The following is a 72,089-nucleotide window of genomic DNA, read 5'->3' on the forward strand; positions in this document are numbered from 1 at the left end:
TGGTATCTTTTACCATTGTATGTTCAGTCGTATGTTTATGAGCCAGTTCAATCATATATTCACATATCATATATACGTGATCATCTTATCAGTGCTTTCAGTCATGCATTCACGTATCATGTCAGACATATAATCTTGCATTAGATATGCATGGATTCAGCTTATCAGATATACATTTTCATTTTAAGAAACTCAGTTCATCAGAGCACATAGTCCTTCATTCATAAACTAGTATAATATGCTCAGTTTTTAGTCATGTCAGTGATGAACTTATGTCTCAGTAGTGAATGTCTTGTACGTACTCCAGTTTATCATTTTTCCCTTCTCATTTAGTCTTATTCAAGGACGAATGTTCCCAAGGGGGAGATATTGTAATACCCCACAAAATTGTGTGTCAAATTCAGCTCGTAAATCTCCATGAAAGATCCCAAGACTTAGAAAAATTTTGCTAAGTGTTCAAGATTCAACACTTAGTCTTATTTTACTTAGTCTTATTTTAGACCTCCAAACTTTGGGGATTTATTTGGCGATCTTCCTGACATCCATTTTTCAATTTTCAAGTTGTGTTACGATAGGGATAGATCATAGTATATCTCGAGTGAGTTTCAAAATTTTTGTAGTAGCGTAAGGGCACATTTGGGTGCCCAAAACAGAAGCCCCGGGCGATTAGCCCACGCCACCTGCTAACTCCAGTGCTTGCCCAGTTTTTTTTAGCATTTCAGGGTCAAATTCAAAGAATCATAACTCCTTGTATATAATTAACTGTGAGAGCTTCAATATACCATATTAAAGCTATGAGAGTATTCTTTCCAATGCAATTGGTTTCATCCAATTTGGGCATCTGAGTAAAAAGTTATGATCAATTTACTTCATCCTGTCAAACAGTCAATAGAGGGACAGCTGCATCTTTTTCTCTTTTATTAAGGGTATTTTGGTCATCTCCACCCCATATATACCCATAAACACGGAATTAACCCCATTTTCATCCAAAATACACTCTTTTCTTCCATTTTCTCTCAAGAACAATAAGATGGTTTTCAATTGGGGATTTAATTTCAAGAATCTTTCCATCAATCTTTTAAGAATCACGAACTAAGGTATGTATGTGTTGATTTACGGATTCCTTTCATCCATAAAGCTCCAAAAAATCATCCTCTAAATTATGTATTATGATATTTATGATGTTGATGGATGATGATCATGTTGTTGAAATTTGATGATGCCCATGATGGGATCTTAGTATGTTTGTATGAAACTATGGTGCTATATGATGTATCAACATGTGAAATTGGTGGTTGAATACTTGTAATCATGATGAATCCACCTATGCTAAAGATTTGCATGTAATGTGTTTGTGAGGATACCTAAGAGACTAGAAATCATGCTTTTATGACATAATATGTCCTAAATGACTAGTCCATGTTCTATGTTTATGTTCAATATGATTTCCATGCAAATTGTTACGCATTGTTGTTGTAATATGTAATGCTCGTGAAATTGAATTTATGCAAGTATTTACATGTTATACGCATTCCTTTTTCATGATCAACAATATGATAGCCATGTGTAGTATGAAATCTCCTACTTATCATATTGTGCACAACTCTATTCTTATGATCAAGTTAGTCATGTGGGTCAGTTTCCTTCCATCGAGTCCTGAGGGTACTTGTACTTAAAAAATATTGCTCTGTACCTAGAGCCATGTCATGTTGTCACGATATCCTCAGTCAAGCCATGCTTAGTAGAATTCAATCAGTCATGTGACTCAGAAAATCTCAGTAATCTTATGAACTCAGTCAGTTACCAAACATCAGTAGTAATTTCGTCAGTCAATGGAAATTCAGTAAACTCAGTACCAGTCTAGTTCTACTCAGTACTCAGTAACTTCAGTTCTCTCAGTCAGTCCTTAGATCTCAGTAGTATTACGTCAGTCAACGAAACTTATTAAATTTAGCTTAGCTCAGCTAAGTAACACTATCAGTCCAGTTAATCAGTTTAGTCAGTCAAGCTCAGTGTCTATTTAGATGGGAGTAGAAGTTAGCACCGAGTGAACCCATGGATGGGAATACACACTGTCAGATGAGGGTGTGATTCTTAGCAGTCATCCTATCATTCCAGAACTATGTAGCCAGCATAGGTTGAGACATCAACACTGCCAGCTTGAGGGTTGATGAGGCGGACATTCGTCATTCTCTTTTGGGGATACTGTTAGATTTCAGGGTCACTCACAGCTTGTCTTTACCCATGGCACGGTATTGACAACCTTCCAATCAGGGCAAGGATTGGACCCCAGTTCAGCTACATTAGCATACATGGGACATGTCAGTTAAACTACTACCTCCCACAGTTTTAGTTATTCAATCTCAGTAAAGGGACTTAGATAGTTCTTTAGAATATCTGGACTGTCAGATACAGTCAACTTAGATATAGTACAGAACTCAGATAGTTCCATTAGATTTAGGGTTGTCAGCTTCAGTCACCCATGTTATTAGTGTCTAGTATCAAGGCTATCAGATATAGTCACTAATATTGTCAGCTATATCAGCTATCAGAAATCATTTGCCAGTCATATTATATTTCAGTAAACTCATGCTATCAGTACTCAATTTTAGGACTGTCATATATAGTCAATTAGACCAGTCCTTCATAATCAGGACTGCCAGAAATAATCATTTCTTTATTACTAATAAAGTATTAGTCTCCTAGTATTCAGTAATACGGTATCATTTTCTCAGAATCGGTAAACTCATATTGTAAGTATTCAGACTCAGTTGTCAGTATCGTCACGATTTCAGTACTAGTTACTTATGTATATATGTGTTCTCACGTTCATATCAGTTATCATTGTTTATACATACAAACCTTTTACATTTAGCCTACCTCACTCGTATACTCAGTACTTTTAATTGTACTGACGCATTTATGTTATGGTGCTTTCTTTTATGTTACACCATAGGTTCAGATACACAATTTCTAGACCAGCAGTAGCAGTAGCATCATAGCTATCAGAGTTCCAATAGTGGGTCCTCGTCTCTCGAGGGCATGATCATTACTTATGTTATGGTTTATTTCAGTTCAGTTTTGCTAGTCGGAGTTAGTTAGGGACATATCCCATCAACTCTCTTTTCATATAGTCATGTTAGAGTCTTTTCAGACTAGTATGTCCTGACTTCAGATAGTATTACAGTTGTTTTGGGTATTCTATACCCCACTCTCATGTTATGATTATTCCATTTTGACCCTTATAGCCTTACAGTATTATGTATTCCGCATTTATGTTCTATATTATGTAGTGTACAGGTACAGATATCAGCCATGGGTTCACTTATGGTCCCTCGGGGTCATGGGCACCGTGTAGCATTCAGGTTTAGCGAATCGGGGAATTACATTATATCTCCATCGTATGTTATGAGATTTATCATTGTACATTATGCTCCCTGCCCTACCTATTGCCACTTGGCTATCACAGTATATACTTACTAGTGCCACTATTTTGGGCCAATAAGGAATATCTTCCAAGAAATTCTGGAGCTATTCTGCTTATTCATCAATTTTATCCAGTGGGATAAATTCAAATTCCATTGTAGAGCGAGCAATATAAGTCTGTTTGGATAATTTCCAAGAGATTGCTCCTCCACCGATATTAAATACATATCCACTTATGGATTTTACTTCATTTAATCTGGTGATCCAATTTGCATCACTATGTCCCTCGAGTACCACGGGATATATCATAATGTAAGGCATAGTCTTGAGTGTATTTAAGATACCCCAAAACTCTTTTCTCTGCCATCCAATGAGTTTTGCTAGGATTACTCGTGTACCGACTTAATTTACTAATAACGCATGCTATGTCTGGTCGTGTACAGTTTATTATATACATTAAATATCCCAATACTCTTGCGTACTCTAATTGTGAGTCATTTTCACCTTCATTCTTTCAAAGTGCAAAGCTTACATCCAATGGAGTCTTGGCAATACCAAATTCCATATACTTGAATTTTTCAAGTTATAATGAGACTGTGACAATGCCAACCCTTGTGGAGTTCTATGATTTCTTATTCCTAAGATCACATCCGCAACTCCAGGGTCATTCATATCCAACTTACTCTCGAGCATTCGTTTTGTTGTATTTATGTTTGAAACATCTCTACTGATGATCAACATACTATCCACATATATACAAATAATGACTTGGTGATTCAGAGTGTCTTTAATATAAACACATTTATAACATTAATTTATCTTGAACCCTTTTTCCAACATAGTTTGGTCAAACTTCGCATTTCATTATTTAGGTGCTTGCTTTAGTCCATACAACGACTTAATAAGTTTACACACCTTATTCTCTTTTCCTGGAACCAAAAAATCTTCAGGTTGTTCCATGTAAATTTCTTCCTCCAATTCCCCATTTAGAAATGCGGTTTTCACATCTATTTGATGGATTTCAAGACCATATACCATTGCCAAAGCAATTAACATTTGAATCGATGTTATCCTTTTTACTGGCGAGTATGTATCAAAGAAATCAAGACCTTATTTTTGTTTGAAGCCTTTTACTACAAGTCTTGCCTTGTATTTGTCAATAGTACCATCCGCTTTTATTTCCCTTTTGAAGATCCATTGAGAACCTAAAGGTTTATTTCCTTGAGGAATATCAACCATTTCCCATGTATGGTTGCTTAAGATTGAATCAATCTCACTATTGACTGCCTCTTTCCAAAATGATGAGTCCAAAGATGCATCGCTTCTTTAAATGTTTGAGGCTCATTTTCTAAGAGAAATGTTACAAAATCCAAACCAAATAAAGTTGAAATTATTTGACGTGTACTACGTCTTAGATTTTCTTCATTTTGTACATTCTCACTTGTTTCATCTCGAGATCATTTAACCCCTCCCCCCACTAGACTGTTCATGTCTATTTTTATACGGATAAATGTTTTCAAAGAATTCAGTATTATCTGATTCAATTATAGTATTTGCATTTATATCCAGATGTTCGGATTTATGAACCAAAAACCAACATGCTTTACTGCTTTTAGCATATCCTATGAACACGCAGTCCACAGTCTTAGGTCCTATCTTAACCCTTTTAGGCATAGGAACTTAGACCTTTGCTAGACACCCCCACACTTTGAAATATTTCAAGTTGGGTTTCCTTCCTTTATATTTTTCATAAGGAATTGATTGTGTCTTACTTTGGGGAACTCTATTGAGTATACGATTAGCTGTACGGATAGCCTTCCCTACAAGTTTTGTGGTAAATCAGAACTTATAAGTAAGGCATTCATTATTTCCTTTAAATTTCAATTTTTTCTTTCCACAATTCCATTAGATTGAGGTGAATTTGGGGCCGTATTTGATGGACAATTCCATTCTCTACACATACTTTGGCGAAAGAAGATTCATATTCTCCGCCCCTGTCACTTCTTATTATTTTAATCTTTTTCTCTAACTGATTTTCTACTTCAGTTTTGTATTACCTAAATGCATCTATTGCTTTATCTTTACTATTTAGCAAGTAGACATAACAATATCTAGTGCAATCATCAATAAAAGTTATGAAATACTTTTCCCACCACGTGATGGTGTTGAATTCGTATCACATATGTCAGTGTGTACTAAGTCTAAAGGATTGAAAATCCTTTCAGCGGACTTATAAGGATGCTTTGCGTAGTTTGATTCCACATATGTTTGACACTTTGATTTATTGCACTCAAAGTTTGGCAAAAACCTCTAAGTTAATCAGTTTGCATAATGTTTTGTAATTAACATGGCCTAAACATTCATGCCACAAATTATAAGACTCAAGCAAGTAAGAAGAATTTGAACTTTTATTGATTTCAACATTCATTACATTCATCTTATAAAGTCCCTCGGTGAGATAGCCTTTTCCTACATATACTTCTCTTTTGCTAATTACAATTTTTTCAGAAACGGTTACACATTTGAATCCGTTCTTGTCTAGAAGTGAAACAAAAATCAAGTTCCTACATAACTCTGTAACGTACAAGACATTGTTAAGTGTCAAGACCTTTCATGAAGTTATTTTCAAGCCCACTTTTCCAGTTCCTTCTACCTTAGCCATAGCGGAGTTAGTCATGTAGATCATTTCTTCTACTTGAGCTAGAGAAAATGACGAAAATAACTCTTTGTTGGCACACACATGGTGGGTGGTACCAGAATCCATCCACCATCTGCGAGGATTCCTCACTAAGTTGCATTCTGAGAACATAGCACACAAATCATCACATTCTTTGTTGAAGTCAAGCATATTAGCTTGGTATTTTTTCTTGCCTTTTTTAGGGGCACAACAATCCGTGAACTTATGGCCAATTTTACAACAATTGAAGCACTTTCCCTTGAATTTTTTTCTTGGGTTGATTGCTTCCTTGTTCAATTTTCTTTCTTTTTTTAGAATTATTTTGGTCATCTTCTACAGCATGTGCTCCAGTAATTATAGAATTCCCTCTTGACCCTCCCTCAGCAGCCTTATTATTCTCTTTAATACGCAGTCGGACAATAAGATCTTTGACTGTCATCTTCTTACGTTTGTGCTTCAACTAGTTTTTGAAGTCTTTCCATAAAGATGGTAGCTTCTTAATGATTGCTGCTACTTGAAATGCATCATTCACAATCAAACCTACAAAACAATTTATGTGAGTACTAAGAACATTTTCAATTTGTTCAACTAAGGTATTTTTTAAAGATATACCTTTTGCTAAGAGATCATGGATGATTACTTGCAATTCCTGAATTTGATAGACAACCGATTTTCTATCTATCATTTTAAAGTCTAGAAACCTTGCAACAAAGAATTTCTTAATTCCCACATCCTCTATCTTATATTTTTGTTCTAGTGCACCCCACAATTTCTTCGATATCTTAGTTCTACGGTAAACATTGTAGAGGTCATCTTGGAGACCACTCAAGATATAATTCCTGCAAAAGAAGTCTGAGTGCTTCCAAGCCTCTACAATCACGAAATACTCTTTATCCGAGGTTCCCTCGGGCACCTCAGGAGCATCCTCACTAGTGAACCTTTGAAGGCATAGAGTGGTGAGGAAAAAGAATATCTTTTCCTGTCATCGCTTAAAGTCAATTCCCATAAATTTTCTAGGCTTCTCCACAGGTGCCATTGGTTACGAAGCCTTTGCTTGACTTGTTGAGGCAATACTATTTTCCCCCACAGTTGTATCCGCATCTTCCATTTAACTTTTGTTAATCATTTATAACACCCCGTATTTTTGAACTAAAGTTTAGACCGTCGTTCCTATGTATATAGACATGAACTGAATTATTCTTGTAATATTTTGGGCTATAATATAGATCATGATTTTGATGCGTTGATAATCCCAAAGCAATAAATCCTATGCCAAGATGGCATGTTAATTATTTGTGTAGTATGTGAATCCATTCAAGCTTGAATTTAGACCATAGAGGTCCTTCAACTTAAGGATGAGTTAAAACTATTTTGATCGATTAAGTTTTAGTGGACATTATAATTTGTGTCAACTTCCATCTGCCATAACTCTCTGTATATGTCGAATTAGAGAGCATACTATATGTAATATGATAGGTTTCCGAGTTATCTTTCCAACGATACCAATTTTGCTAAAATCCAGCACCCGAGCAAGAAGTTATGGCCTTTCAAAGTAATATACGTCGCCTAACCAATCGCACATGGCCACTGGAAAGCATAGGCAATAGCATAGGCAGCGCCTATGTAAACATAGGCGATAGCCTAGGAGGCGCCTATATAAACATAGGCGATACCAAAGGCGGCGCCTATGTAAAGGTTTTAGGTGACTTAAACACTCCATTTTTGGGGCAAAATGGTCCTTTTCCACCCTTACTTAGCCCTAAACACGAAATTCAGTTCCAAAGACCCCAAAATACACCTTCATTCATCAAAACTGCTTAAGGATTCTCCTTAGGGTTTCAAAATAAAACCCAATCAACTCAAGATTCAACTGGGGGTTTTAGAAACTAATTGCATATATGGAATCCCCAGAATGTAGGCTTCAAGAAGCACCTATAATCTTCGCATATAGAGGTACACGGGGTTATCTCAAAAATCTCATGGCCTTTAAAAATTCATGTTTTCAAAATGGGAGTTTTGAAATTATGAATATGATTATGTTTTAAACATTTTATGATATTTAATTGATCTTTAGGCCTAATTCTAATTTGAATTGATACATTATATATGGATATGCATATGTTTCATAATGATGATAAATTGAGAGCATGATTTACATGGAACCCCTCTCTTCATATGATATTATTTTAAGTTTTCACATGATATGAATCGTTTGAAATCATCTTGAAATGCATGTCATGAAATGTCTTAAAAATGTCATGATTTGGATATGGTTTTGGACTTTCAAAGAGAGGGTTGTTTTGTTTATGTTGAAATATATTGCATATGATGATTGAATGAAGAGAATGATATGATACTGATGACTTACAAGTCGGGTATGACGATACCCTATAGTGTATGACATGTGATTGATTTAAACAAAGTTTGAATGCATTGATTTTCATGAGAAAGGTGGATGCCCGAAAAAGGCATTTGAGTGAAAGGACTCATTGCTGGAACTCGTAGTTACCGATGCGGGTCATATAATATTTGTATCCTACATGGGAGGATAATAAAATAATTGGGATATCTCACATGGGGGGATTCCTTGCGGTGTACTCACATGGGGGTATACTGGCTCTATATCCTGGAGGCTTCTTGGATTGAAGGCTTGGATGTCGAGCACCAGAGGCGGATTCCATATAGCTGTGGAATTACAGTTGTAGGATAGTCCACCTAGCTCAATCACATTACATTTGTATTGAAAAACTATTACATTATTCCCATGTGTTTTCAAATAAGTTGATATGAAACTGCTTTATATTGGCTCTCACCTATATTGTGTAAAAATATTATATTTATGTTTTGATTTCTCTGTGTACCAGTACTTTTGTATTGACCTTCTCTCCTTTCAGGTTTGAAGGCACAGTTTAGGGGTCCAAACATCCAGTAGACTCCTTCTGACATATTGTAGAATTAAGTGGTGAGCCTTCTATATTTCGGAAGGCCTAATATCTGCAGTTTCATTTATCATTTATTAGTTTTGGGTCTACTGGGGGCCTTGTCCCAATTTTCAAATAGACATTTATTTTAGTCATGTACTAGAGAATTTGCAGACGTTATAAAGATGTTGTGTTGAGATTGTGGGACATTATTCCCCATTATTGCTTTCATATGATTCCTGACAATGTTTCAGTAATATTGTTTATCTTTCATATTTCTTTTATCATATGAATTGTGTGCATGATTACCAAATAGATAGGGGTGTTTCGGGCCTCATAGTTCGGGATACTAGTTACGGCCAGGGCCTCGGTTCGGGTCATGACAAACTTGGTATCAGAGCATGGTTCATGGTCCCAAGGTGTCTTCGAAATTGCATCGGGTAGAGTCTTGTTTATGGATGTGTTGCACGCCACACTTGTAAGCAGGAGGCTACTAGGCGTTTAGGAATGTCTCTCTTTCTTCATGTTCTAGTTCATGCAATAGAGTCAGAATGTTCCTCTTTCATACTCAAATTCATGCTATGGTGTCGCCCATACAAAAGTAACAATCATCCCTATTCTTTTCTTACTTGGACATTCTCAGACATGTCACATTATTGGGCTAATTCAAGTACAGAAGTTTAGAGTCTAAATGGTATGGGTCGTTCTGATCGAATCATATAAGAATTTTGCAAGGACTTAAGAAGAGTCCGTTAGTGCTTCAGAGTGTGTTGGTTCTAGTGTGAATCTTGATTTTGATGAAATCATACTTTTCAGCCTGTAGTATTAAGTATATTCAGTTCTTTTCTGAACTTATGTTGCCAGTGTCACGCTTCAGAGGTAATAAGGTATAGCAGAATGTTGGAACTGTATTTCCACTCAAATAGTAGTGTGTGTTGAAGTGTTATTGTCATGACCTTTTGGGAATGAAATTATACCAAGAAGATTGGTAATGTGAAGACATAAAGTTAGAAGTCAGAGTGAGGATGATTTACCCCTTTGTAGTGATAAACTAATTTGGTAGCTAGTAGCATGTGTGGACAGTATGTTAGTCCACGAAGGAATTGTGTGACTCCGATTTTAGTTCTATAGAGTAAGATGTGTTTTCTTAATTCATTGAATATTGCGTATTAAATCTCTATCTCATGAAATATTGTCATCAAAGTGTTGTTGAAAAATAAAGTCTAGTGAAGCCGTGTGGGGCTCTTTCGATTCACTAGCATAGTTGACTTGTTATTCATCCCATTTTCTTATTCAAAATACTAAACCAAAGTCTAGTGAAGCCGTGTGAGGCCTGTTTCGATTCACTAGCAACTTGTTGTCCAACTTGTTGTTCTTGTGTTTGTTTAATATATGTATGGCTAAATCTCTTTGCATGAGATTGAGTTGGTAAAGAGGTAATTCGTCCTTGTGAGTTAGTTTAGTATAAGGTAGAGAAGGTGTTTTTAGTCAGGGTGAATTTTTGGTTGCTTGAATATGAAAATGGCTATATTAGCGAGTAAGTTATGATTATAGACTCATGGTTATTTAAGAAATTTAAAGGCAGTCTAAATGTATGATTGAGTGAGTAAGTATGAGGTGAGAAATTCGTATAAGTAGAAAAGATTGTATGGGGTTATAATATAAGATTAAGGTTGATCATGTCTATTATGTGACCTTACCCCTTGACCTTCTTTTGTTGGTATTTGTAAACTCGTACTACTTATGAGAAGGTGTGTAGCAGATTTTAAAGTATTTGGGATAGAATGTTCCAATTTGATGGATTAGTATACTATGTTGCACTCGTCATTGGTGGTAGATGATTGATGCTAGACCATTGGCTTGAATTTAATGTAGGATGTGGATGTAAGAATTGTGGCATGAGATTAATGATGCATGTTTGTGGGAATAAATATTAGTAGGCTTGATGTGTTAAAATAGTACATGCTAATGAGTTATGATAAGGAAGGCCGTAAGGTCAAGGTCGATTATTGTTGTTATGAAGTTCTAGTGTACTAGTGTTTCTTGATGTTTATTTCATGGTATCCAAGTGAAAATTTTGTGTAAGGTTGGGTTGTAAATCATGCATAGCACTAGATATTAAGTTTGAATAGTTGATGTCCATGAAGGTTGATGGAAAGATTTCTTGGTTAATGAATACTAGTTGTATAGAAGTGATCCAATAGGCTTGAATGGTGCATGCAATAGATTAAGTTTATTTGATTCGTAGTGATGTATGATATTGTATAAGTGATGTAGAAGTATGCCTAAGGTGACGTGAGGTTGCGGCATTCTTTCTAAGGCTATTACATATTGCGTGTGGCCAGTAGTACCGTTGAGTTGCTATATGGGAAAAGACTAGTAGATGTTATTTGGGTTCTAAATAGTTAGGTTAAAGAGTTTTAATTGATAGTGTTGAGCCTTTTATATGATCTCGATTCTCATAGTCATGAGGCATAAGTTGGGAGTCGCGATATTAGTACGCTATGTCGAAAGTGGTTTGGTTCATCAAAGTCTTGGTGATATCCATGTTAAGTGTTAGAATCTAAGTTTGAGTTTTGAAGGTTGAACCGATAGAAATAAGTGTGCAAACTAATGTATCCCAGAAGGTAGTCATTCGGGTTAAGTTCTATGATATGCATGCATTGTCATTTTTTTTTAGACCCTAGAGTGCAGTAAGTGTAGTTCAATTAGAATCTGGTAAAGGATCTCTCAAACACTAGATGATGACTTGAAGCTAAGAGGGAGATGATAGAACGAATAACCAAGTCAGGCTCTCAGATTCTAGTAGTGATGTCATGATGACATAGAACATCAGAAAGTGAGAGTGAGACTTAACCCATTCCTATCTCAGTATTTTTCAGTGATCCCAATACATACTCATGCCTTATATGTCAGTTCGATAATCGTAGTTCATGATCACGCTTGTGATAGCAAATCATGTAATCTTCCCGTTCTAAAATGAAGAGTTCCAGTTCATTTAGTAGTTGGAATTACATTCCATATGTTACAAACTCCAAATTGAGGTCATGCAGCTCATGAAATACATGTTTGCGCCCTATAGTATGCTCAATCTCCATAACTCATGTTTTACGCCAAATAATTGGCGAGATTCATCTTGTAGCCATGAATACCCTAAATTCAGAGTGCTTTGATAAATCCCGAAAGTTGATTTTCTATTCTTCATGCCTCAGTTAAGTGTTAAGTTTCATATAATACCCTTCTATGTTTCAAAATCTTATGTTTTAGCATTTTGTGACTCCTTATATGAGGATGGTTGTGAGGAGTACATGTTTTCCTGTTGATAAAAAGCATAGTATGCTTGTTTTAGATAAGGCCTTAAGTGTTAAGTAAGTTTGGGGCTAAATCTTTAATATATGTGATGGTTAGTGAGAATTTGTGTATATGTTCTTGGGGTAGCGCGTGGGAGTTATATTGATAGTGGTTTAGAGAATATGTGAAGTATGTCCTTATGGGTTTTTGCCTTGGAGGTCATATATGGTTATAAAGATAGGCTTGAATGACATATTGGGATTTAAGTAGAGGGACACAATATGCTCTAGTAAATCTATAGTAAGAGTTCAGAGCTGGTCGTTGAAGTGGTAAGGCACGTTGTGCTTAAGGTGTGATCTCTAAAGAGGATACAGAAGACTGAATCATATAGTTTAGACTAGTATCGTGGTGTGGTATGTTGTATTTTGTGATTTAAAATTTGGCTTGATCACCGTGAAAGGATTTAAGCTACTTTAGACACCAGTAGAAAGATTTATAAGGATTATAACTTGAATCAATGAGTATGGTAATTAAGGAGAATAGTAAGTTAAGGGATACTCGAGATATGTGCTAAGCTTGAAAGTAAGAAGTTACATTGACTAAGGCTTGGTAATTCTATCCTAATTTAAGAGTTATATGTCTATATTCCAGACTGCATAGTAGTGTCAATGTTGTGATTTCCTCAGTTGGATGTCTTCTGTAATCCGTACCCAAGATTCATGGCTTCCTATTACCGCTAGAATTTCTTTGGAGAGAGTATTGAAGAGATACTCTAGATTGAGTATAAGTTTCCAGTATAGTTCAATCTATGTGGCCAGCAAATCAGTTTAGCAGTCATATTCGCATGACTTGTTTTTTCGTCTCTTTATTTAATCATGCTACCCAAAAATCTCAGATATGTTACTATTCCAAGATAGAGTATACTAGTATTTGCGAGTATATCTCAATTCGTGCATCATGTACTAGATTCAGATTCCAGATGTTCAATTATGATTAAATTTGTAGGTTCCTAGTGCATCGCCTCAGTTTTCTGAGCATCTTAGTGAATTAAGCATTCATAGAGGGACATAGCGTCCCAAGGGGGAGATACCCCATTCAGTTGCATGCATAGATTTTTATTACAAGTTCCGCACCAGTTATCATTGCATATTCAGTCATACGTTCATACGTCAGTTTATTCAGATATGCATGTATTAGAATTGCATGTCCAATAGAAAAAGTTTAGCTTATCAGTGTATTCAGTTCTGCGTTCATGAGAACATCTCAGTAACAAATCCATGCATCAGGTATGTATGTTCATTATAAGAACTAAGCTTATGAGTAGCTTCAGTCGTGTATTCCATGCATCAGATATGCACGTCCGGTAAGAATTTAGAACATCAGTAGTTCCAGTCTTATAGCCATGTTTCAGATCAGTGTATTCTTTCTTAGAGAAGTATATCATGTCCGTGTTATTCCATACCTCTAAGCTTCAATATGTTCCTACCCATCATTTAAGGACGAATGATCCTAAGGGGGTGATAATGTAACACCCCGTATTTTTGGACTAGAGTTTAGACTATCATTCCTACGTATATAGACCCGAACTGAATTATTCTTGTAATGCCCCGCATCTTGGGCTGTAATATACACCATGATTTTGATGCGTTGATAATCCCAAAGCAATAAATCCTATACCAATATGGCATGTTAATTATTTGTGTAGTATATGAATCCATTCAAGCTTGAATTTAGATCATAGAGGTCCTTCAACTCAAGGACGAGTTGAAACTATTTTGATTGATTAAGTTTTAGTGCAAATTATAATTTGTGTCAACTTTCATCGACCATAACTCTCTATATATGTCGAATTAGAGATCCTACTATGTGTAACATGATAGGTTTCCGAGTTAGCTTTTCAACGATACCAATTGCTAAAATCCGTCACCCGAGCAAGAAGTTATGGTCTTTCAAAGTAATATGCGCCGCCTAACCAATTGCACCTGGCCACTGGAAAGCATAGGCGATATCATAGGCTGAGCCTATGTAAACATAGGCGATAGCATAGGCTGAGCCTATGTAAACATAGGCGATAGCATAGGCGACGCCTATGTAAACATAGGCGATAGCATAGGCGGCGCCTATGTAAAGGTTTCAAGTGACTTAAACACTCCGTTTTTGGGGCAAAATAGTCCTTTTCCACCCTTACTTAGCCCTAAACACGAAATTCAGTTCCAAAGACCCTAAAATACACCTTCATTCATCAAAAGTGCTCAAGGATTCTCCTTAGGGTTTCAAAATAAAATCCCAAGCAACTCAAGATTCAACTGGGGGTTTTAGCAACTAATTGCATTTATGGAACCCCTAGAACGTAGGCTTCAAGAAGCACCTATAATCTTCGCATATAGAGGTACGTGGGGTTATCTTAAAAATTTTATGGGCTTTAAAAATTCATGTTTTCAAAATAGAGGTGTTGGAATTACGAATATGATTATGTTTTAAACGTTTTATGATATTGATTTTGTCTTTAGGCCTAATTCTAATGTGATTTGATATATTATATATGGATATGCATGTGTTTCATAATGATGATAAATTGAGAGCATGATTTATATGGAACCCCTCTCTTGATATGATATTGTTTTAAGTTTTCACATGATATGAATCGTTTGAAATCATCTTGAAATGAATGTCATGAAATATCTTTAAAATGTCATGATTTCGATATGGTTTTTGACTTTCAAAGAGAGGGTTGTTTTGTTCATGTTGAAATATGTTGCATATGATGATTGAATGAAGAGAATGATATGATACTAATGACTTACAAGTCGGGTATGACGATACCCTACAGAGTATGACATGAGATTGATTTGAACAAAGTTTGAATGCATTGATTTTCATCAGAAAGGTGGATGCCCAAAGAAGGCATTTGAGTGAAAGGGCTCATCGTTGGAAACCGTAGTTGCCGATGCGGGTCATATGATATTTGTATCCTACATGGGAGGATAATAAAATAATTGGGACATCTCACATTGGGGGATTCCCTGTGGTGTACTCACATGGGGGGTATACCGGCTCCAAATCTTGGCGGCTACTTGGATTGGAGGCTTGGCCGCCGAGCACCAGAGGTGGATTCCACATAGACATGGAATTACAGTTGTAGGATATTCCACCTAACTCAATCGTATTACATTGGTATTGAAAACTATTACATTATGCCATGTGTTTTCAAATAAGTTGATATGAAACTGCTTTATAATGGCTCTCACCTATATTGTGTAAAAATATTATATTTCTGTTATAATTTCTCTGCGTACCAGTGCTTTTGTATTGACCCCCTCTCCTCCCTGGTTCGGAGGCACAGTCTAGGGGTCCAGACAACTAGTAGACTCTTTCCGACAGATCTCAGAATCAACTGGTGAGCCTTCTATATTTCGAAAGGCCTGATGTCTGCAGTTTAATTTATCATTTATTAGTTTTGGGTCTACTGGGGGTCTTGTCCCAGTTTTCAGTTAGACATTTGTTTTAGTCATGTAGTAGAGATTTCGCAGACATTATAGAGATGTTGTGTTAAGATTGTGGGACATTATTCCCCATTATTGCTTTCGTATGATTCCTAACCATGTTTCCGTAATATTGTTTATCTTCCGCATTTTTTTTATCATATGAATTATGTGCATGATTACCAGACAGATAGGGGTGTTTCGGGCCTCATGGTTCGGGATACTCGTCACAGCAAGGGCCCCGGTTCGAGTCGTGACATCATTTTTTCTGTCATTACAAGACAATAAAATTTAGTATTTTCAGAATACTATTTATAAAGTTAAGCAACTTTAAACTCTTCTTTTTGTTTCTAGTTAACGATGAAGTTTTTATGACTTTCAATCGTCAACCGAATGATCTTTAACTTGTGATGAAGATTTTATGTCTTTGAATCACTAGTTAAGTTCAAACAGAGTAGAAAGTTTAAAGCTTTAATCTCCAAAAATAAGCAATACAGATTCTGTAGAAGGTTATACCTTCTGATTGTTATTTTATGGTGTTTTCGGGTACAAGAATTTGTATTTAGGTACAACAACTTCAACACTAGTTCAAGTTTAAAATAAGAACACTATGAAGTACAAAAACACCCTCAACACAGGATCAAAGTGATCTTTCTAAGAAGCGTGTTTTATTTTTTCAGAAATTAAGATAAAACAGAAATATAAAGCCAAGTACCCCAACTTCACGGAGTGGCCTTAAGGAATAATTCCCCTTACTGTACCTGAGATTTTGGAATCTTCCTCCCAGGATAAAATGGCTTTCAATCTAACTATAGTGGTATCTCAAATAATTGGATTCGTCGAACTCACTCAACGATTTGATTGATCACAAACAATGTTTTGAAGGCAAGAAGAGTTTTTATTTTAAAAAATATTTCATTTATTTCTAAACCTGTGGATGAAAACAGGTTTATATAGCCATCAAATGCCTCTTCTGAAAGGTGACAATGGTTCACTTAAAAGATTTATCCTTTGGAAGAGTCATGTTTGTTCATTCGAAACATTGTGTCTTTATCTCAACAGATACAACTATCTGAACAGTCACACCTTTTTCAAAACAATATGTCTTTTGCTCAAAGGTTATGTCTCTCCATTTTCCATTCACACCAATTAAACCCAACAGGCCCATGCAAATATCTCTAGTAACTAATGCAACTCTTCCCTCACTTTTATTTACCTTTGCACTGATGCAAATTGCTTAGATAGACCACACGAAGAATGAATACTGTAGAACTGTCCAGATTCTTACATTAGTTACTACCTTGTAGTTGAAATGATTTCATACTAAAAGTATTACAGATGTACCCGTCTGTGGAACCACCAAAGTATAAATGCTTATTAGAATTCTTGTCATTAAACTCTTTGAATTTCATTTCAAGAACATATTCTATTTTATTTAAATTGAATGCTAAAGTTACAAAAAAAGATTGGCTAACAAAGAAAATTTTGTGTTATATATTTCTTAACATGTGCGTCTTCTCTTTAATAGCACTTCAGTAGTATGTTGCAGTTTGAGTACAAATGAGAATTCATTAAAATTCTTTGATAAAATGTTTACCATGTATTTTCATGATCATTTTGTACATTGGTACTTCAGTTTTGAACGGCAGACCTTTTCATTAAATATTATCAAGCACTGAAATTACTTTTGCACTAATAGTTAAGAGTGAATTTAACTATGTCTTTCATCTTAAGCACTTGATAATATATGCAGTAAATGTTGTATAACCTTTAATTCTTTCACTTCTTGTTCTCAATTAATGCACAGATGCAGCTCTTGCTGCCATCTGCAGCTACTTGCATTCACATTTTTGACTTTAGTCATTGTATAAACTTTACTAATGTAATAAGTTTAAATTTTGTACTGATTGGTATTTCTATCAAGTTTTACCTATTTAAAGTTTTTCTCGAGAAATTCAAGCCGAGTTTGAGTTTTCTATTTTGACCCTAAATAAACCAATCAAGTAGAAACAATTATATTTTGAGTTAAATATACAAAAAAACTATATAGTATTACAATTAATACAAAGAATCACACACACATATATATTACAAAGTGTAAAGTAATATTTTTGTACTATAAAGCTTCATCTGGTGAATGGTTTATTTGTCACTTTTCTTAACAAGTGTATGCAACCCTTTACTTTTTCCTTTTTTGAGTTACACGTTTATATTTTGGAGTCGTCCACTTTACGCTTTGCCTTTGCACAATTCTCCTCTTTCTTTTGAATTTTTTTTCCTTATATTATGCATTTTTATTCGAGTGGTATGATTTTTCCTTTCAATTTTTCGTGTTTCAGTTGCAGTAATGTTGCCGACATTGATTTAGAGGTTGTGGCTTCTGCCTTTTCTGCTCTTCTTCTCCGTCTTTCCATAGTTACTGGATATCTTTATTTGTTCTTTCCACTTTAATTTTTATTTTTTATGTGGGTATTATGCAGGGGTTGTACACTAGCTGAACCACATCAACTTAATGTCTACATAACACCATAGATTAAAAGATAATTACCATGGCAGAAGCAAAACACGTCCAGAGAAAATGACTCAAAGCAACAAAAGCAGTAACACAAATCTAAGAAAGGACAAAAAGATAAGGCAGTGAAAAATATGGAGAGAAGTTGAGGAAACACAAGTGAAAATGAAAAAATAGAGAAACAAAGAAAATGTATAAGGAAGACACACAGACAGTGACATCAAGAAGAGTTCAAACATTATAGTAAATGGCCAAAAAAACCCTCTTTAGCCAAGTAGGCAGGTCGATCAAGTCATGTTTACTTGAGCTATTTTAGTGTAACTACTTGTATAGGTGGGAGAAGAACTAATAGATTTGGGCGAACCGTTGCTGCTCTATCTGGTGACTACGTCCTTTTACTAGTATAAATACCATACAATTTCTCCATTATTTTTTTGATGAATAGAAAGAGGCCGCGTATTTCCTTTTTGTGTATTCTCGATTTGTTTCAACGTCTATTCTGGATTCAAAACCTTTGGAACTTACTGGTACTAATATAAATACTATTTACAGTGGATTTGATACAGTCCAATTTATAGGTGAGTGAAGAGCATGCATTACGGTTCATCCTTGCTTGGGGTTTGATTTGTTAGCAATTAAATGAATTAACTATAAAGAGAAGCTAATACTAACTCAAGGCAATAAAGAGTAAGTAAAATTAACGACCAAGTGCGAGCTGAGGCCGTTGATGAGTACAATCGAGAGTTAAGATCATTCTTCCAACAAGTCTTAAGCAAACTAAAAACTATTGAATAATGCAAGAAAGTGAAGAAAGCTTAAGAGACCAAACAACTAGAATTATACTTATACTGAGTATGAGGAAGAGAAAGAAGATCCCTTTACAAGTGAGTATGGGTGACTGTATAATGTACAAAGCTATGCCTTATCCATTAGTATTCTAGCAGTAACGTTGTAAAGGATTTTTGCCTTTTCGAGTATGCCATATGTCCTGATTCGTTAGTGAGCTGGTTAGTATTCTCCTAGCTCTATTTTGCAGGTTTTTGTTTGTTTTATTGAGGGGTCTGTCACTCTTTTTGTCATGAACCGAGGCTACCCCATAGTTGTAACACGGTGCGTAAGATCACAAGTGACCTTAAGCTAGCCCATGATCTAGTACCTGCTTTGTGCACTAAATAAAATAATAATACAAGCATAATATGCAGAAGGTAAATTGATAAAACCCTATTAAGGTGGAATACTGAAACAATACCCAACGTGTTTGAACTACTAATACAAGTGTAAAACAAGTCTGACTGTCTGAATATCTGAATATCTAAAACCCTCTAAGATATGAAGACTTGATGGGATAAGCTCCCAAATAACTCCGACTAACTGAAATGAAGGAAACACTAAAAATAAATGTAAATACTTGTCCTTGATGGATGAGGACTCACCACAACTGCAGTGAGTGGTACTGAGCTGACTAAGGGAGATTAGAGAACTGAGCGTCCGAACCTATATTGTGAAATCAATATAACGCAAAAGAGAGTATGTGGTCAATACTTTGAATATTTTGGTACGTGAGATCTACGGACTAACTCAAATGCATATGGATATTGAACATGAATCTATGAACATATAAATCTAATGGAAGACCAAGTAAAACATTTACTAAAATAATCTGTAAAACTGACTGGCTGAATAACTGATAAACTGAAAACTTGGTCATACAAACCTGAGATGATAAAATCTGGATACTGAACTGAAATGTGGAAGCTATCATTTAATTGACATGCCCTACTCTGAGCTAATCAGGGTCCAACTTGTAACCCCAGTTAGAAGAGTGTTAGTACCTTGCCATGGGTACCGATACTGGCTATGTGGATCCACTAAACTAGTGTCCTGAAGGACTAGTGTGTCACCCTTTAATGGCAGGTTCCCTTAAGAGAGTGTCAACTCTCAGCTGGCAGAAAGACCTCTCAAAACCTATGCTAGCAACATAGTTGTGGAACTCAAGGAATTCTACTAAAGGTCACACGCTCGACTGGCAGGTAAGCCCCCATCCTTAGGTTCACTCAGTGTTAAATCCTACTCCAAACTGAACTAACATGTGCACAGATTATAGTGAACTGGACATCACAACTGATAATGCTCAACATGATCATGACCAACTAAGTATGATAATAATACCATCATCTAACGGACTTGTTTCTTAAAAATGGAAACATGTATAAATAGATAAGTATCGGGTGTTCATAACCCTCCAACACTGAATATTACTTTGAATATAATAACATTATTCAACAACACTGTAAGAAAATTCATGATTTAAGGACCCAAAACATAGAATATATCCCTAAATGATGAAATCTATGATTTTTAGTAGGGGAATATGTTAAACTTATGAGGACAACATGCTCACATGGTTCAATTCATAAATTGATAGATTAATATGGTGTCAACTGAACATGATGTAGGTGATTGAAATTTAAAGCATGTGATTACATAATTACATGGTTAAATGATACAAAATGGTCCAAAGATGGCTCAAAATAGCCCATAAAACATCACAAAACAGCCCACAAGAACAAGGCACAAAACGACAACCACAAAGCAAAACTAACATACGAGATAATGTATAAATAACTTGACATAAACAGAACATGTAAGATAAAAACTAAAGAGTATATTAAACTCAAAAAACCCTACAAACATGTAAACTAACACTAAGTTGTTACATTGACATAAGAGGGACTTTACTTCCTCTAAACACCAACGCATCAAGCCAACAATCCAACACGAGTGATTCCACACTCAAGTTGAAACTAGTTTTTGTTTTGTGCCTCTAAAGGGAGACGACTTGTGTTTCATTATGTCTTATGACATATAATATCATAAAAAAAAACTAACTAATGAAACCCTACTAGGTTCTATATATAGTGTATTAAAAAATAAAGTGTAAAATGACCAAAAGGACCCTCAAAGAATAGGGCGCCCATCAAGTGTATGGTGTGGACTGTTTTGGTGCCCTTTTAAGCCCTTCTTTCACACTACAACAATGGCTTAGCTCGGGTGGATTCTTGACACACTCGTACAGCTCCATCATCATTGCCGTGCTTATATCATCCTCCCCTTCTTGAAAAGGATTAAACCTCAAATCCAAACCTTGCAAAATCAAAGAAGAGACAAACATGCACACATTCTCATGGAATAAGGGTTAGGGTTAACGAAATAAACACATCAACATGTCATGTTGAGGTGGGACAAACTTGAAGTATATCCAAGGGTCCTCTGTGTTGAAAATGAAAATCTTAGTACAAGTGGAACAAAGGAAGTGACTAGGATAAACACCAAGAAATAAAGTACATAGGCCGAGACTGCTCCTACCATACTCTAAGATGGCATCGGGATCAAATGGTAGAAGTAACCACGGACCTAGGTCTCGACCACTCTCACTTTCCGCTAAGGTGTCATCCTCAATTTTAGGAACACCCTCTAGATCACTAGTGGAAATATCATGAGCACAAAGGCGGTAGAGAGAGGTGTCACATAAGCCAACTTCAACTATGGTCTTCTTATGCATGTACTCACTAGTTTCAAGTCCATCTACACTAGTATGCTTAACATAGGAAACACATAAAGAAGAAGTAGATTTAATTTCTAAGCATGCACCATATTCTATTTCAAGAGAGTAATCCCCATATAGATATAAATCACCTTGGACAGCAAAGGTATCACACACAAAAACATTATCACAAGAACAATCACATTTCGGGTTTCCTAAACATTCAAGTGATTCAAGGTTATCTTCACCCAATTGACTATTCCTTTCCAAGATTACACATTCCCTACCCTTAAGAGTACTCTCATCTTCCAAGAAGAGATTTCCATCTTAAGGAGGAATGTTGTCACACCATAATGGGTTAACATAAACGCTATAGCCTTCAAGACAAGCCATATCATCATTCGCACCACTAGGTTCATTAGGAGTGAATGTACCATCTTCAAACAAGATATTATGCCTAAAAAAAGTAGAATATACCCTAGGGGAAGATTTAGAATACACATATTTACTCTCTAAAAGACAACAATCAAGTTCCAAAGAAGTTTCAAACACATGATTATCCCGATAAGCAAGACAAATATTAGATTTCTTACCATAACACAAGCTCTAGAATTCACTCCCATTTTCAATTACATGATTTTTATGAGCAAAATTATCAATAAGGCATTCATCATACATCATGCTCAAAGAATCATGCCCTTCTATACTAAGCAAAACCACAACTACATCCATTCGGCTACTACTAGCCACATCATAACATTCTAACCTCATAGGAGTGTAAAGGATAGAGTTTTTACCTTGTAGCTCATATGAGAAGCAGCCGTCATCTTGACATGTGTCCGGGAAGACCACGTTCTCCCTTTGGCCTACCATATGATCTTACCTTTTATTTTCCATACCCAAGTATCGGGAAATAATGTCAAGGTGGGCCAAAATGGCACTTGTAACATCATTGCCCAAGGTTGGAGAGGTTGAAGCCAAGGGTTCCATTGCAATTATACCTACAAACAAAAAAACTCACGAAATAAAAAAAAAACAATTATTTCACAAACTCCTCACCACACTCTCTCTCACGTCTTGATTATCTCACACTTTTTTCACAACTATTGCAAGTCAGCTTATAGTTCGTGATGAGCCGATGGGTGAGTCTACTCCCTGGTCAGAATGGATTTATTGCTTGAAGACTCAATAAAGTAATGTACAAACTTGAACCAATAAATACTATGATTTAAGAATAATAAAAGCACAAAAAGTAATGCTAAAACGAAGAAACATATTCAAAAACTAATTTACAATTTAGTAGGTAGTTACTAGTTGCCAATTAGTATAAGAATCAACAAAAAAATAAACTAAGTATCAACAACAAGAAACTAAGAATCAAAGGTTTTGAGCCCTAAGTTTCGGTATTGTACGGAAATTGGTGATATGGCGGTCTAGGATTGGTTGTGGTTTTTGAAAGGCTCTTATTTTTCCAACTTTGAAATTTTAGTTCAATTTTCAATTCTTGAAGAAGTGTATTTCATCCTTGGGGAAGAAAACACCAAGATTGGAGCCCTTTATCACATTCAAAAGGTTTGACTTGTCTTACACCTTTTGGGTAAGACACCTTTTTGAAGGGTTGGTGGCCCTTTTCTCTTTTGGACACCTAGAAAAGTGTTCTTTTCCTCTTTTGGTCCCAAGTCTTTTATAGATCTTTTTCCCCCCTTCCCTTTTGGTAGGTCTTTGAGATTTATTTTCAAGACTAACAAAGGCTTCACTTCTTTCTATTTTTCTTTTGGATCAAACAACAATATTGAAGAGCCTTTTTGCAACTAGACATGAAGATGGTTTAGAACAACAAGAACTTTCAATAGAAGTTTGAAAACCTAGCCTCACGTTGAACCTCCAACAATCAAGAACACCTTTTTCAAGCCTAATAACCCACAACAAAATATCAACAACATGAGTTCAAACCATACCTTCAAGTTTTGGTCCACACAACAACACCAACAATGTTCAAATTCTTGAACCCGCAAATAACAAAACCACACAAACATTCAAGCTCACTTGGATCTAGACTCAAGGTGTTAGAGAAGATGAAAACTAACAAGAGAAACACTAAAAAAATGCAAAACAAACCTACATCTAGACACACAACATTCTGCCAGGACAACAAAACAACAAGGACTCACTTCTCGGTCAAGAACACCAACACGTAGAATACTTTTTGTTTTATTTTTTCTATCAAACGAGCTCAAGATTGGTCGTGTGGGAACAAAACCAGACTTATATATGATACCAAATGATACAAAACGGTCCAAATATGTCTCAAAACATCCCATAAAATGTCACAAAATAGTCCACTAGAACTAGGCACAAAACGACAAGAAGAAAGCAAAACTAACTTAAGAGATAATGGATAAATAACTTGACATAAAGAGAAAATGTAAGATAGAAACTGAATAGTATATTAAACTAAAAAAACCCTAAAAACATGTAAACTAACACCAAGTCCTTATATTGACACAAGAGGAACTTTGCCTTGTCTAAACACCAACGTATCAAGCCAATAATCCAACACGAGTGATTCCACACTCAAGTTGAAACCTATTTTTTATTTTTTGCCTCTAAAGGGTGAGTACTTATTTTTATTTGTGTTTTATGACTTACAGCATCATCAAAAAACTAACTAATGAAACCTACAAATTTCTATATATAGTGTATTACAAAATAAAGTGTAAAATAACCAAAAGGCCCCTCAAAGAATGGGATGCCCATCAAGTGTATGGTATGGACTGTTTTGGTGCCATTTTAAGCCCTCCTTTCACGCTTCAACAATGTCTTAGCTCGGGTAGATTCTTGACACACTCGTACACTTCTATCATCGAGGCCGTGCTTGTATCAATAAACATATTGGCATGGCTTGAATTCAAAACTACTACGAGAGCATTGAGTAAATTCATACATAACATTAGAATTTTATATAAAGAGGGAAAAAGGTTTATACATAAAATACTAAGGGTTCTTAGGACTCAATGGGTGGAAGAAACCTATTGATGAATATCTCACATACCTGAGTTGCTTGAATTCTTGAAGAAAAGCTTGGAATTGTGTCACGACCCAAACTAGGGCCTGGCGGTGATGGACATCCCGAACCATGAAGGCCCCGAACGCCCTTCTCTATCTAGTAATCATGAACAACATTCGTATAAATAAGGAAAATGTGGAATCATAATCTGCTACGGAAACATGGTTAATTCTGAATTTCAACATAAGTATGGAAAATTGAAAAAAAACAACTACATCTAATAATATTTGACTCAGTCTGTGAAATCTCTACTACGAGGAAATCTGACAACTGTCTACAACTGGGACAAGGCCCCAGTAGACCAAAATAGACAAAAATAACATAATCTGAATAAGCCTTCTGGAGTAGAGAAGGCTCACCAACTGGACACTGCAACTTTGTCTGATAAGTGCTACTACTTTTTTGGACCCCTACACTGAGCCATAGAACCTGGAGGGAAGAGGGGGGTCAATACAGATGTACTGGTATGAAAAGCATTCCAAAATAAAGCTTTTATATAAATAAAATAATGGAGAGCAATTTGTCAAACATCATACATAAAGTAATTTTTGAAACACATGGGCACCTTTCTGAAAATCATAAATCATTTTTGACAACTGAACTTCTGTTCTTCATAATAATTCTAAGCTAGGTGGTACACCCCTACAATTCTAAAATCCCACGGGCTGTATGGAATCGGCCATTGACTCAGCGGGGAAGCCCCCAAGCCAAGTGTGCCTCAAGGGTTGCAGTTTCTATTCTAATATGCCACACGACACTAGGACAGCTTAAAATCCCTTTATGGGACATAATACCTCGGATCGACAAATCAAGGTTTTGGGCAATGAGTTGTCTGAACTTATTCCTTCTTCGGGAAACCACCTAAGCTCTCTTTATGCCCAATTTTATCCTGTTCTGAATCATGCATTTTTCTAGTTTTAACATCTAAAAAGTCTTATTTCAAACGTGCATTCTATTCTGTTCTGAATTATCATGGCATAATCTGAATTGTTGTTTTCACACCAAGACTTGCAAGTCCTAATTCTTAGCCATAATGCAATAAGCATGATCTTCCATGAAAACATAGTTCAGACCACCTAAACATGCAAATCGTATAAGAGATTTCATGTTCTGAAAGCATAAGTCAAAACTATGCAAGAACTCTTCAAACATAAGGTGGTCATGTGCTTTTGGCAAAATCCATGCACTCTTTCATTATATGTATTTTTAAAATTTTACAATACAAATAACCCTCTCTTTTGAATTCAAGATTCACAATCAAATCATTCATAAATCAAGATACTTCATAACATGCTTTTCAAGATGCATTTCAAAACAGTCCATATCATGTGAAAAATGGGAACAATCACATCAAGAGAGGGATTTCATGTGATTTATGCTCTCAATTTGAATATTAACTTAAAACATGTACATATATACATATATCAATTCAAATCAATATGGGGAAGGTCAAAAGACCAAAATAATACCGTCAAGATTTCTAAAACATGAATGTATTCATAAATTTGAAAACCCCTTTCTTAAAATCATGACTTCTATGCCCATAAGATTTTAGGAAAATCCCGCATACCACTATTTAGGATTTTAAAGGGTGCTTCTTGATGCCCACGACTTGGTGATTCCAAATCTTTAATTTGTTTTGAAAACCCATGGTTGAATCTTGAGATGTTTGGGTTTTTAATTTGAAACCCTAGGTTGAGTTCTTGTGGACTTTTAGGGAAAACATAAGTAATTTGGTCACTTGGGAATATAATCTCATGTTTAAGCTGATAAGGGGATGGGCCATATTGGGGAATTGCAAGGTTACATGAGTAATTTGGTTTGAGCCATACCGGGGAATTGCATGCTCTTATAGGCACCACCAGTGGCCCTTGCTCCGAGGCTATGCCCAATCCTACCAAGAGCATGAGGAACTAAAGATTTAGGCCTTTTGTATAGAGGTATGATCTTTGGGATATCATTCTTGTCAATGCTAAGAGTTCAAAAGGATTTCCATGGTTTTAAAATCTAAGTACCCCTGTTGGAATTGACTTTGAGGCAAATTACTTATTTCGAGAGTTAAAAATCATCTAGGAGTGAGGTGTGGAGATCATGACCTTGGCATGACTTTTATTATAAGATCAGCTATGGCCCTAAATAAAAAAGCATGTCGTTGCATGCCCATCTCCTTTAGGTGTCTCGTCGAACTCTACCACCTCATTATTTGCCGATGACAAGTGTTTATTTATTGATGGCTTCTGCCACACCTTATGTTGCCCTAATTCTTCTCCTGATTTAACTTAAAGTTTGATACCATATCAATTGACTCTTCTATAAATAACCAATGAGGTTAGCCTAACATTATGACTGGTGGGTGTGGTTGACTATCTAAATTCTATGGTATCTACTAGAGACTTCTAAAAAATAGATGACCCCTCGATCGAGTGACTGATTAATTACTGTGCCTATACTGCTACTAGGGTGAGAATTTTTTACTTTCCCTGGTTCATTTGTATATATTTTTTTCCTTTTGATGGAGTTTTTCATTTCATCCTCTTAAACTAGTATATTGGTTGCAAAAAGTTTTTGGTAGGTTCTACAAAGAAGAAAACCTCTTATCTAGGTGCTCCTACCTTGAGAAGACCCTAGATGCCATGGGATATCTCCTGATCCCAGTGTGGGCTTTGATTTATGATCTTCCAATATTGAATTATTAAAGTTAGGAAAAACATAACTTTTATGAGAGCAATAAATATAATGCAATGCACTCCAATAGTCTAAATAGATAAAGGACTTGCAGTGTGAGAATGGCAAGTAGTTAGCTATTGAGAGATTATTGAGAAGCTATCTAAAATAAAAGATAACATTCGATGAACTAAAGTTGAGTCATTATTCTCATTCATATTCAACTTCCTAGAAGCCATCTTGAGATGAATTCCAATATTTTTTAAAAAGATCAGAGTGGTGTCAAAGAAAATCTGATACAAGGATGAGCACCTAGATTTGAAAATTTCCTAAGATAACTCTTTCTCCTTAAGGTCCTAGTGAGAGTCAAATCTGATGATCTCGATTTGGACAAAAAGATTTTCGAGTTTTAGGCTATGGTCAATCTCCCTAGGCAACTGACCTTGATGATGAAGACATATTTACTCCTTTTATTGAAGTTAAAGTATTGAAGGGTAGTCTATCTCGAGGCCTCGAGGATCAAGGCTGAGTAGGGTAGAGGGTCCTTTACCTATATGAATTTTTGTATGATTTATCTATTTTTCTCAGGTCTTACACTAGGGACCTTGAGGGAAATATTTTTTAATTGATGTTAAATATATTAATTAAATTGCTCAACTCTTTATTTATCATTTTATTCCTTCTTCAGATAAAGATAGGAAGTTAAGAGAACTCTTTTTTGAGGTCTAAACTGTCAGATCCATAAGGAGATGGAATGACTTTGACATTTTAATTTCTATGTATCACTACTTCAAATTCTATTCAAATTGATAGAACCAACCATAAGGCATCCACTTGCAACTTATTTCTTTTCGTGCATTGATTAGATTTTATACTTTAAGTAGTAGCCTTTTAGATCTAGGATTTTACTCTATTTAGAGCCTCTCTTCTTTAATATTGTGAGAGAAAAAGTGAGAATAAAGAGAAAAACCTCTATTTCTTGGTATTACTTCCTTACTTTCTCCAATGCTAGAATTTTAAACTGGCCTTCTCCTATAATTTTTGCCTTATCCTTGTCTTTGATCTTGGTTTTGACCTAAGGTAGTTCTCCTGGATTTATCACAATGGGTACAATAAGAACTATATGTAAGGCCAAGGGATAGAAGGCATGAGCGACTCTCCCTTTCTTGGTAGCCTTGCATTTTGGGACTGGTTAGTCTACCAAGCATCTTTCAATGTCATGAGTTACTTATAAGGTACTTAAGGCTTCGAAAAGAGTGACCCTTGTCCTTAGAAAGCCCTTGATCGTATCAGGGATTCCCTAATAGGAGTGTATTTTTTGAGGGTTTTTTTAGATTAAGAATTGTGCTTGATTGTCCATTCTCATATAGGTTTATATTTTCTTTCTCAAATAATCACTCCTAAGTGTTTTCCCAAATATTTTATTTCTAGCGTTGCCCATTGAAAGCAGTGTTCTCTTTTTTAAGGAAGCACAAGTCATGGGATGGCATGCCAGTGAAATAACAAACTCTACTTGCTGAAGAGTAACTCTAAAAAACAGTTGTCTAATATGAACGGATTATGTACGCTATTGGACAAATTATGTGAAAAATAAAAATATAGGTATGGGCCCCACACTTAGTCAAAACCATATAGGCAATGGTTCTATTAAGTATAAAACTTTAAATTTGGTATGATAGCATATTTCATTTGTGTACATGAGGTTTCGAATGAATCCCGAGCACCCGATCAAAGTCCATTTTGGACTTAGTAAAATCTGGTGCATGGCACCTGATAGGATCTCTTCAGATCCTATTGGGCCGCTTTAGAACCCATGGGATACTTTAACGATCTTGACCCACTGGTGGTGGTACTCTTTAGTGCCTAATGATCACTAAAGTGGTGCCCTCTTTAGCACCATTAGGGTCGTTTAGCGGCATCCGTGTGTATCACCTGACTGCTTTAGCGGTATGCTTTAGTGCCCAGGCGTTCGCTATAGCAGCACCTGTATCTTTAAATACCCTCTTGACCATCCAATTTTCTACCATTTCTTTTACCAATTTTTACACCCAATTGAGAGCTTAAAGAGAGGTAAAATTGGGAAGTCATCAACATTTGTTAAGGTAAGCGAACCTAACTCTTCTTGGTCATTTCCCATAAATTTTCTTTCAATTTCCATCATATTTCTTATTAAAATTCTTAGAAAGTAGGGATTGAATAACTAAATTATGAGGGTTTATTTTAGATCTAATTTGTTCTCCATTTATGCTCAATCTTTGAGCACACATTTCTTGTCCTTCGAGGGACCTTATGAAAGATTTATTTTGGATTCCATTTGTAGGCCTTGAAAACCTATTCTAGATCCATAATTTGACCCGACTCATAATATAGAAATATGGGTCTCTTAACGACATGTAGATTACTATTTTGATAGCATGATGACATTTTGAGATCATGGACTAAAGGTGGACAATTCGTGGATGATTCAAGGGTTGTAGTTTGACATCGAAGTAGGCTTCTTGTAATACCCCATATACTTCTAAACTAGAAATGAATCGTTCTTCCTACATGTGAAACCTCTAATCTTGTAATTCATATCTAAGTACATGACTTACAATGAGTATCCTAGTGATAAGAGATCTTATGATGTGTTTAACGTGCTCATAGGAGTCACTTAAGGTAATGCAAGCTAAGAGCTTTTGAATCCATCAAGTTTTAGTGTTTGATTTTGCAAGGGTAATCTTTGAACGAGTATAACTTGATGTATTTGTGGTATTTTGGCATATTTAGACCCACCAAATTGTAGAGAATAGAATTAGCTTTCCAACGATACCAATTTTGCCTTAATCCAATACCCAGGCGAAAAGTTATGCCCATTTTCATGAGAGGCAGTAAGGGTCGGTGATTGGTTAGGCGCCGCCCAACTTGGCTTGTGCGATTACTTGGGCACCGCCTAAGTCAGTTCCAAGTGCCTAAAACACTCCGTTTTGACTTATATAAGGGTGTTGAAATCATTTCACACCCCTAAACCGTCCCTAATCTCTCCAAATCATTATAAGAGATTTTTAAACACATTATTTACAATCCCTAAGCCCTAAATTAGTCAAGTTATAATCCAAAACACTTCTTCTCTTTCCAAGAACAAAAACTAAGTTTACATCTCAAAAATCAAGAAGTTATGCTCTAAATCTAAAGTTCTCTACAAGGATTCTTTCAATCAGTATTGAAGGTCCAATATTTCAAAAATTTCATCACCATTAAGGTATGTGGGGTTTGAACGAGAACAATCCTTTCGTTCTTGTGCCCAAAGCTTTAATTTTTATCAAATGGTTTCATGTTTTTGCAAGTGGGTTGTACCCAATTTACTTTAAATTGAATTTATGAAGTTATAAAGTGTTCAAGTCTTGAATTATGTGATATTTTACCTATTTTATGTTTTGAATTGAGAATTTATGCTATAAATTGCATGTTACCACAGTGAACTGATGTTTTCAAGTGTTTCCAACCAAGATTTATGTCATGATCTCAGCTTCATTGTGAAATTGAGATTATTTGAGCAAGTGTATAAACTTCAAACCAAGTATGAGTTTTGGTGTTTTCTTAAAGATTATGTCATTTAGCATGCTCAATAAGCAACCGTTTTGACTTTAAATAAAGATTGTTTTATGCCTGAGTTAAGAAAGGAATCCACATTAATTATGATTTAAAGCAAGAGAAACATGATTTAGTCTTTATTATAGATCCTTGAGTTATTTTGAGGTGGATTTCCTAAAAGTTTTGAGCTGAGTATGGGAGTTGTATTTAGCACCGAGTTGGGTATGATTCTAAGCTTTCATGCCCCAGAACTACGTGCCACCGTAGGATTGAGTTTTACTGGCCTGAGGCTGAGATAGTGATCACTATAGTTGAGGTTCTATTCTGATGGAAAGGGTAGAACAACTCTCCTCAATGTGGACGAGATATTGGACTCCATGTAGATCACATTTTTTATGTCGGTTAGAAGAAACTCCCAAATGTCTCGAGTCCAAAAGAGTCCCAGAGTTCCCAAGTCTTAAAGTTCCTAAAGTTCTAAGTCCTTAAGTTTTAAAGAAGTTCTACTCTCCTCAAGATAAAAGCATGAGTCTTGAAAGTATTGTTTAAAGTTTCCTTTAGCCTACAAGTTTTGAGAATAAAAGAAGAATATAGATTTTAGAATAAAGTGTAATGACTCACAAGATTTATATTACATGATTCCTTATTCATGATTCATGAGATTCAGATTTTAGTTTTTATTCAAGCTACGTGAGCCATCTATAATGACATGCATGATTTCTATAAAGATTGATGATATTGTTTAACTATTGCATACGCCCCCATATACTCAATATATCCTCAAAGTACTGATCCACATATACTTCTGTTTCCTACATTGTCTAATAATATAGGTATAAGTTGTAGCGCATACACCATATTCAATCAGTTCGTAGCTTTCAGTCAGCAGGTGATGAGTCCTTTTGATTCAAGTGCTCGAGTCAGTTATAAAGTTGAGAAGTATTTTATTTTCTTTATTCAGTCGCATTGAGTTGGGCTAGTTGGGAGTCATGAATCGGCTACCTATAGTCAGTACTAGTAGAGGCTTCATAGACAGTTAGTAGTGTTAATGTATTAAATTTCCATTATGTTTGTAACAATAGAGTTGTAATCTTATAAAATCAAATTTGTATTGATCCAGTTCAGAAGAGTTTTATTATGTTTCTACTGATTTTGTTCAGATGTATGTATTTTATTGCTTGTAAGTATTCCAGTAGAAGGGTTAGCTTGGGATCACTTGTGACCCTAAGCACCATGTGACGTCTCGAAAAATATTTTTGGGGCGTTACACTTCTATCTACTATTCTTCTTAAGATGGTGTTTGGTATATGTTGAATTTTAGATAGGGATGTTAGAATATGATTTTGGGTTGAGTATCATGACTTAGACTAATTTATAAATATGGGGGCTAGAAGTGTAATTGACCCTTAAGGTGAATACTTATTATAATTCTATTACCTTGTTTATAAATAGAGCTAGTTTTTAATATTATTATGATATTATTCTAGATATGGGATGGGATTTAGGCAAATGAATCATTATTAGTATGATTAGTCTTATTTTGACTATTTAGGCTATCTTCGAATAGTAATTTAGGTGGAATTGACTCAATTGCTCATGTTCTAGGTGGAATTGCTATCTTAGGGATTATTTTGGCATAATTAATATCTAAAAGTGAATGTATATACTTTAGCCTAGTCTGAGGTAGAAGCTTGTCTAAAATATTTTTTTTAGAAATAGGCCCCTCCGGACCACCTTAGGCAAGGATTTGTGTTAAGCTTTGGTCAATTTGTATGCGCTTGTTAGCATATTAGACATAGTTGAGACTAATGAACCTTTAGTAAAAGGTTTCTACGTGAATTTATGGATTGTAATGGTTTTCCCTAGATTGTTATGTTACGGTTATGTCAGTTATGCATTATTAGGTCTAAGCTCATGATTATGTTATGATTATGTCAGATATATATATTATTGGGCTCAAGGCCATTATTATGATAGTTGTTGTATTTCAAGATGGATTTCTTACTTGTAAAGGAAGTGGTCGTTGTTTATAGATATATTGACGCTTATAATTATATTGTGTGGATACTGGTGATGGAACACGTAGATTCAGTACATTCATGAGCATGTAGATAGTAAATAGTATGAGTCCAACTAAAATATGGTTTTACTACTCTCTTTCCTAAAAAGGGATTTACTCCCACTTGTCACTTTTAATATGGAATTCTTCGTAACAGGAATCAAACCATCTTAATGAGTAAGTTATGAACCTTTGAGCCTAAAACTGATGTTTTAGAGATTTGATCGATATAGATTCCATTCTTTGATTTTACTACTACTATTTACCTCGTTCAATAGAGATTCTGACCCTTTCTACACTTGTATGATGATTTACTAGATTTACGAACTTATACTTAATTAGCCATAATTCAAGCTCATGCATTTTATTTTTAAACATTTATATATATATATATATATATATATATATATATATATATATATATATAAGGATATATGCACACACATACATATGTATATATATATATATATATATATATATATGATACTGGATAGAGTGGATTGATGATGATATTGATGATATGAGTTTTGGTTCAAGTCCAGAAATTGATGATGACACTAATGATTATTAAAAATCATGGATCGGGACCAGGTCATGTATGTGATTACTCCCAAACCCCCTAGGGACTTCTTCATCCATGTGTCGCCATGCTAGGAAAAAAGAAGTCGATGAAGGTCTTGCCTTTTCAAGACGTTGAACTGAATATCTCTTATGTCTTTTTCTTTTCTTATAATATCTTTCTTCACATCTAAATTGAGGAGATATTTTATCTTTGCAACATGCTAAATTTCTTATTAATATTTTTTCCATTTTTATTTATTCTCTATATTTTTCACATAGATTTCTATACCATTGTTGTAAAAATTTTATTCTTGCTCCTAGGGTTTCTACTATTTTTGCTTCATCCCAACTTTTTATTATTTTTGAACTAAATGGTTCAGGTAATTTAATAAAATATAATCTTCTTATTTCTTTACTTTCTTCTACATTATATGTTCCTTTGTAATAATATTCTTTAAATGCGCACGTATACTCATCTATATAGCACATATTACATATTGCTAATTTTAACATTAAATTCCTATTCGTATCTTTCTCTTTATTTTGCTCTTCTTCTTCTGTTGTTATACTACTAAATTCTTCTCTTATAGCTATTTCATATTTTTTCAATATTTCTGTTGGTAGTATTTTAGTAGGTATTGATGCTCCTTCTGTTTTATTATCAGATCTTAGTACTTTTTTACTTGCTTCAGCTAGGTTTAAATACCATAATTTTACTGTTCCTATTAATGTCTTTTCTATGTATTCTGGTGTGTTTGGTGTATCTATTTTATTATCTAATAATTGTTTTGATATGTATCTTACCCATAGTAGTATTGTTTTATTTGTGCCTGTTACACAGTCTAAATCTAAAAAGTTGTAATTAAATATTTGTTTTGGTGTCCATTTATTATATTCATCCTTTGGATTATATCTTTTAAACTTATTTTTGTAATTATAGGTTGGTTTTGATGTACTAGGCATTATGTTTTTATCTAGAGTATTTACTTCTGTATTTATTAGTTCTAGGTTTTCTATATTAATTACTTCTTGTTTTTCATTAAATATATCGTATTTATTTCTAATTCACTGGTTTCTGGTTCTTTATTTTTTATTTCTAATTTTTCTTTCGGCATAGTTCTTAGGGATATTTCTCCGTTTCCGCTTTGTTAATAAACTTCTTAACATATTACTCTTTGAATAATTCTACTATAAAGTAACTAGTATGAATTTATTTTATCATATCATGATTGTTGGGAATTATGAATTTAGCTATTCATAATCATAAATAAATATACCTGTTCAGGTAGTTTTGATATTTCTGAAGTTTGTTCCTCCATAGCTTTTTCCATTGAAATATGTTTATTTAATTAACTGAGTAAAATATTTGTTGTGGAATGGAGAGAATGTTTGCTTCAACGCATGAAGGCTTGCTTTGCAATGCCTTCAGCTTCCTTTATTTATAGAATGAAATTCTCTTTACAATCTTTACACGTTTTTTTTATTGCTAAAAGAACTATAAAAAGTCAAAAAAGGAGGCTAGGCTACTAACTAGCCTTTAATTTCCTACAAACCTACAAATTTACAATTATTACATCTTTTACGTAAAGTCTTTGACTTTGTACAATAACAATAATAAGACTTTGTACAATAATTCAACAATATCTTGTCTCCGTTGATTTTGTCGTATCTGCTATATCTCCATTATTGCTTCTTATCTTATCTTTCCAGTTGGCATTTTGTCTTCTTTTATTCTAGATGTACTTCTAGAATGATGTTATCTTCTCCATTACACCTTGAACATTGGTGATTTGGAACTTTAATGTCTTCCGATCTACATAGCTCTGCACACTGCTGAGTTAGCTGATTTGTAGCTATAGACTTCAGTTTATCTTAATTAGTCTTTAGCTTTTCTATCTCATTACCCATACTGTCCACTTTCATTGAAAGCGTAGTTAGGGTGTTAAGTATTTTTTCTAGAGTATCTTCTTCTATTATTTCAGTCTGTGTAGCTTTGTCTTGATATGTAATCTGCAATAACATTTTTGTTAGTACTGATCACTTCCATTGTAAATGTGAAATTTAATATATTCAAAACTAGTCTCCAAATATTTCTTCTTTCTATATGGTCTTTTGTATTTATAATTTTTTACATAATATCTTTTTCTTGGTTTCTTATATTTATATTTTGATTTTTTATATTTCTAATATTTCTTATGTCTTTTTCTTTTCTTATAATATCTTTCTTCACATCCAAATTGGGGTGCTATGTTATTTTTGCAACATGCTAAATTCCTTATTAATGTTTTTTCCATTTTTAATTCTTCTCTATATTTTTCACATAAGTTTCTATACCATTGTTGTAAAAATTTTATTCTTGCTCCTAACGTATCTACTATTTTTGCTTCTTCCCAACTTTTTATTATTTTTGAACTAAATGGCTCGGGTAATTTAGTAAAATATAATTTTCTTATTTCTTTACTTTTTTTTATACTATATGCTCCTTTGTAATAATATTCTTTAAATGCGCAAGTATATTCATCTATATAACACATATTACATATTGCTAATTTTAACATTAAATTCCTATTTGTATCTTTTTCTTCATCATGTTCTTCTTCTATTGTTGTCGTACTACCAAATTCATCTTTTATAGCTGTTTCATATTTTTTAATAATTCTACAGGGGTTAGTTTAGTTGTTGTTGATGATGTTCCTTCTATAGGTTTATTAGTTCTTAATACTTTTTTGCTATTTTCAGTTAAATTTGAAAACCATAGTTTTACTGATCCTATTAGTGTTCTTTCTATATATTCTGGTGCATCTATTATATATATATTATTATCTAATAATTGTTTTGTCATATATCCTATCCATAATTGTATTGTTTTTTCTGTATCTATTACACAGTCTAGGTCTAAAAAGTTATAATTTTTATTAATTATTTGTTTTGGTATCCATTTGTCATATTCATTATATTTTTTAAATTATGAAAAACCAGATAGAATTTTTAGGAATACAAATAGATAAAAGTGGAGTAAAAATGCAACAACATATAGTACAAAAAACAATAAATTCGAAAGAAAAATTAGATACAAAAAAGAAATTACAATCATTTTTAGGATTAGTAAACCAAGTAAGAGAATATATTCCAAAATTAGCATAAACTTTAAAACCACTACAGAAAAAATTAAAAAAAGATGTAGAATATAACTATAATGAAGAAGATAAAAAATAAGTTCAAAAAATAAAATTTCTTTGTAGAGAATTATCAAAATTATAATTTCCAGATGAAAATAGAAAATTTATATATATATTAGAAGCAGATGCTAGTGAATATAGTTATGGAGGAGTACTTAAATATCGATATGAAGCAAAAAAAATAGAACACCATTGTAGATACTACTCAGGTACGTTCAATGAGACAGAAGTAAAATGGGAAATAAATAGGAAAGAATTATGTTCATTATATAAATGTTTGTTAGCATTTGAGCCATATATTGTATATAACAAATTTATTGTACGAACAGATAATACACAGGTACGCTGGTGGTTAACAAAGAAAATACAAAATTCAGTTACAACAAAAGAGATTCGGAGACTAGTTTTGAATATATTAAATTTCACATTTACAATTGAAGTGATCAATACTAACAAAAATGTTATTGCAGATTACATATCAAGACAAAGCTACACAGACTGAAATAATAGAAGAAGATACTCTAGAATACTACCTGGTGCATTTTTATATCCAAATGGTAATACGTTCCATTCATAAAATCCTTGTGGTACCGTAAATGCGGTTAATTCTTTAGATTCTTCTTCTAGCTTTAGGTGGTAAAATCCTGATTTACAATCGAATTTGCTAAAATAATTATATCCTTGTATTTGTCTTATTTTTAATATCTTATTTGGTATTGGATAATTATATGTTATAGTTTTTGCATTTAAATTTCTATAATCAATTACCATCCTACTTTTTCCTCTTTTTTGTTCACTATGTTTATTTACTATAAAAGCTGGACTATTATGTTTACTATTACTTTTTTGTATATATTGTTTTTCTAATAATTCATCTATGTGCATTTTAAATTCTTTTAAATCGTCAAAATTATATGTTAATGGTTTTTGGATTATTATGCTATTTTTATCTATTAATTCAATTTTTATAGTAGTTTTATGTTTTTCCCATCCTTTTAATGGATCTTCACTATATAATTGTTCTAATTTTTTCTGAATTATTTTTATTTTATTTATTGAAAATATAGTTATTTCTGTTTTATTTATCGAAAATACTACTAGTTCTATTGTATCTTCAGTATTTTTTATATTTTCTAACTTTTGTGTAATTTTTTCACTTCCTTTTATCCAATCAGTTTTCTTTCTTATTTTATTATTGACTCTTTTTGCTCTTACTTTCTGCTTACATGGTGTTGTCAACCACCAGTCTGTTTTGGCTATTATATATGGGTATAATTTATCTAAGAATGGCATTCCCAAAAGTATATCTTTTGATGTTAATTCATAATTATAAATTTCTTCTATTGTTAATATCTTATCCCATACTAGTATTTTTACATTCCTAGCTTTATAAGTAAAGGAGAAGATACCAGAATATGAATATGAATAAAATATTTGAAAAACCATTTACACCAAAAACACAAAAAGACCACTTGTTCATACCCCCACAAGTTAGCACATACCGAGATAGCCTAAACCAAGATAAAAAAGTTTACAACTACACCGCCCAGAAATACATAGAAAATATCTACAGAGTACAAACTTTTCTAAACCATAACCCCAGAGCTACAAACATCAAAGAACCAAACACCAACTATATAACCCAAAAATTACAAGGATATAACAAACTAATTGCACTACCTAAAACTAACCCAAGCCTAGTAAAAACCTGTTTTGACTATGGACTATTAAACACCATATATACCCAAGACGGAGAAGAATTAACAGCTATGGAAGAATTATACAAGATATTCACCACCTACAAAAGGTTAACAAAAGGAAATTTATTTTATATAAAGTGTTATACTGCACCGGCAGAGATACTATATGATGAAATAAAACCAGTTATACAAGTTGTAAAGATAGGACTAACTAGAGATATGATCATACTAGAAGATATTACACAGCAACCGGAGATACCCAGAATTGAGATACCCGACTTTATCTTTTTCTTCTTTTTCTTTTTGTCTCTTTTCATATAAATCTTTAAGCATTTGTAATTCTTTTTCTAATTCAGTAATCCTACTATTTTTAGTTTCTTCTATTTTTTGTATTTCTTCCATGGTTTGTTGTTTTATTTTACCTATTTCCTTTTTTTTCTATCTATCTCTTTGTTTTCTCTTTCTATTCTTACCATGGCTGCCAACTTATCTTCTAATTTTAATTCTTCTTTTTCTAACATTAAATATAAATATTCACCTATTTTCTTATATCTCCTTCCTAAATTAGAGAATAATATTTTTATTTTTAATCCTTCATGATTTTCATATGTTTTTTCATCGATTATAAATTCTTCTTTGTTCATTTTATTTAAATGTATATAGGTTATGTTGATATATATATTCTAGACTATCTATTGTTGATTCTAAATTTGATATTTCTTCTTTTTGTGCATTTATTGAGTTTTTACTAACTCAAGCAATTATGTTATACTGTAGTCTTTCTATCCTTATTTTTAATTCTTTACGTTTTCAGATATTATTTGTTTTAATTCTTTATATTGTTGTGATTTTGTACGTTTTTCATCTAAATAATATTTATAATATTTTGGTGGATATCTAAATCTAATTTTATCATAACTAATAAATTAATCAAATAAATCTAATAATATACTACTTCCGTAACTTTAATTAGCATAGGTTTTGATACCATTTGGAAGGGGGTGCGGATAACTTGGGTAATAAATAGATCTATTATAGTTCTAATGGATCTATTTTTATTTGTTCGTGGATATTTCTTAACTTCTCTAAATATTTTTATTTTTAGTATATTTATTTTAATTTTATTAATGTTCATATCTCGGGGGTGATTAGATGGTATTTAATTAAATGTTTTATTGTAATATTCTTTAGTTTTTTCTCTTAGCCTTTGTAATTCTTGTATATTATTTTGGAGGTATTCTAAATAGTCTATATCTTTTGTTCTAAAATATTCAATTAAATTTTCTTTCATAAGTATTTCTGTCAATCTTATTTCTTCCATATCTTGTCTCCAATATTTAAATACTCATAGTCTATCATTTTATCCTAAAGTAGTTGTGATACTGCAAATGTTTTTATAATAATTTATTCTAATGGTACTATACCTGATATTAAATTCTAGGTTATCTATTTCATTAATTATCCTATCTTTTTCGTCTGTGAATAATTCTATGTCTAAATAATATTCTAAATTGTCTTTTAATTCTAGTTGTTTATGGTTTTATTTATCCAAATTAATCTTTCTTTTAATTGTTCTCTTCATTTTCTAAACTAGTTTCTATAATTAATTTCTTCGTATAGCAAACTTTGTTTTTCTCAAACTCTTTAAATATATTCTAGTATTTCTTAATCTGTATAATATCCATCTGAATAATTATCTAGGTAGTAATAGTGATTTTCATCACTTAAGTATATTTCTCCTAACTCGTCTTCTATCTGATTTATATCTAACTATTCATCTTCAATGTTAAATATTTTTTCCCATATTATTTTCTTTACGTCTATAATTTCTATATCTCTAAGTATGTATAAAAGTAGTACTTCAAAATTATTTGTCATTTAGGCGGGTTAATTAAATGTTTTTTCATAATTTTCTTTAGTTGTTTGTTTAACTCTTATTAATTCCTCTATATTTTCATTAAGGTATTCTATATATTTTATATCTGTGGTTCTCATATATTCTTCTAAATTTGTTTTCATTAGTTTTTCTATTAATTGTATATTTTTATATCCATTTTCCAATATTGGTAATTTATCATGGTTTATGTGTAGGGTTGGTATGTAAGTATTTATAAGAGTAGTTAGATAGGTGAGGTATGTAATTTATTCTAGTCATAAATTATTTATCAAATATTTTTTCCATTATGATTTTTCTTATATCTACAATTTCTATATCCTTAAGTACATACAAAACAAGTATTTTAAATTTATGTACCATTTCGTTAGATAAATAAATATTCATTTTTCATATGATGCTTTTCAAAATATTCCCTACAATCATACACATAACAAAATATGATCATTTTAGATTACTATATACTAGATTATTCTTAAATAACATATTCTTCGGTCACTATTAGCATGGTAATCTAGATCCTTTTCCCTTAAACAGCGCCTCTACTCTGGCTACTCCCCTATCACGGCTTTCTTGCCTCATCGGTTTCACGTTTAGGATGGCATAGTTTTTTGGGATTTTTTTCCTTTTCTACTTTGCTAATTCTTAACATGCTATTTTTAGAATAATTCTACTACAAAGTAACAAACATGAACCTATTTTATCATATCATGATTGTTAGGATTTATGAATTTAGATATTCATAATCATAAATAAATATGCCTGTTCTGGTAGATTTAATAATTCTGGTCTTTGTCCATCCATAGCTTTTGCTTTGAAATATATCTATTTTTTATTAAATATTCAAAAAGTTTTTTGTTTACAAAGAAGGAGGTTTGCTTCAACACATGAATACTTGCCTCCAACTGAGCAAAATGCTTGTCTATTTATAACCTAAGAATGAAAGTCTGTATACTATTTTACTTTACACCCATCCTAATATATTTTTACACGTCTCCTACTTAATAATTACATCTTTTACAAAAAGTCTTACAAAGACAAAAAAGTAATTATGGAAAGTGCCAAAAAGTCAATAAAATTAAAAAGCCAATAGTTCCTATACATTATTTACGTAAAGGAAATCAAGAAAGCTATCTACATGTCGCTTTCATGATTTAATAGTTTGGTCTTTTATTTGCTCCATTTTTATCTTTTAGTTGGCTTCCTTATCTTCTTGGTTGATTTTTTCTTTTATTCTAGCTGGACTTCTGGGATAATTTTATCTCCTCTATTACATCTCGAACATTGATGGTCTGGATATTTGTGTCCAATTATCTTGCAATATCCTGTTAATAATCCGTCTAAAATAAATCCTTTCCTAATTGCTCTTGTAGTAGATTGTTTTTCTGGGTGAAGTAACATCAGTATCCATTGTCTGACATCTTCTATATCAGTTTGTCGTAGTTCTCTTGAATTTGAATAAATCATTTTATAGTCTCTTGAATAATAGCTCCATATTGGATTTACATTGATATAATTATTTGCTAATTCTTGAATAACTGTAGCTATTCCAATAAGACATTTATTTGCGTAAAAATCAGGAATCTCGATTTTGGGTATCTCTGACTACTGCACTATATCTTCCGATATAATTATATCTCTGGTTAATCCTATTTTTACAACTTGTATAACTGGTTTGATCTCGTCATATAATATCTCTGCTGGTACGGTATAAAACTTTATATAAAATAGATTTCCTTTGGTTACTCTTTTATAGGTGGTTAATACTTTATGTAATTCTTTTATAACTGTTAGTTCTTCTCCATCTTGGGTATATACAGTATTTAATAATCCATAGTCGAAACATATTTTTATTAAGCTTGGATTGGTTTAGGGTAGTGTGATTAGCTTGTTGTGACCTTGCAATTTTTGGGTTATGTAGTTTGTGTTTGGTTCTTAGATATTTGTAACTCTGGGGTTAAGGTTTAGAAAAGTTTGTACTTTGTAGATATTTTCTATATATCCTTGGGCTATATGGTATAAGCTTTTTTATCTTGGTTCAAGTTATCTCGGTATGTGGTAATTTGTAGGGGTATGTACAAGGGGTGTTTTTGTGCTTTTGGTATAAATGTTTTTTCAAATATCTTATTCATGTTCATGTTCTGGTATTTTTGCCCACCAAATCCTTTGCTTGTACCTGAAATTGTAGATTGATAAACATTATGGGTTTTATGGAGTGTCCCAACGTCTTCTTTTAGCTCTGGAATTTTAATGTCTTCCGATTGACATAGCTCTGCGCACTGTTGAGTTAGCTGATTTGTAGGCTTAGACTTCAGTTTAACTTCATTAGTCTTTAGCTTTTCTATTTCATTACTCATACAGTCTACTTTCATTGAAAGCATAGTTAGGGTTTTAAGTATCTTTTCTAAAGCATCATTTTCTATTATATCAGTCTGTGTAGCTTTGTCTTGATATGTAATCTGCAACAACATTTTTGTTTGTACTAATTGCTTCAATTGTAAATGTAAAATTTAATATATTCAATACTAGTCTCCGAATCTCTTTTGTTGTAACTGAATTTTGTATTTTCTTTGTTAGCCACCAACGAACTTGGGTATTATCTGTTCTCACAATAAATTTGTTATATATACAATATATGGTTCAAATGCTAATAAAGATTTATATAACGAACATAATTCTTTTCTATTTATTTCCCATTTTATTTCTATTTCATTAAACGTACCTGAGTAATATCTGCAATGATGTTCTAATTTTTCATTTTCGCACCTATATTCAAGTACTCCTCCATAACTATATTCACTTGCATCTGCTTCTACTATATATATAAATTTTTTATTTTCCTCTGGAAATTATAATTTTGGTAATTCTTGACAAAGTCGTTTTGTTTTCTGGACTTATTTTTTATCTTCTTCGTTGTAATTATATTCTACGTCCTTTTTAAATTTTTTCTGTAAAGGCTTTAGGTTTTCTGCTAATTTTGGTATATATTATCTTACTTGGTTTACTAATCCTAAAAATAATTGTAATTTCTTTTTTGTATCTAATTCTTCTTTTGAATTAATTATTTTTTGTACTATATGTTGTTGCATTTTTACTCCACTTTTATCTATTTGTATTCCTAAAAACTCTATCTGGTTCTTTATGATTTTGTCTTTCTTTTCACTTAAACTTATTCCCAATTTTTCTATTATATCTGTAAATTGTTCTAATAATTTTAAATGTTCTTCTTTAGTTTTTGTATTTAGTAGTATATCATCTTTGTATACTATACAATTAGGTAATTGTTTAAAATAACTATCCATAAAATGTTGATAGCTACCTAGTGCATTTTTATATCCAAATGGTAATATGTTCCATTCATAAAATCTCTGTGGTACCGTAAATGCGGTTATTTCTTTAGAATTTTCATCTAACTTTAAATAGTAAAATCCTGATTTACAATCAAATTTATTAAAATAATTATATCCTTGTATTTGTCTTATTTTTAATATCTTATTCGGCATTGGATAATTATATGTTATAGTTTTTGCATTTAGGTTTCTATAATCAATAACCATTCTACTTTTTCCTATTTTTTGTTCACTATGTTTATTTACTATAAATGCTGGACTATTATGTTTACTATTGCTTTTTTGTATATAATGTTTTTCTAATAATTCATCTATATTGATTTTAAATTCTTTTAAATCGTCAAAATTATATGTTAATGGTTTTTGAGTTATTATGCTATTTTAATCTATTAATTCAATTTTTCTGGTAGTTTTATGTTTTATCCATCCTCTTAATGGATCTTCACTATATAATTGTCTTAATTTTTTCTTTATTATTTCTATCTTGTCTAATGGAAATATAGTTATTTCTTTTTTATTTATCGAAAATACAACTAGTTCTACTGTGTCTTTTGTATTTTTTATATTTTCTAACTTTTGTGTAATTTTTTCATTTCCTTCTATCCAATCAGTTTTCTTTCTTATTTTATTAGTAACTCTTTTTGCTCTTACTTTCTGTTTACATGGTGTTGTAAACCACCAATCTGTTTTAGTTATTATATGTGGTATAATTTATCTTAAAATGACATTCCTAAAAGTATATCTTTTGATGTTAGTTCATAATTATAGATTTCTTCTATTGTTATTATTTTATCCCATATATGTATTTTTTCATTTTTAGCTTTATATGTAATTAAGCTTCCTTCATCATTAAATCCTTTGACTACTATTAGTGTTTTTAATTTATCCCATTAACTTTCTGGTAAACAGTTGTATCTGCATAAGTTTGCTTTTGCTCCTGTATCTATCATAGGTGTATAATACCTATTATAATATACTTCTACTATTATTTTTACAAGTACATATATTTTCATATCATGTTAAAGTTCTTTTTATGAATAATCTTTCTTTATTATATGTTATAAATAATTGTGTATGTTCTATATTATATGGTTTTACTTGTTCTAACTATTTTATTCCTAATATTATGTCTGCTTTTTACATTTCTTCCTTTATTTCAAATTCTATTTTTATTTTTCCGACTCTTATTATTATATTTTTCTGCCGTATCTTTAATATATATTAGGCTCCTTGGTAGATCTGGGCATATATTACTATTAGTTTTTATTTCTTCACTTTTTACTAGATATTTTGCTATATAATTTTCTTCTCGTCCTGTGTTTAAGAGTATTAAATATTATTTTTCATTTATTGTTCCTTTTATATAATATTGATTTAAATTAACTGTTGAAGTTGTTTCATAACTTGTTCTTTTTTATGAGCTTGATGATTCTGATTTTTCATGAGCTACTCTTTTTGTTGTACTTATTCTATCATTTATTATTTCTAAATCTTCTTCTATATTTATGTCTTTGTAACTATAATTATTATTATCAATTGTTTTTATAAATTGTTCAAAAGGACTTTCTATTTGTATTTTATTAATTTTATTTTTTCTGTTATTTTATGTTTTTTTGTTAATACATATAGATTTTTACATCTTACTGTAAATATTTTACTTCCTGGGGTTAGTTCTATTCCTGATATTTTCCAAAATAATACTAATGATTTATCTATATTTTTATCTGTTATTGCTACTGAATAATTCTCACTTATTATAAATTTAAATTTTTGGTATATTAAATTTTCTTTTATGGCTGTTATTATACCTTTTTCTATAGGTTTTATAATTCTATCATCTGCAAAATATAATTTTATTAGTGTATTTATTACTTCTCTAAACATACTTTTATTAAGATCTCTGTTCCTCCAAGGTGTACATATTTTATTGGGTCTTTACTTTTCATATCGTTTATTTCTTTATTAATTATTCTTTTTGTTACTAGTGGTATACTAGCTCTTTCTTTTGCATATCTACAGTTTATTACATGTTCTTTTTGGCTTACTACGTAGTTTCTTCCTTTTTTCTACTAAATATATTTTTTATTATTGGTATTTTAAATATTTTTTCTACACTTAAGTCTAACTCTTTTTCTTTTATTTCGTCAAATATATTACTGTCAAATATTATTTTTTGATCTGTTCCTTTTTCATTTAAATATTCTTCCTTCGTTATTATTTTTATATCTTCTTCAGTTATTTGATTCATTTTTATATCTTCTTCAGTCATTTGGTTCATTTAATTTACTATCTATTTCATTATCTGTTTCATTCTCCGAAATTTCATATATATTATCTTCATTTTCTAATTCATAATCTATATAATCTATCTGCATATATCCTATATTTTTTATTTTTATTTCTGATATTTGTTTATTTTTTTGATTTTTTTGGTAATTTATACTCTCTAGCTAAATGTCCTAGTTTTCCATAATTATAACAAGTACATTCTTTTATAAATTTCTTTTTTTCTATATGGTCTTTTATGTTTATAATTTTTTACATAGTATCTTTTTCTTGGTTTCTTATATTTATATTTTGATTTTTTGTATTTCTTATATTTCTTATGTCTTTTTCTTTTCTTATAATATCTTTCTTCACATCCAAATTGAGGAGCTATTTTATCTTTGCAACATGCTAAATTTCTTATTAATGTTTTTTTCATTTTTATTTATTCTCTATATTTTTCACATAGATTTCTATGCCATTGTTGTAAAAATTTTATTTTTGCTCCTAGGGTATCTACTATTTTTACTTCATCCCAACTTTTTATTATTTTTGAACTAAATGGTTCAGGTAATTTACTAAAATATAATCTTCTTATTTCTTTACTTTCTTCTACATTATATGTTCCTTTATAATAATATTCTTCAAATGCGCACGTATATTCATCTATATAGCATATATTACATATTGCTAATTTTAACATTAAATTCCTATTCGTATCTTTCTCTTTATTTTGCTCTTTTTCTTCTGTTGTTCTACTACTAAATTCTTGTCTTATGGCTATTTCATATTTTTTCAATATTTTAGTTGGTAGTATTTTAGTAGGTATTGATGCTCCTTCTGTTTTATTATCAGATCTTAGTACTTTTTTACTTGCTTTTGCTAGGTTTAAAAATAATAATTTTATTGTTCCTATTAATGACTTTTCTATGTATTCTGGTGTGTTTGTTGTATCTATTTTATTATTTACTATTTGTTTTGATATGTATTCTACCCATAGTTGTATTGTTTTATTTGTGTCTATTACACAATCTAAATCTAAAAAGTTGTAATTAAATATTTGTTTTGGTGTCCATTTATTATATTTATCCTTTGGATTATATCTTTTGAACTTATTTTTGTAATTATAGGTTGGTTTTGATGTACTAGGCATTATATTTTTACATAGAGTATTTATCTCTGTATGTACTAGTTCTAGGTTTTCTTTATTAATTACTGGTTGTTTTTCATTAAATATATCATATTTATTTCTAATTCATTGGTTTCTGGTTTTTTATTTTTTTATTTCTAATTTTTCTTTAAATTGATTTATCTCGTTTAATAATTTTGGTTCTTTATCTTTTTTTCTTCTTCTTTTTTCTGTCTTTTTTGATATAAATCTTTTAGCATCTATAGTTCTTTTTCTAATTCAGCAATCCTACTATTTTTAGTTTCTTCTATTTTTCGTATTTCTTCCGTGGTTTGTTGTTTTATTTTATCTATTTTTTTTTTCTGTCTATCTCTTCGTTTTCTCTTTTTATTCTTACCATGGCCGCCAACTTATCTTCTAATTTTAATTGTTCTTTTTCTAACATTAAATATAAATGTTTACCTATTTTCTTATATCTCCTTCCTAAATTAGAGAATACTATTTTTATTTTTAATCCTTCGTGATTTTCATATGTTTTTTCATCTATTATAAATTCTTCTTTGTTCATTTTATTTAAATGTATATAGGTTATGTTGATATATATATTCTAGACTATCTATTGTTGATTATTAATTTGATATTTCTTCTTTTCGTGCATTTATTGAGTTTTTACTAACTCCGGCAATTATGTTATATTGTAGTCTTTCTATCCTTATTTTTAATTCTTTACGTCTTTCAGATATTATTTGTTTTAATTCTTTATATTGTTGTGGTTTTTATACGTTGTTCATCTAAACAGTATTTATAATATTTTGGTGGATATCTAAATCGAATATTATCATAACTAATAAATTAATCGAATAAATCCAATTATATACTACTTCCGTAACTTTAATTAGCATAGGCTCTGATATCATTTGGAGAGGGGTGCGGATAACTTGGGTAATAAATAGATCTATTATAGTTCTAATGGATCTATTTTTATTTATGCGTGGATATTTCTTCACTTCTCTAAACAATTTTATTTTTAGTATATTTATTTTAATTTTATTAATGTTCATATCTTGGGGGTGATCAGATGGTATTTGATTAAATGTTTTACTGTAATATTCTTTAGTTTTTTCTATTAGCCTTTGTAATTCTTGTATATTATTTTGGAGGTATTCTATATATTCTATATCTTTTGTTCTAAAATATTCAATTAAATTTTCTTTCATAAGTATTTCTGTCAATCTTATTTCTTCCATACCTTGTCTCCAATATTTTAAATACTCATAGTCTATCATTTTATCCTAAAGTAGTTGTGATACTGCAATTTTTTTTGTAATAATTTATTCTAATTGTACTATACCTGATATTAAATTCTAGGTTATCTATTTCGTTAATTATCCTGTCTTTTTTGCCTATGAATAATTCTATGTCTAAATCATATTCTAAATTGTCTTTTAATTCTAGTTGTTTTATGGTTTTATTTATCCAAATTAATCTTTCTTTTAATTGTTCTCTTCCTTTTCTAAGCTGGTTTCTATAATTAATTTCTTCGTATAGCCAACTTTGTTTTTCTCAAACTCTTTGAATATATTCTTGCATTTCTTAATCTGTATAATATTTATTTGAATAATTATCTAGGTATTAATAGTGATTGTCATCACTTAAGTATATTTCTCCTAACTCGTCTTCTATCCGATTTAAATCTAACTCTTTATCTTCAATGTTAAATATTTTTTCCCATATTATTTTCGTTACGTCTATAATTTCTATATCTCTAAGTATGTATAAAACTAGTACTTCAAAATTATTTGTCATTTAGGAGGGTTAATTAAATGCTTTTTCATAATTTTCTTTAGTTGTTTGTTTAAATCTTATTAATTCCTCTATATTTTCATTAAGGTATTCTATATATTTTATATCTTTGGTTCTCATATATTCTTCTAAATTTGTTTTCATTAGTTTTTCTATTAATTGTATATTTTTCATATCCATTTTCCAATATCGGTAATTTGTCATGGTTGATGTGTAGGTTTGGTATGTAAGTATTTATAAGAGTAGTTAGGTAGGTGAGGTATATAATTTATTCTAGTCATAAAATATTTATCAAATATTTTTTCCATTATGATTTTTCTTATATATACAATTTCTATATCCTTAAGTACATACAAAACAAGTATTTTAAATTTATTTACCATTTCGTCAGATAAATAAGTATTCATTTTTCATATGATGCTTTTTCAAATATTCCCTTCAATCATACACATAACAAAGTATGATCATTTTAGATTACTGTATACTAGATTATTCTTAAATAACATATTATTCGATCACTATTAGCATGGTAATCTGGATACTTTTCTCTTAAACAGCGCCTCTACTCTGGCTACTCCTCTATCACAGCTTTCTTGCCTCACCGATTTCACCTTTAGGATGGCATAGTTTTTAGGTATTTTTCTCCTTTTCCACTTTGCTAATAAACTTCTTAAAATGCTATTTTTCTAATAATTCTACTATAAAGTAACTAACATGAACCTATTTTATCATATCATGATTGTTAGGAATTTATGAATTTAGCTATTCATAATCATAAATAAATAGTCCTGTTCTATTAGATTTGATAATTCTGGGCTTTGTTCATCCATTGCTTTTGCTTTGAAATATATCTACTTTTTATTAAATATTCAAAAAGTGTTTTTGTTTACAAAGAAAGAGGCTTCCTTCAACATATTAAGACTTGCCTCTAACTAAGCAAAATGCTCGTCTATTTATAACTTAAGAATGAAAGCATGTATACTATTTTACTTTACACCTGTCCTAATATATCTTTACACGTCTCCTACTTAATAATTACATCTTTTAAAAAAAGTCTTACAAAGACGAAAAAGTAATTATGGCAAGTGCCAAAAAGTCAACAAAATTAAAAAGCGAATAGTTCCTATACATTATTTACGTAAAGGAAATCAAGAAAGCTATCTACATGTCGCTTTCATGATTTAATAGTTTTGTCTTTTATTTGCTCCATTGTTATCTTCTAGCTGGCATCCTTATCTTCTTGGTTGATTTTTTCTTTTATTCTAACTGGACTTCTGGGATAATATTATCTTCTCTATTACATCTCGAACATTGATGGTCTGGATATATATGTCCAATTATCTTGCAATATCTTGTTAATAATCCGTCTTAAATAAATCCTTTCCTAATTGCTCTTGCAGTAGATTGTTTTTCTGGGTTAAGTAACATCATTATCCATTGTCTGAAATCTTTCATATCTGTTTGTCGTAGTTCTCTTGAATTTGAATAAATCATTTTATGGTCTCTTGAATAATAGCTCCATATTGGATTTACATTTATATAATTATTTGCTAATTCTTGAATAATTGTATCTATTCCAATAAGACGTTTATTTGCATAAAAATCAAGTATCTCAATTTTGGGTATCTCTGACAGATGCACTATATCTTTTGGTATAATTATATCTCTGGTTAATCCTATTTTTACAGCTTGTATAATTGGTTTGATATCGTCATATAATGTCTTTGCTAGTTTAGTATAAAACTTTATATAAAATAGATTTCCTTTGGTTACTCTTTTATAGGTGGTTAATACTTTATGTCATTCTTTTATAGCTGTTAGTTCTTCTCTATCTTGGGTATATACAATATTTAATAATCCATAGTCGAAACATGTTTTTATTAAGCTTGGATTGGTTTTGGGTAGTGTGATTAGCTTGTTGTGACCTTGCAATTTTTGGGTTATGTAGTTTGTGTTTGGCTCTTGGATATTTGTAAATCTGGGGTTAAGGTTTAGAAAATTTTGTACTTTGTAGATATTTTCTATATATCCTCGGGCTATATGGTTATAAGCTTTTTTATCTTGGTTCAAACTATCTCGGTATGCGCTAATTTGTGGGGTTATGTACAAGGGGTCTTTTTGTGCTTTTGGTATAAATGCTTTTTCAAATATCTTATTCATGTTCATGTTCTGGTATCTTTGTCCACTAACTTTTTTTCTTGTACCTACAATTGTAGATTGATAAATGTTATGGGTTTTATGGAGTGTCCCAACGTCTCTTTTTAGCTCTAAAATTTTAATGTCTTCCAATCGACATAGCTCTGCGCACTGCTGAGTTAGCTGATTTGTAGGTTTAGACTTCAGTTTAACTTCATTAGTTTTTATCTTTTCTATTTCATTACCCATATAGTCCACTTTCATTAAAAGCGTAGTTAGGGTTTTAAGTATCTTTTCCAAAGCATCATCTTCTATTTTATCAGTCTGTGTAGCTTTGTCTTGATATGTAATCTGCAATAACATTTTTGTTAGTACTAATTACTTCAATTATAAACGTATAATTTAATATATTCAATATTAGTCTCTGAATCTCTTTTGTTGTAACTGAATTTTGTATTTTCTTAGTTAGCCACCAACGAACTTGAGTATTATCTGTTCTCGTAATAAATTTGTTATATACAATATATGGTTCAAATGCTAATAAACATTTATATAACGAACATAATTCTTTTCTATTTATCTCCCATTTTATTTCTGTTTCATTAAACGTGCCTGAGTAGTATCTGCAATGATGTTCTAATTTTTCATTTTCATGCCTATATTTAAGTACTCCTCCATAACTATATTCACTTGCATCTGCTTCTACTATATATATAAATTTTTTATTTTCGTCTGGAAATTGTAATTTTGGTAATTCTTTACAAAGTATTTTTATTTTCTGGACTTGTTTTTTATCTTCTTCGTTGTAATTATATTATAAAAAATTAAAAAAAGACGTAGAATATAATTACAATGAAGAAGATAAAAAACAAGTCTAGAAAATAAAAATTCTTTATAAAGAACTACCAAAATTACAATTTCCAGACGAAAATAAAAATTTTATATATATAGTAGAAGCAGATGCAAGTGAATATAGTTATGGAGGAGTATTTAAATATAGGTACGAAAATGAAAAATTAGAATATCATTGCAGATACTACTCAGGTACGTTTAATAAAACAGAAATAAAATAGGAGATAAATAGAAAAGAATTATGTTCGTTATATAAATGTTTATTAGCATTTGAACCATATATTGCATATAACAAATTTATTACGAGAACAGATAATACCCAGGTTCGTTGGTGGCTAACAAAGAAAATATAAAATTCAGTTACAACAAAAGAGATCCGGAGACTAATACTGAATATATTAAATTTTATATTTACAATTGAAGTAATTAGTACTAACAAAAATGTTATTGCAGATTACATATCAAGACAAAGCTACACAGACTGATATAATAGAAAATGATGCTTTAGAAAAGATACTCAAAACCCTAACTACGCTTTCAATGAAAGTGGATAGTATGAGTAATGAAATAGAAAAGCTAAATACTAATGAAGTTAAACTGAAGTCGTAAGCTACAAATCAGCTAACTCAGCAGTGCGCAGAGCTATGTCGATCGGAAGACATTAAAATTCCAAAGCTAAAAAGAGACGTTGGGACACTCCATAAAACCCATAATGTTTATCAATCTACAATTTCAGGTACAAGCAAAGGAGTTAGTGGACAAAGATACCAGAACATGAACATGAATAAGATATTTGAAAAAGCATTTATACCCAAAGCACAAAAAGACCCCTTGTACATACCCCCACAAATTACCACATATCGAGACAGTTTGAACTAAGATAAAAAAGCTTATAACTATACAGCCCGAGGATATATAGATAATATCTACAAAGTACAAACTTTTCTAAACCTTAACCCCAGAGCTACAAATATCCAAGAACCAAACACTAACTACATAACCCAAAAGTTTTAAGGTTACAACAAGCTAATCACACTACCCAAAACCAATCCAAGCTTAATAAAAACATGTTTTGACTATGGATTATTAAATACTGTTTATACCCAAGATGGAGAAGAACTAACAACTATTGAAGAATTACATAAAGTATTCACCACCTATAAAAGAGTAACCAAAGGAAATCTATTTTATATAAATTCTTATACTGCACCAGCAGAGTTATTATATGATGAGATCAAACCAGTTATATAAGTTGTAAAAATAGGATTAACCAGAGATATGATTATACCGGAAGATATAGTGCAGCAGCCAGAGATACCAAAAATTGAGATATCTGATTTTTACCCAAATAAACGACTTATTGGAATAGGTACAATTTTTCAAGAATTATCAAAGAACTATATCAATGGAAACCCAATATGGAGCTATTATTCAAGAGACCATAAAATGATTTATTCAAATTCAAGAGAACTACGACAAACTGATATGGAAGATGTCAGACAATGGACAATGACGTTACTTAACCCAGAAAAATAATCTACTACAAGAGTAATTGGGAAAGGATTTATTTCAGATGGATTATTAACAAGATATTGCAAGATAATTGGACACAAATATCCAGACCATCAATGTTCGAGATGTAATGGAGGAGATAATATTATCCCAGAAGTCCAGCTAGAATAAAAGAAAAAATCAACCAAGAAGATAAGGACGCCAGCTAGAAGATAACAACGAAGCAAATAAAAGACAAAACTATTAAATCATGAAAGCGACATGTAGATAGGTTTCTTGATTTCCTTTACGTAAATAATGTATAGGAGCTATTGGCTTTTTAATTTAGTTGACTTTTTGGAACTTTCCATAATTACTTTTTTGTCTTTGTAAGACTTTTTGTAAAAGATGTAATTATTAAGTAGGAGACGTGTAAAGATATATTAGGACAGGTGTAAAGTAAAATAGTATACACACTTTCATTCTTAGGTTATAAATAGACGGGCATTTTGCTCAGTTAGAGGCAAGTCTTCATGTGTTTAAGCTAGCTTCCTTCTTCGTAAAAAAAAAACTTTTTGAATATTTAATAAAAAGTAGATATATTTCAAAGTAAAAGCTATGGATGAACAAAGCCCAGAATTATCAAATCTACCAGAACAGGTATATTTATATATGATTATGAATAGATAAATTCATAAATTTCTAACAATCATGATATGATAAAATAGGTTCATGCTAGTTACTTTATAGTAGAATTATTCGAAAAATAGCATGTTAAGAAGTTTATTAGCAAAGTGGAAAAGGAGAAAAATCCTTAAGAACTATGCCATCCTAAAGGTGAAATCGGTGAGGCAAGAAAGCCGTAATAGGGGAGTAGCCAGAGTAGAGGCGCTGTTTAAGGAAAAAGTATCCAGATTACCATGCTAATAGTGACCGAAGAATATGTTATTTAAGAATAATCTAGTATATAGTAATCTAAAATGATCATATTTTGTTATCTGTATGATTGAAGGGAATATTTTGAAAAAGCATCATATGAAAAATGAATACTTATTTATCTGACGAAATGGTAGATAAATTTAAAATACTTGTTTTGTATGTACTAAAGGATATAGAAATTGTAGATATAAGAAAAATCATATTGGAAAAAATATTTGATAAATATTTTATGACTAGAATAAATTACATACCTCACCTACCTAACTACTCTTATAAATACTTACATACCAAACCTACACATCAACCATGATAAATTACCAATATTGGAAAATGGATATGAAAAATATACAATTAATAGAAAAACTAATGAAAACAAATTTAGAAGAATATATGAGAACCAAAGATATTAAATATATAGAATACCTTAATGAAAATATAGAGGAATTAATAAGATTAAAACAAACAACTAAAGAAAATTATGAAAAAGCATTTAATTAACCCGCCTAAATGACAGATAATTTTGAAGTACTAGTTTTATACATACTTAGAGATATAGAAATTATAGATGTAAAGAATATAATATGGGAAAAAATATTTAACATTGAAGATGAAGAGTTAGATATAAATCAGATAGAAGACGAGTTAGGAGAAATATACTTAAGTGATGACAATCACTATTACTACCTAGATAATTATTCAGATGGATATTATACAGATTAAGAAATGCTAGAATATATTCAAAGAGTTTGAGAAAAACAAAGTTGGCTATACGAAGAAATTAATTATAGAAACCAGCTTAGAAAAGGAAGAGAACAATTAAAAGAAAGATTAATTTGGATAAATAAAACCATAAAACAACTAGAATTAAAAGACAGTTTAGAATATGATTTGGACATAGAATTATTCATAGACGAAAAAGACAGGAAAATTAATGAAATAGATAACCTAGAATTTAATATCAGGTATAGTACAATTAGAATAAATTATTACAAAGAAATTTGCAGTATCACAACTACTTTAGGATAAAATGATAGACTATGAGTATTTAAAATATTGGAGACAAGATATGGAAGAAATAATAGTGACAGAAATACTTATGAAAGAAAATTTAATTGAATATTTTAAAACAAAAGTATAGAATATTTAGAATACCTCCAAAATAATATACAAGAATTACCAAGGCTAAGAGAAAATACTAAAGAATATTACAGTAAAACATTTAATCAAACACCATCTAATCACCCCCCAAGATATTTAATCAAACACTATCTAATTAAGGTTAGTGGCCACTTACTGGGCTACCTATGGGCCGTAGGTGGCACCTATGGACTGTGTGTGGTCCCACGTAGGTGACCCATGGTTCTAAATCTTTTGTATATTCTCTGGACTTTACTCTTCTTCAACCTACTCTCTCATCGACAGACCATAGGTGCCCTCCATAAGTGACAGAGTCTTCTATTCAGAACATCCAAGTCTTTGGATCTCCAGTTTTTGATACATGCCTTGGCACCTACGGACCGTAGGTAGAACATACTGGTCATAGATTTCCACTTGAGTTGCTTAAAACTTCAAATTTCACTCCCTTCTTCCAGAATGGTCCCAAAACCTGATTTCATGCTAAACATAACACAAAACCCATTATCCCTAATAAAACAACCTAAGTAACTTGCTTATTTTCATCGTTTTAAGCGTCGAAAGTGCTAAGAATCCATAACATATCAACAACCTGAACTTAGAACGTTTACATGTCCTTTAGTCAACACAAAAAATAAAACAAAACAACGACGCTTAACTAGGATAACTCTAATCTATCTCCCAAAACATAACCCCCTCATATTTAAACAATTCAGAACCAACTGTGTTGATAAAGCACAACAATGTGACACAAGCAAATTAAGATCTGGCATTACATTAACAACAGACAACTGTGCATATATACAAGTTACACTACCCAAACAAGTATGCATCTAGCAAACAACCCATGTGCACTCACAATAAAGAAGTCCCACTCACTCATATGAAATAATGCATGTCAATGCAGGGACAGTCAAGAGACACTCACACTCACAAGACAGGTTCCACCAATGCACATTAAATACCATATGATTGCCCTTATTATCTTTACCTTAGCTTTTAGACAGTCAAGTTAGGATTACTATAGGACTTTATTTGGCTTGTAATGTAAGCTTGGGGGCTGGTATGATACATATGGATATATTTAATAACTGAGAGTCCTTGGCACTATACTTACTTTGGGGTCCACTAATCAATTAATTTCCTTTTAAGTCCACCCTTATTTCTCCCTTTTTATTTTTTATTGCACATTCAGGTTGGGTGTGGTTTCTTTTATTCATTATTTTTCTTTTCTTTCACAACTCTTCTTTTTTCTTTTACCAAACCCAGTCCTACTACTTATTCTCTTATTTTACCCTTCTTCATACCCATTTTACATAATGTACCCCTATAATAAACACCCTCAACTTAGGCAATTTTTTTGAGTTGAGGTCCACAATGTCCAAGGAGGACTAGGGTCAAAACAGGTTCATTGTAATATAAATGGTAAGGTGTAAGGTGTAACAAGAAAAATAGGATATAAGGCTTAAAAATTGGGATCAAGGATACTTATTCACACATGGAAGGTCATTTAGGCTAAAAGTGGACTAATATAAAAAACGACCTATGATACTTTATTAACTGACTATCCTATAATATAGGCAAGACTAACCAGGCAAGTTCTGGATTCAATACACAAAGGGAACTAAGTAGTATCTCATACACACAGGGCACAGATCTGCATCACAAACTACTACCTATCCGATTCACGCAATTTTTAGCTATGATTATTATATCCCTAATCCTAATGCCATAACAAAATTTACAATGGTCATACATATATACATTCATATGGTTCTAAAAACAAATTTTTCAAGGGGTAATATTTTTCTCAAAAATCAACAATAAAAACATGTTAACTGCCCTAGATACTAAAAAATCTCCTAATTACACTAAAACACAACACAATATGAAACATAACACAGTATGAAATAAAATTAACCTAGACACGCCAATTTTACAACCAAACGTGATCGAAAAGAAAAGAAACATACAAATAAAAACCCGTGATGGCTATGGTATACCCCACTCCCAACTAAAAGACTATGCATTGTCCCCAATGCATGTAAAAAATGTAAAATAAGGGAATGAGGACATACCTGGGATGCCCTAAGCGTCTGTGTCAAAATCATCCCTATGTGAGGCTATCTTAACTGACAGAGGTGGTCGTGGCGATAATGTACTACTAGAGAATACACTTGCATATAGATCAACACGTCTCTTCCTACCAGCAAAGGCAGTCTCCCTCGAATCATGTGTGGAACTTTTCAGGTTTTAATCAAATGGCAAGTTAGGATGCTATAGGGCCTCCTCTATGCCTCTCTTGTCCTAAACTATGGGGACCGTCTCCTTATCCTTCATAAATAAATTAAAATATCTAGGTCCATAAGGGTTGTTAGCTAAAAAATTAGAGGTACAACTTAAAGGATGACAAAAATATTGCTCTCACTGAGAGAGTGAATCTTTGGCCATAGTGTGGCCACCTCCTTTATAATCTCATCTAGATCGGGTGCCTCAATATCACTAAATTAGGTTGACACCCGAACCTTAAAAATATCTATACAAGCATACACCTAAGCTCTAAAATCTGACATCTTAGCCTTATGTACAACCTATAATCTAGTCTTTTCCACCTCAAGAGTCATTTAGATCCAAGGCCAAATCAGCCAATATAATGATGCCATCTTGGCCTCATCATTATCTAGTCAGGCGATGATAACACTCTGACTATCTACTAAGCTCTAAAAGAACTTACATGATACAAAAACCATACCTATAGTAGAACTATAATAGAGGGGTGAGGGGCCAATGAAGATGTCATAACTGGCTCAGAAGTAAAAGATGGGATTGAAGTGTATGTGGCTGGGGTCCTTTCATATTGTGTACGCATCTCAAGATCCTGTATCTACTCCCCTATCTTAAAATCATTACTAACACCAACATCTACTCCCTCTCTAGCAGTAGGCTATGAAAGAATTGATGGGGTTTCAAACAAGGCCAGAATCACTATCGAATGAATATAGGACCTTTGTGTAAGGATCGATTTTACTGGATCTTTAATTATACAATTTTGGACCATACCTATCACCTCTAATCTCGAATCAACACCAGTAATCTCTGGCACACCGACCTCATCACATAGAAACTATACCAAGAAAAGAAAGGACAATGTGGTTATCTCTCTAAATGCCTGCTCATGCATCTCATATCTGATGATAGCCATAAAATTAATATCATAACCAACCTCTATGCTCACAATTACTGATGCACTATTCTATGCAAGTAAGTTGATCTATCTTATAAAACCTGCCCTCTCACTCATATGATCAGCCTCTCCCATAGCATATTAGTTAGACTCCGACCTTAATTGGTGATCACACCTTTTTGTAGATATAGGAGTTGCATAATTTGGGACAAAAAGAACTCGATGGATGTCCACTATTGAAATATCAACCATGACCTTTCTTACAAGAACTTACTCTGACTAAGGCTGTTCTATATGCCTACTACCTCTAGACATAGTCAAAGTTATTGTGGAATTATAGGAGGCATAGAAATTTCACACCAATGCCTGGCTATATGAACCTAAAGGTTTGGTCCACCACCCCAGTTAATACCTATCAAAAGTAGCATGCAATAATAGTGCTCCAGCCAACTCAAACAACTCAATCCATCTCTCATCATAAATAGTCCCTCTTGGGCCTACCCATCTCAGCTGCATCATCCATCTGGGCTCTAGTCTGTGGCTACAACACTCTAGTTGGGGCAATTGAGTATTCCTCCACCGAGATACTACTCTCGGAGGAGTCTTCCCTTTTTCTCAAAGTTGCAACCTTTTTCTTTGAAGCCTTTGGTTCCATGTGTACTCTAAAAAAACCAAGTGTTAAGTCCGAGAGATATTGAGAGACTGCAAAACTTGAAGAAGAACTCAAAATTTGAAAAATTAGAATTTTTTCTCAATTTTTACATCCGTATAACTTATTCTTAGTCCCAACAAGTCTAATATTTGCACGTAAATCTAGAGTCAACTTTTCAATATAAATGCGACATACAAAACTTGGGATTTATCAACCTTTATAACTTCTACTTCCATTTAGGGAATGATCATCAAGTTAATTCAAGAACAATGCACCACTTTAATATTTTTAGGCTAATTCAAGGCTTCTACAAACAAGCTTGTTGGTTTATACATAATTAGCATGCAATTAAACATACCAACTCACTTATTTTGAATTTAGCATAAGATAATACTATTAGGAGCCAAGAATGTTACCTTTTGTTTGAAGAACCTAAAGTGAAGATTGAAAAAGATAAAAAACCCTAGCCTTGACGCATAATACATATAATTTAGACAAGTTGGTACCGAGTAAAATTAGTATTCTTGCCTTATATAGATTTTGGAGAAAGTTGGTCGGTTTGAATTTTAGAGGGAAAAGGAAAATTTAAAGTTAAATGGGGTTAAAAGGGCGGTTTAGGGGCTTAAAAGCCCTGGGGGTCTGTTAGGGTCAGGGTAGGGTTGTGTGGGCCTATATTTTAAAACAAAACTAGGCCCAAAAATTGGCCACTTACGGCACCACCTACAGGCCGTAGGTGCCAGTTCGTGTGTGGCCTTAACTTTATAACCCTTTTCCCTGCTCTCTGTACTTTGTATTCTGACATAGATTGCACTACTTACAAAGTCATAAGTGGTATTAACGATATCATAAGTAGATTTGTAAGTTAAAGTCTAGAAAATGCCCCAAAATCTTAAAAATTTTCTTTTAACATTCAGAGCACAACTACACCTGCCCGAATGGGACTTATGACCTTCATGAGTTGGTCACAAATTCCCCTTACCAAGAATATTCTGAATGAAGCAATGTATTAACATGTTTTAGGATGTTCCTCATTCTACTACACCTATAAAAAATAAAAGTAATTATGACACTAAAATAGTGTGTTGCCTCCCACCCGACTCTTGATGTAACATCGCGACACGATGTCGCTAAGTTGGTTACTTAGACTTCACCAACAAGACCATGGGTTGACTCCCATGCAGTGCTTGATTTAACATTATGGCATGATGTGGGTACCTTTATTACTCAAAATTCATCAAGGTACCCAAAGAAGCAACCTACGGGATCATCAACACAATGAATAAGTAATACCACCCTCATGTCGGTTGGCTGCTTCATAGTTTTTTGGATGTTGAGTGTGACTTCTTCGTTATTAACTCTAAACTTGAGCTCCCTCTTTTCCATATCAACTATCGCTCTACCAGTGGCCATGAATAGCCTTCCCAATGTGATGGACATCTCAAAGTCAACCTCATAATCAAAAATGACAAAGTCAGTCAAAAAAATAAGGATATGAACTTTCACCAATAATTCAAATGATATGCCCATAAGTTTTTTAGTGTGTGGTCTGCCATCAACAAAATGATAGTAGTCAGTTCTGGAGGGATCAAGACCAATTTCTTGGATACAACCAGTGGCATCAAATTAATGCTAGCTCCCAAGTGACATTACACTTTGGAAAATATGGATGTCCCTATGGTACATGGGATCGTGAATGCTCTAAGATCACCCTTCTTTTAGGCCAGATACTTCGAAGTGACTGAAATGCAATGGTGTAGTACACCAATGTCCTCAAAACTAGCTTCTCTCTTCTTCATCACCAATTCTTTCATAAACCTGGCATACCAAGACATCTTCTCTAAATCCTCAAGAAGAGGGATGTTCAAACTCAAATCTTTAATATTTTAATGTATTTCTTGAACTTCCCTTCCTCCTTCTTTGTTTTAGTCTTTGAGGAAAAGGTGAGGGCGGTCGTGGAATTTTATTCACTAAAGGATCATCGACCTTGTCCTTACCTTTATCCTCACCAAAACTAAGTTAACACTTGTCTCCTTATCTGAATCCATAATTGGTGTATTATAAACCACAGTATTATCATTATTCTGCACATCCCAATAAGAAATGAGGGATCAATAGTAGACTTACCACTTTGAATGGTCAGAGCAAGACAATGACCATTATTCTTTGAATTTTGAATCATATTACTCAGAAGGGTACCCAACTAACTCTGATTCAATGTAATTGACATCTACCTAAACTGCTGCTCTAACTATTTGATAGTAGTTGCATGAGACTCAGTCTTATGGGTCAGACCTAAGATATCAACCTTAATTTCCTTAAGGCATGTTTCTTGATTTTCTTGACCCTTCACCAGTTTGGTCTGCATCTCCTCTATTCTTAATTCAGTATCACAACTGCTTGGCGGAACATACCTATTTTTCTTCTCCTTATAGTCATCCTTTCTTCTCCTATTACCATCATGCTCCCTACTATGATATCTATATCTATCTCTATAATTGTTTTGATCTTTATTTCCTTACCCTTTGGTTTAAAAACTTACCTACTCGCGATCAAGATACTTAGCCTCTTCCTCCACATCAGAATCATAATGTTTTGAGGCCCTACCTTGCATACCCACCATATTTACTTTCTCAAAATTCACTATCGATAACTACTTCATTACCAACTCAATATTAATTCTAAGCTGTGCAATCTCTTGCATCACGTAATTATCACTTACTCTATGGTCTCTGAAAGAACCAATGACATAAGTTCCAATACCACTCTTTACCTCTCATTTTACCACCCTTGATTGGTGAGAAAGATCTAGTCTAGAATATCAGATGCTACTTCTCAGCTTAAACGCATGAAATATCCTTCAGTTATTGTATCTTCCATGACTATGGAATTGATGTCTGGGCTCTATAGAATATATCTAGAAAGTTTGTCTCTAAAATGAGATGATTGGGTACCATGCTCAACTTCTTCTTAAATCAAAACCAAGACTCGTACATCGACTCAAAATGTAAATGACTGAAGTTATATATCTCATATTTTAATTACAACATTCTTGACAGAGGAAAGAAACGATCTAAGAATTATATGCTTAACTCATTCCAAGTGGAAACCGATCCTCTAGAAAGTTCCCCCAACCACAAATATAATAAGCTTCTTTAGTCAATGAAAAAGGGAACAACCTCAATCTAAGTGCCTCCTAATCTACCCCAGGTATGGTGTAAGAAGTGCAGATCCCAATAAAATTAGTAAGATGCATATTTGCATCATCCTTACACAAACCTGCAAATACATTTTTCAAATTTAAGTGATGGATCATGGCACTAGTAATGTCGATCGAACTTAACACCTGGTGGCAAAGTAGGGGGAATAATAGATCCTATTTTTTCCAGCACAACATATCCCATATCCTCCATATCAACGTATTTCTACAAGTATTGGTATGCTGGGACCACTTGAGCTTGACCACCTCAAACTCTATCTCGATTACCATTGAGTTCTGCTCGATGATCAATTGCTGGTCTCTGCTTCGCCAACTCTACCTCCTGAGCTATATGATGGTCCTCAACTTTCTTTCTATAGTTAGAAGTTTTATCTTTTAACAACTGCTCTATTTGTTGATCAGGAATGTCCTAAACTCCTTCTAAAAGAGGTGGAGGCAAAGGATTAGGATCATCCTGAACCCCTTTAAGATACACTGGACATACTTTTTGTCATCATATGATTAGGTTGTAAGATTCTCTCTAGGTTAGGATTCAGTAGGAGTAAGGGAATGCCTTAAATCCAAGTGTTAGGAATACACCCAACTAAAAATAGAAAACAAAAACCCAAACACTTCAGCAACATCAATTAAAAACTCAACACCATATTCCCTGGCAAAGCCGTTAAAATTATGATCATAATCTCATCTCACAATAAAATTTATGTTTGTAAGTATATAGAGTGTGTAAAATAATTAAAAAAATTCAAAAGGATATTTATAGAATACAAGCAAACCCTACAAAACTATTTCCAAACAAAAGAAAAAAATCAAGGTTGCTGGACACTTACTAGGTCACCTATGGATCATAGGTGGCCCCATATAGGTGACCCCTGGTCCTAAATCTTCCGCATATTCTTTGGACATGACCCTTCCGCAATTGACTCTGTCAGCCATGGAGCATAGGTGGCACCTACGAGCCATAAGTTCCCCTCGTAAGTGATAGAGTCTTGTTTCCTAAACTTTTGAGTCTCTGTATCTCGAGTTTCTGACACCTACTTTGGTACCTAAGGATTGTAGGTAGAACATATGGGTCATAGGTCCCCATTTTTGTGGACCAAAACTTCAAATTTCACTCTTTTTTTCTTGAATGGTCCCAAAACTTGATTTCCTACAAAACATGACATTTTTTTTGGTTTAATTTGTTATTTTATTAATTAAAAATTGTCAAAATAGACCAAACCATCCATCACAAAACTAAAACAATGTTTGTACAATAAAAATGGCCCAAAAAATTGTCCCGGTCCAAAATAACACATAAAAGAGATTGTAGGGTTTCCAATTTGAGCTTACAAAAAAGCTCCACTTCAGACCATCTCTTCCACTATGTTCCCTTTCTTCAATGATCATTTCAGTATTCTCCAGTTCTGGATTGTCAATGTTGTACCATGGATGCATAAATTTGAAGCTTTCTAGCTTGCATGAGTGAGTCTTTCTTCTTTTAGCTCCATTTACTTCACTTTGCCTCTCTTAGTTATTGTTCACCTTCTTTATTTGAAGAATCTGTAGATGAAATCTCCAAGATAAATACTGCCAGTGTATTTTGGTGCTAAACATGTCGGTTCAAGACCATTGAGGCTTGTGTTTCCTTCAAGTATGTTTTGTACCGCTTTTTGCTTAAGATCTTCCCTGTACTATTTTACATCCTTGTAACATGTTTGATCTATAGGTATAGCTGGGATGGAGATTTTGGGATGCTTGAACCCATTGATAGTTGTAGAAATTCAAGTACCTCAGCTGATTAAGAAAACACAAATCAGTGGACCACTTATCTGATGAGATTTCTTTTTTTGTTGGCTGGTGTAGATAGGCTGTTGATCTTGTACCCTTTCTGTTGATCTTGTTTGTTGTAAATAGTGCATGTGAAACTTCTTGTAGCCATTCTAGTACCTTATCCCTTTTTTGGTGCTAGTCACAGATATGGACATTGCTGCTTATCACTATTTAGTATCTTCCTGTCTAGGCTTGGTAGTTGAATGAATGATATGAATATGCATTTTTCTTGTTGAATTTCTAGATTGTCTAAATAATTAGCTGATTGATTGCCCTCTCTGTATATATATTGTATGATTACATGTTTCCATTTCAATGCTTATTGTATCTATTTTACTATGTCAATAACTTTCCATGGAACTTCCCAATTTTGATTTATAAAATTCTGCATGGCTAATGAATCTATTTGAATAATAACCCTTTGATAACCTACTTTCTTGGAGTGAGTAGCTGCATATAGAATTTCTCTAACATAACACAAAACACATCATATCTAACAAAAAAAACTAAGTAACTTGCTTTCATTATTTTAAGCATCAAAAGTTCTATGAATCCATAGCATATTACTGGCCCCTATACTTAGTCAAAATGATTTAGAATGAAAGTCTTGATGGTTCCATTGAGTCTGGAATGTCAAATTTGATATTGTAGCAAAGGTCATTTATGCACATGGGATTTTTAATGAATCCCGAGCACCCGATCAAAGTCCCTTCTAGACATCAAAATCTAGTGCATGGTACTTGATAGGATTTCTTAAGCAACCTATTAGGCTGCTTTATCTCTAGGCACTTTAGCTCTTATGGGACACTTTAGCGGCCGTGTCCCATGTCAGTCATGCACTTTAGGGCCTAATGATCGCTAAAGTGGTGTCCTCTTTAGTGCCATTAGGGCCACTTCAGCAGCGCCCGCATATGTTGCCAGACCGCTTTAGTGGTCATGTTGCCGCTTTAGTGGTAGGGCTTTAGCGACCAAGTGTCTGCATTAGCAGCACCTGTAGCCTTTAAATGCCCTCTTCCCCATCTAATTTTCTACCATTCCTTCCATGATTTTACACCCAGTTGATAGCTCAATAGGAGAAAAATATGGGAAATCATTAACATAAGCTAAGGTAAGCTATCCTAACTTTTCTTGGTCATTTCACATTAATTTTCTCTCCAAATTCCATCATAATTCTTGGTAAAATACTTAGAAATTAGGGACTGAATTCCTAAATTATGAGGGTTGATTTGGGAGCTGATTTGTTCTCCATTTGTTATCAACCTTTGAGCAGACATTCTTTGTGGTTTGAGGGAACTCATAAGGGGAACAATTTTAAATTCCATTTGTAGGTCTTGTAGGATCGTACGTGACCTAACCTATAATATAGCTATACGAGTCTCATTTTTCTCCTAACAATGTGTAGATTACTATTTTGATAAGATGATAATATTTTAGGATTGTGGAGTGAATGCAGATGATTCATGGATGACTCAAGGGATGTGGTTCGACATCGAAGTAGGCTTCTGTCTACTCTTCTTCTTGAGATGGTGTTTGATACATCTTTCATTTTATATAGGGATTTTAGGATGTTATTTTAGGCAGTATACCATGATTTAGTCTAATTTATGAATTTGGTGGCTAAAAGGGCAATTGACCCTTAAGGTGAAATACTTATTATACTTCTATAATCTTACTACCTTCTTTGTAGATAGAGCTAATTCATGGTATCATTATGATATTATTTTATATATGGGATGAGATTTACATATTGAAAGCACAATTAGTCTTTTTAAACTATTTAGGCTATCATAGAACCGTAATATAGGTAGAATTGACTCAGTTGCTCATGTTCTAGGTGGAATTGATATCATAGGGCTTATTATGGCTCATTTAACATCTTGAAGTGAATTTATATACTTTATCCTAGTCTAGGGTAGAATATTGTATAAAATATAGATTTTGAGGTTTCAAAGTGGGCCCCTCTAGCCCACGTTAGGCCAAGATTTGTCCTGATGAACCTTTAGTATAAGGTTAAAATGTGTCTCTGTGGATTATAATTATTTTCCCCAAATTATTATGTTATGGTTATGCCAGTTATGCATTATTGGGCATAAGCATGTGATTACGTTATATTTATGAGGGATATGTATATTATTGGGCCTAAGGCGGTGATTATGATGGTGGTTGGATTTCGGGAAGTGTTTTATACTTTTCAAGGAAGTGGTCATAGTTTGTAGAGATATTGATACTTATAATAGTATTGTGTGGATATTGGTGATGGCATACGTAGATTCGATACGTTCACGAGCACTTATTAAATGGTATGATTCCAACTAAAAATATGGTTTTACTACTCTTTTTCCTAAAAAGGGATTTACCCTCACTCTTCATATTTAAAATACAATTCTTCATAATGGGATTCATACAATCTTAATGAGTAACTTATGATTCTTTGAGCCTAAAATTAATGTTTTAGAGATTTAACCGAGATAGATTCTAGTCCACAATTTTTCTACTACTATTTACCTCTGTTAAGAGGGATTTCGACCCTTTCTACACTTTTATAATAATTTAGACTGAAGTTTACACCAGGCAATGTATTTACGAACCTATACTCTTTTGTCTACTATTTTTTCTTGTGTATTTTACTTGTATACATATATATATATATATATATATATATATATATATATATTTATATACGTATGGTACTAGATAGAGTGGATTGATGATATGCATTTCAGTTCAAGTTCGACAATTGATGATTATGGAAAATCCTAGATCAGGACCATATTGGCTTTTATGAGTACTCCCTAACCCTTTAGGAACTCTTTAATCTATGAGTCATCATTCTAGGAGAAGAGAGATCGCTGAAGGTTATGCCTTTGCAAGTTATCAAGCTTGAGGAGGTGTATACACTGGGTTACTTTATGGTAATTGGATTGGTTATGATATTATGGACTTACTTGATATTATTCTTTCATGCACATTTCCTATCACCAGTATGCACCTATATCTATCAACCTTATAGGGGTTGCATATGTATAGATGATAAGTATGGCTTGTGGTGTATACTATTTTGTGCTTGTATCTACCAGCCTTATGGGGGATTGCTTAGGTATGAGCTCTGATTGTTGTTTGCTAATTATGGATTGAACCATTTAGGCCTATGGTGGTAGGTTTTTATGAAACGCATGGTAGAGTATTATTTGTTTGGACTAGCCAGTTACTTTATATTGTTATTGTTACTATTATGGTTATATGATAGGTTAATTATTGGATTTGTATTGTAATTTAAGGTATGATTCTGATGCTTTCATCTTATGGTTATATTATTATACATGATTATCCCATGATGAGGCATTATGGCTTTAGACCTTGATATTATGATTTTTTTTTTACAGTTACTTAATTATGGTAATTATCTCATGATTAGATGTATGGATTATAGACCCTGAGTATTTTAGCACTAGTCCCTACTATGATGGGGTGGCTGGAAGATGGCAATGTGATGACTTAGTTTGTACCTTTAGTTAACCTTATCTATATATGTATATATATATATATGTATATCTTTCTATGTGTAGCTATGGCATTATTGTATATCCCTTCCTTCAATTATTCATGTTTTATATTCATTCCTTAGGCTTATATATCATTTTCTACTCTTTATTCATACATTGGTCAGTGATATGCGATATGGTGTTTAGCTTCCGGAGTATGGCTAGAATAGTATAGTTTATCTTTATTGTCTCATTAGCTTTATTGTATAATAGGTTGGATATTTTGGTGTATTTTATAGTCTAGATCATAGTATGGGTTCTATTGTTGTATGTGTCGTGCGGAGCAGCTGTGGTTTAGAGACATAGGGTGAGCTCCTGGTGTTCAGAGCATTGCTATTATCTCTCTTATGTATTAGACTAATCTCTATGTTTTATTCAAAGATAGGTTGTATTAGTATATACATTTAGTACTTTTTTTTTTTTTTATCTTATTACATTAGAAGATCTTATACTAATTCCACCAGGTTTTGGGAATATTTTACGTATTTTAGTCTTTCACTATATTTATTCTGTATCCTTTTTTCTTTTTTCTTGTAGTAGTTTCGGACTATAGGGTTGGCTTACCTATTAGTGGGATATAGTAGGTGTCATCATGATTTGAGAAATTGGGTCGTGACAAATTGGTATCATAGTCTAGGTTTATCGGTGTGTTGGTACAAGATGTAAGTGTCTAGTAGATTGTATGGATCGATGCGGAGATGCCCATAACCTATCTGCGGGAGGCTATGTTGCATTCTTATTAAATTTTGTTCTTGACTCTTTTTTGTGTGTTCGTATCTATATAAGCCTTAAGTATGTTCTTTGACTCTATTCTATACCATATGGATAAAGAGTGGTTGTCAATAGATGCGGATAGGACTTTGGCATACATTTCTAAAGCTTTAGTGCAACGTCGGACCAGGGAGTCAGGGTTGGATATCAAAGATCTTCAGTGAGGATATAGGGCCAACCCAGTCTCCGATAAAATTATGACTGCTTCAGCCCTTCTAGATTCAACATGAGGATCCTAAGTCTTTTTATGGATACCTCATAGCAAGGGATAGTATTCAATTAATCGAGTAATTCTAAGGCTAGAGTTTGTTTTGTTAGTGTTGAGCAGAGTTTCTTGACAGTTTTAAAGTATTAGATTGGGTTTCTTGAGTGGGCTAGGCATATTCCTATGCTATATCCTTTAGATTATGACATGGTCCATGCATTTATTAAAGGATTAACATTTCCAGTCCATTTGGTGTTAGAGTATTTGATAACAGTTGAGTTTTCTTTCTCTCATGTTGTTGATCATGCAAGGGATACAGAGAGAGCATGTTTTGGGAATTATGGAGATGGCAATAAGAGGTCATGTCATTAGTATAGTGTTATTCATATTCTATCTGGGAGTAAGGATCCTCTCGGTGGAGGACAACTTTACTTACAACCTATCAGTTCTACGCAGGTAGCATTTCAAACTATGGGTAGATCTCAGCTTAGTCGTGGTGACCACACCAAGCTGAGTTCTCATTGGACCTTGCAGATTTTTGGTATGGGTCTTCAAACGACGACGACCATTATGGATCAAGAAAAAAAGTATCTGGAAGTATTCCAGGAGCTTGTTTGGTTGTACTGAGATTGGACATTGGTCCAGACAGTGCCCCAGACAAAAATTAGTTGTTCCAATAGGGTTAGCATGTATTCCTCACTAGCCTAGAGTTCCTAAGATATATAATAACTACGACAAGGATGGTTATTTTCGTAGAGAGTTCCCTGGACATCATTTGGTCAGCCAGTTGGAGTTAGCTCATGCTTCTCGCCCAGTTAGAGCTTCAGCGTTGTTACAACTATAGTGAGATTGGTCACTAGTCCCGAGAGTGTCCCTAGAATAGGATTATTAGTCCTTCAAATTATTCAAATCAGTCTCATAGAGATGTAACACCTTCAATTAAAGAAAGTTGCTTAGCACCGCAGTTGATAATTCAGACGATCAGTTTAAGTTTAGACATGTTTTGATTCATTTACCCTCAGGCATATCAGGCATCTCACTTCAGATTTCATCATGCTAATACGCCTTTTTATATCTCGCCTTTACATTTTCATGGGTATTTATTGGGGTTCTCATACCCATGGATGATTGTATACCTTGGTAGGTTTATATCGATTGTTGTGTGCCTTGATATAGCGTTCATGATGATATGTCTACTTTGTAGATGATTTTTTTAATAGTGGATGGAGTGGATCAGTATTGACATTTTCCCTATGGGTGTAGCATTTATGATCGAGTCCCGTTTACCTTGGCATATTGGCCTTCTAATAGCCCTATAGTGGTACTTGCTATATATTTTTGTTTTCGGTACCACCTATTTCCTTTATGTTGTTCTTTTATTACTATTGTTATTATTTTCATTTTTTGATGCAGATCATTCCTCGCTTGGTAGACGGCTAGATTTTTAGTCTCTAGTTAGAATTCCCTTCCTTAAATTTTTATTCGTTGGTTTGGGCAGCTACATTAGTTGGATGATATCTTTCTTGTAGAAAGTTGAAGTTGGTCATTTTCCTCTATTGTTAGAGTATGGTAGATCAATTGTGAAGTGGATTATGGTGGTAAATGTAAGTCAACCTTCTGTGGTTTTGTCATGGTTCTAGAGCTGGTAATTCGATGTGTTGTCTATTTCTGGGTTTGAGATTTTTGGGCTTGTCTTTTGATTTGCTGAGAATTTTTCTTTGGCTATCCCTCTCTCTATGTAAATTATTTCTGAGGTTGACTAATTTGGGGGTCTATCCTTCCAATTTGACTAGTTCAGCACTCGATAGTGGTTTTAATGTTGATGTTGGGTGGTTTTTGGATTCATCTTTCTGATTTGTCGGTTTCATCTCCTCGTGATGGGTTTCTCTTGGTCTTGGTGTGGAGTTGTATACTATATTCTTGTTATGATGTGGTTCTTGTCTAAGTGAGGTTAGAGAGTTGGAGATGGGCAATCTTTCTTGTGACTTCTTCCTAGTTGACAAATTGGAAATTCATTATCTTGAGTTGCTTGATTCATTTTTTTGTAGTGGTCTTGACCTTGGCATTGGTGTTGAGATTTGGTGCTTTGGTATTGCTGTTGAGATTTAATGTTTTCTTTTTCGACAATGTGATTCATGGATTGATTGGGTTAAGGCCTTCCTACTTGGGTGGATTAAGGAATCCTCATTTTGGAATTTGTTTGACCTAATAAGACTTGGCAGAGTGCTTCTCCTTAGTGATATGTGCCTATGAGTATTCTTTGCTGAGATGGAGTATTTAATTTACCAGTTCCCGCCGAAAGTTCTGTTTCTCCAAGTTGCTAGAGTTTTGATCACCTCTAGTGTAGCTTGCAGCCTTGGTGCATTGTTGAGTATTCTTTGGTCGTTCGTGCCGTCTAGTGGATATAGAGTTGGTTGCTTGTGTTTTCAGTCGATGATTATCCTTCCTTGTTATTATTTTGCAACTACACTTCGTCCCCTCTAGTGGATATAAAGTTGGTTTCTTATGTTTCCAGCTGGTGATTTATCCTCTATTGTGATTTTGTTATTAAACTTTTTTTCTATTTTGGCTCGCCATAATTTAGTAAGGATATGCCTGATATGAATAATATGGTCGATTTGAGTATTTGACCTTAGCTCAAGTTTGTTGGCTCAGTTTTGGAATTAACTCCTTGGAATGGCAATTTTGTCGCGACCCAAAAATTCAAGGGTTATGATGACACTTGTCGTGGCAAACCTTGACAAGTAAGTCTATCATACAATCTGATACAAAAGAGAAAACTAATAGCAATAACTGAAGTAAGGCTTCTAGAATGAAGCTGAACCACATAATATAGTAAAACGGAAAAACATAACCCATAATACCATAATCCCAAAACTTAGTGTCACAGAGTAAGAATATCACTAGCACAACTCGAGATCAAAGACATAAGTTATCCAAAACAAGAATAATCTGTCTCTGAATACTACTAAAGAATAGTCTAAATAAAGAAAGGCAGTAGTCAACTCTGAAAAGAAGAATCCAACTGCTACCTCAAATAACTCCAAAGGTAGCCCGAATCAA

The sequence above is a fragment of the Capsicum annuum genome, chromosome 7 (genome assembly GCF_002878395.1).
Source record: "Capsicum annuum cultivar UCD-10X-F1 chromosome 7, UCD10Xv1.1, whole genome shotgun sequence".
In the NCBI taxonomy this organism is placed as follows: Eukaryota; Viridiplantae; Streptophyta; class Magnoliopsida; order Solanales; family Solanaceae; genus Capsicum; species Capsicum annuum.